Source organism: Erythrolamprus reginae, chromosome 3, assembly GCF_031021105.1.
Source record: "Erythrolamprus reginae isolate rEryReg1 chromosome 3, rEryReg1.hap1, whole genome shotgun sequence".
NCBI classification, from domain to species: Eukaryota; Metazoa; Chordata; class Lepidosauria; order Squamata; family Dipsadidae; genus Erythrolamprus; species Erythrolamprus reginae.
This window is the reverse complement of record NC_091952.1, coordinates 111,767,969-111,837,252: the sequence shown is the minus strand read 5'-3', so window position 1 is coordinate 111,837,252 and position 69,284 is coordinate 111,767,969. Positions and strand designations below refer to the sequence as shown.

General features: G+C 40.3%; 1 protein-coding gene across 3 annotated transcripts; it reads right to left on the bottom strand.

The window, feature by feature from the left end:
- Positions 1-9,797: 9,797 nt before the first annotated feature.
- On the bottom strand, positions 9,798-47,291 carry LHX9 (LIM homeobox 9). Of its 3 annotated transcripts, XM_070749019.1 has the most exons (6): positions 46,855-47,291; positions 43,372-43,574; positions 39,115-39,485; positions 32,109-32,114; positions 19,103-19,305; positions 17,197-17,777 (listed from the first exon to the last, which is right to left on the bottom strand). In XM_070749019.1, the coding sequence occupies exons 1-6, from the start codon at positions 47,026-47,028 to the stop codon at positions 17,520-17,522; spliced, it is 1,215 nt and encodes a 404-aa protein (XP_070605120.1). In that variant the 5' UTR covers positions 47,029-47,291; the 3' UTR covers positions 17,197-17,519. The 3 variants fall into 3 exon arrangements, with proteins under 3 accessions (XP_070605121.1, XP_070605120.1, XP_070605119.1); XM_070749020.1 differs by lacking the exons at positions 17,197-17,777; positions 32,109-32,114 and adding an exon at positions 9,798-11,240; XM_070749018.1 differs by lacking the exon at positions 32,109-32,114.
- Positions 47,292-69,284: the final 21,993 nt, after the last annotated feature.

Below are 69,284 nucleotides of genomic sequence, written 5' to 3'. Positions count from 1 at the left end.
CAAAGAAGGAAAATGACAGGCATACCCAAATCAACTGGCCTGAACACTGAAACCGAAACAGGATGGGATATTGACACTTATATGCTTTTTCCTCCTGCTGTGGCCTGGACAGAATTCGGACTGTCGACTTGTGCCATGTTCTTCAAGATTAACAGATTTTTAATTCTCATTTGGAGAACATCCGATTTTGGGAAACTGATGAAATATACTCTTCTAGTCACATCTTTGGGTATTCACTAGCAAGTTTTCCATTGTTATTGATTGTCTGCTAAGTAATGTATGTTAGATTATGTGTTATCAAATATGTGCAACCTTTGTGCTTCCATTTCAGATCTGATTTATGGAAAGCGATTGATATTCTGTTTGCAGAATATAACAAAATGCCACATATGAATGCCTCCACGTCTCAGAAATAGTTATATTGATGTTATTTCTGATTCATAGAGGAGATATAAAGCTGACTTGTAACTATCCACAGTGTGGCTTCTGGCTATTCATAATGTGATTTCTCATATTTCTGTCAATTCTGAGGATGTTCCCTCAAACAAAATTTCATCAAGGAGAAAGTTGGCCCTCACCTTATTCCTTTTATCCACTACAAACAGTACCGTTTCTTTTAAATGCTTCTAACATATTCTGAGGCTCAGCTATCTTTTGGCTGGTATGACATTTAGAAAACATGTCATTCGTCTCTGGGAGAAAACATGCTTTGAGGAAGCAACAAAGAAAATGTTAGCACGGCACAGAATGCTATCAGCAACAAAGCACATCAAAGTATTTTCTGAATGGTGCAAGGAGCAGGAGTAAATTATTATTCTGGGAAGAGCGTAAGCAACTTTTAAGATAGAATTAAAGCTAATCCTAAATGGAGCATGCCTGTACATGATGTAGCCCTTCAGCATAATGGCTGGAAAATTTCTTACTAGCTTTAAGGAAGATGACCTTAAGCTCTGTTTGAGACACTGAACATAACTAAAGGTCTGCGGTATTTGCATCAGAAATGGGAAAGGTGTTTTAGATCTGGTATTGGAGTGCATGCTATATCTGTTAGCAGTATCTTAAATCATTGATGGGCAGCAGCCGGAACTTCCAGATGCATAACTCCGGTAGAAAAATCCTGGATGCGTGCGCAGTGACACATCCCCGATGTGTCCCTGTGCAAGATTTGGCTTCTGTGCATGGACAGCAAGCCAAATCTCGCACTATGTGTACAAGAGTGAGATTTCAGCTATTTTTACCAATTTTTTGCTTCTGCACATTTTTGCATGCATGGAAGCAAAAATATCAACAAAAATAGGCAAAATCTCACTCTCTCGTGCATCTGGCATGAGATTTGGCTTCTTGCACATGCACAGAAGCCAAATCTCATACTGATGGGTGCACGTACGCATGCACCAGCCTCTGAGGGAGCTCCGGTAGCAGGTAAGTAGAGCGGCCCTTCGCTGTCTTAAAGGAACCACATGTGTCCTGATGTTGCATTTAACTATAGGAATTTATATTATATTTCCATAGGTTCAACTACTAGCTGTATTTGGCAGGGCCTGGCATCTAATTCCAATATATATCTTTTAAAACACTTGTTTATCATCAGCCATATTTCATATTAAACAACTGGTCCTAATGCAAAATAACATATAGGTAGTCTTCGCTCATCTCCACAATCAAATGACTGTGGAGATGGCGTAAGGATCAGAAATTCAAGAACCAGTCAAAAGTACCACTAATTCAGTTCTGTTGAAACTTTGAATATTTTACTGCAAAAACATATAGACCACAAAACTTGACCAGGGCAAATCAATAGATGCAATTTACATAGACTTCTGCAAAGCCTTCGATTCAGTGGGGCATGATAAACTACTTTTAAAACTGAAATCCTACGGAATCTCTGGACTCTTACATGACTGGATAACTGCGTTCTTATCAAACAGACAACAAGTGGTCAAAATAAGGAGTGCCCAATCTAATCCTGTTCCTCTTAACAGCGGTGTACTCCAAAGCAGCATATTAAGACTAACACTCTTTATATTCTATATAAATGACCTTTGAAATCACATTACAAGTGACTGTGTTCTCTTCACTGATGATGTAAAATACCTTTACTTTGTATCAGAATGGTCAAACATCTGGCAGCTCCAAATCTCAACCAACAAATGCTCTGTCCTACACATTGGCAAAAAGAATCAGAATACCAAATACAAGCTGAATAGACAAGACCTTGCAGACGACCCTCACTGTCAAAGACCTTGAAATACTCATATCAAATGAATTAATGTTCCCTCTTATCAATACCCACCTCATGTATATAAACAATGTTATATCTATGTATATTACCAATACATACTTGACAAAATAAATAAATAAATAAAAATACTAAATAAATAAATAAATAAATCTGCAGAAGAAACAATTACTACCAACTTGCCTTCCCTTGAGTATCTGTAAATTACATGAATCAAAAAGAGGGCTGTAAAAATATATACAGACCCCTCGCATCCTGGACACTAATTGTTTCAACTTCTACCCACAAATGATGCTATAGGGTACTATACACCAGAACACCTAGATACAAGAACAGTTTTTCCCCGAATGCCATCACTCTGCTTAACAACTAATTACCACAACACTATCAAATAATTTACTAAGACGGTATTCTATTATTCTTCTCTTCTTTACTAGTATCTCTCTCTTTCCATTTATTACCATAACCATGTTGCTTGTATCTTTCAATTTATATTGTTTCTATTTGTTCCCTAATATGATTTGATAGCTTATTAGTAACTTTGACTATCGCTGAGTGCTGTTATCTTTTTTATTCTTGATGAATGTATTTTATTCTCCTTATGTACACTGAGAACATATACACCAAAGACAAATTCCTTGTGTGTCCAATCACACTTGGCCAATAAAGAATAAAGAAAGAACAGTGGTCCAGTCTAGTGCAATGGTAGGCAAAGTTGGCTCTTCTATGACATGTGGACTTCAACTCCCATAATTCCTGAGCTAGCATAATTGGCTCAGGAATTCTGGGAGTTGAAGTCCACAAGTCATAGAAGAGCCAACTTTGCCTACCCCTAGTCTAGTGGAACATGTGAATCATGCCTATGTGGATATAAATGGCTGTCAAGGCCTTTATCTCTGCTTTTTTCCTTCTTCATTTTAGAGTCTATCCATGTTTTTCATTCTGCTTTTACTTGAAGTTTTACTTGGCATTTAAAACAGAAAATACTTGTCTTCCCTTCTTGTTTCTCCTGCTTATTAAACATTCAACATTGGTGTTGCTGAGTAGAATTTCTAGAAAGTAATATCACAACTTAGCTGATGGAATATGAATTTCAGAAGAAGGAATATTCTTGACAGAAAAAAAATGGAAGAAAAAAGATGGGATAGGAATCAGAGAAGACAAGAAAATCTGAGGGGGAAAAGTATTTTAAAAAAAGCTAAAGAAATTTAAAAACAACAGAGGAAATACATAAAAGATAATCAACAACAAAAAAGAAGACAAAACAATACTATAAACAGGAATTACTGCCAAATTCCAGAGCAAAGCGAGCAAAGCTGCCTTAGGAAAACAATGTGAGGCCCATACTGTTTGAGGGAATGAGTGAGGAGCATATGAGATTGTTACTGTTGAAAAATATTGAAAAAACAATCTTTTTTTACAGAGTTGGTAAAGGAAAAGAAATGTACAATCAGCCAAGTACTGAATATTTAGGAATGTGAAAGGAAGTAAACAGACTGAGAAAACTGGAGATAAGAGTAGAAAGTGCATTTTAAAAAGGGAATTAGAAGGCCCAAATTTCAGATGTTGTTCATAAATGAAAAGGCACAATCTCAGGAAGAAAAGGAAATGTAGCCAAATCAGGGCTTCCATAGCTTCCAAACAAATAAAACAATCCAATGTTTTCCAAGTCTTTAGATGATATGAGAGCAGGTTGCAGAAACTGAAGTAGATCAAAACAATGGCTTCTACTTGTCTTATTTGAAGTATAAAATGTAAATTTGATGTACTTAATGTAGTTAAATGTAAATTTGATGTACTTAATGGCATCCTCAGATTGAACAATCATCCAGTCCCAGTTTATTTTCAATGGGAAAGGAACCTGATCTCCTGGTCATCATCTTCCTCACTATAATGAAATGTATAATATCTAAATTACAATATTTATTTCTTCAATTGTATGTGCATATTTTTGAATGTGTATAACTATCTGTCCCCAGTTATTCTTACATTTCCCCAGTGAAACATCTCCTTTTTGACAATGCATTCCCAAAATTCCTATAATGTGAAAGTGTTCTGCATATTCATGCTGTTTCTCAACATAAAAGTAAATACAGTACATGAAAATTAATTGATGCGCTCTTTTTCAGTATACATTTTATTATAAGAACATTCATTGACCCTAACTGATCTTATGATAATTCAGTAATGTGACTGTTCCTGGATTTGGAAATAATTAGGACTTGCTGCTAGTAGAAAAATAGAATATTGCAACCTCATTGGATTAAAGAATGGAAGAATGGAAGAATGAAAGAATGAAAGAATGGAGATAGGTAGTATGCCTATAGTTTCAGTTGTGGCAGCTTTTTTCAACTTAATATTTCTTCACATATTTTGGACAATAGTTAATGTATTAGATTTTTATCCTACTATCACTTTATAAGTAACTCAAGGCTGCAAACATATCTAAATACTCCTTCCATCTCCTATTTCCCACACAACAACAACAACAACCCTGTGAGGTAGGTTGGGCTGAGAGAGAAGAACTGACCCAAAGCAGCTGGCATTCATTTCTAAAAGGAAGAACTTGCAGTCTTCTAACTTTTACTTTAATTTTACTTTAAAATTAAAACTGAGATGTCCACTTTTTAATATATTGTAACTTTTGAGCATTCACAATAAGAGGTTAACATTATGATCTTATATCAGCTCAATCACTACACCAGGCTGGCTCTCATAAAACTTCTCATAATTACCAGAAGTTCCAGTCCAAAATACAAAACTATGCTTCCATTATACAACATGTGCTTTGCATACCAAAAGCTTCAAATTCATTTCTTGTCATTTACAATTAGGCTGAAAAAGCCCTTGCTTGAAATTCTGGATTCAGTGTCAAGAATACTGGTTTAAAGCAACAAACAGTAAAATTCCTTAAAACATGATGATGTTTTCTCATGAAATTTCTACCATGAGTTGAAATTTGAATATGCTTCTAGCCACTGTATCATATATTTTATCCTTGTTTGCTTCTGAATCAATTATTTCTTTGTACCAAGTAAATTGAAATTTAGATAGTAGAGAATATAACAATAAAGACAACATTCTTATGATATGTTCAACCTGTTCTTTCATCCAGTTTCCCATTTGAAGTTGACAAAACAATTTTTATGTAATACGTTTTGTTAAAAATACTGTTTTGCCTCTTTTTTTTTTAAGAACAGATTTTTAAAGCTTTCCTTGACCTGAAAGGTGAGTACAGTGTTCCCTCGATTTTCGCGGGTTCGAACTTCGTGAATAGCCTATACCACGGTTTTTTAAAAAATATTAATTAAAAAAAACTTCGCGTTTTTTTCCCTATACCACAGTTTTTCCCACCCAATGACATCATATGTCATCGCCAAACTAATATTTTTTGCAAATAAATAACAAAAAAATAATTATTGTTAATAAATAATTATGTTTATAAATATCAGGATCACTAAGTGTCTTATTCAATGGTGAGTACCAGTAATAATGGTGAGTAAATGGTTGTTAAGGGAATGGGAAATGGTAATTTAGGAGTTTAAAGTGTTAAGGGATGGCTTGTGATACTGTTCATAGCCAAAAATGGTGTATTTACTTCCACATCTCTACTTCGCGGAAATTCGACTTTCGCGGGTGGTCTCGGAACGCATCCCCCGCGGAAATCGAGGGAACACTGTATACTGTAGTGCTGAAAATGATGGACTACAATTGAAGAAATCCAGGTACAAGTCATTTTTCAACACAAAGCCTACCAGATGTCTTTGGACTGCTCATTATCTCTTAGCCAACTTCCTTAAGTGGACTGTTGTAGGTAAAAATTTAACAATACACCTTTGTATACTCCATTGAGCTCCCATCCAAGAGAAAATACCCAGCTGCTGTGGCCTAGAGGTGGAGCTCTTGCCTCACAGTCAGGAATTTGTGAGTTGGATCCAGTGATGGGCTACCAAAATTTTTACTACCACACTGTGGGCGTGGCTTATGCATTTTGTTTCAACATCTTTCAGTGCAAATTGGGTGTTCTGAGGTGAAGCTCCATTTTTTTTACCCCACTGCGTTTCTCCCCCTCCCCCCGGTCCGGGCAGTAGCCCACCCCTGGTTCGATCCTAGGAAGAGGCAGATGTAAGGGTCTCCCTGCTTGAACAGGGGGTTGGACTAAATGACCTGCAAGGTCCCTTCCAACTCTGTTAATCTGATCTGATTTAAAAGATAGAAATATACATTGCTCAAAAAAATAAAGGGAACACTCAAAGAACACATCCTAGATCTGAATGAATAAAATATTCTCATTGAATACTTTGTTCTGTACAAAGCTGAATGTGCTGACAACATGTAAAATTAATTGTCAATGAGTGTTGCTTCCTAAGTGGACAGCTTGATTTCACAGAAGTTTGATTTACTTGGAGTTATATTGTGTTGTTTAAGTATTCCCTTTATTTTTTAGCAGTATACTTTCAGGGCTATGGCAAAATTTTCTCTCACTTATAATTTTACTTTAAAATTAAACTGAGATTTCCACTTTTTAATATATTTTAACTTTTGAGTATTTAAATAAGAGGTTAATGTTATGCTCATATGATATTTAAATATAAGTCCTGAAGAATTCATAGAACTTTCTCTCAGATGAATACATTTAGGATTGCAGGGTAATAAATTGGCTGTCAAGGCACTACTCATAAGTCATAAATTGTTTCTAAATCAAATGGCTGGATTCATAAATATACCTGTAAAATACATTGTGGATTAGCAAAATGTGTGAATGCAATAAATGATGAGTATCACTTATCAAAATTAGGTCTCTGGAAAATAGTTGGCACCTTATTTATTTTACTCTACCAATTAAAAGAATGATTTGTAATAGTGCTATATTTCATGTCCACTATCTTTTATGGTCTTATAATGTCAGTGAATGCTAATATTAAGCAACATAAATGAATAAATTGTAACAGGGGAAAAATATGGCAGTATATACTATCTGTTGTTTTTTAATTGTGATTGATAAATTGCCTTTCCACTGAATGTATTTGCATGGAAGCAAAGAATCTGAAAGAATTGCTCCCATACACTGATAATATTCCCAGAGGTATCTTCTCAACCACTAGAAAAATCAAATCTGGCTAACTAGCATTTGTTTCATCTACCGGTAATAGGATCTTTCATATATTCTTCTACACATTCTTATGGCTCTAAGTTACCACTCTTCAGATTTTGGGATGAGTAATACTGTTGTACAAAAGCACTATGTTCCTAGATCATCCCAATTTCTGAGAGTGCTACAGAAGTACCTACAATATTGCCATTTCATGAGGTTTAGAACAAAAGAAATCCTTAGGCTATGGTTCAGTCTAACACCAACCTAAATTCTTACCAACTTAAATTCCTTTTTTTCAAAGTGTACAGGGAATAAGATATTAATAAATAAAGTACCTAGTTAAAGAAGACTAATATATTTAAAGTAAATATAATAAAAATCTATACATTAATTTATTGTTTAAAATATTTAATTCCAAATGTTGTTTCATTTATCTAGTAGTGCTTGACTCAATGTCATTTTTAGTTTATCTTTTCTTTTTATTGTTGTTTTATAAACAAAGAAAACAATCAGGGGCAATTTCTAATTAAAAGAAGTCAATATGTGACTGTAATATGTGAAATATATATTCACTACAGGTTTGATAAGCAACAGTGGCTAAAATGACCAATGCTCTTCAAATGTCGAGAGTCTCCAAAGAAGTGTCTGAACAATGATCAGCAGTCCTTGGGGCGTACAAGCTAATAAAATCAAGGCCTATGACATCTGCACCACACAACACTAAATAATACCATTCAGGACATTAGTGTCAAACTTGTTGCGTCATATTGCCGTCATGTAATGTTTCATGTTGTTTTTCCCATTTATGGAGATGGTGTGGGCGTGGCCTGTGTGAGATGCATCTGGCCTATGGGCCGCCAGTTTGACACCCTTGATCTAGGAGGATCTGCCCTCCTTGTGTACTATTCAATTGAGAGTTAAATTGTCACTTTGTGTAATGCATGATAAACATATTGATATCACCTCCATTTCTCATACATTCTTGTTATTCCATATTAAAAATGTGTGCATAATTGACATTTAAATGATCTGAGGCAGTTTTATCCGAACTAGATTGTATGTTGCAGAGATACCATATTTTCTCAATCCTCAAGGGGCAGTGTTGTATGTTTTAGAAAATTAGTACCAGTATTTTGCCATCTACTATCACCTCAGGGAGCATTATGTAGCATATGAATGAGTCAAGGATACAGTTAAGATAATAGGAAAGTCTGTTGTGTCAAATATGAAACTACATTGTGATTTTACTTCAGTTCTTCAGAGTGATGCTTTGCAATGTCTCCACATGAAAAGAACACTTACCTCAGATCTCAGATGGCAAAATCTCATTGTGAATCACTTCGTGTAATGTAATAGAGCACAGCGTAAAATTTCAACTCAATCCCTCAGGGATACTTGGTCAAAGCTATCCACATCTACAATCCTTGGATTACCAAAATGAGGACACTTCAATCTCAAGAAGGTTCACTTTTAGTATCTCATCTGCCCTGCCTCTCTTTTTTTAAAAAAAACTATAGACCCGCAGACTATTGGATAGTTGAGTGTAGCTAACAAATTAACTTTTCACAATGTCATTGATATAGCACTATATTATCAAAGGTGGCTATTCATAATTGCTGCAATTTGTCACACTGCTATCCAAAATTCTATTGCTGCTATTGGACAAACCTGAAACAGAAAAAAAACCCCCAACCACCTGAATTCACTTTATTGGTGTCTCTTCAAAGCTGTAGCTGCTAGACCCACTTTACTTTCGAGTTCATTACTGGAATACATTATCACCTCACAATTGCACAAAATAGCTTAAGAGTTCACCCTTTAAGTCAGCAAAAGGTTCGACTTTAGTAATATAATGACCAATACTAATTTTTTTTTAAAAATCCAGAGAGCCTTATTTATATTCTTAACAAGAAAAGTCCTCATAATAGATTTAGTGGCAAAAGTGGTGCCATTATATTATTGTTTTTTTTAAAAAAAAAAAAACAGAAAATGCAAGATTTCTGTTTCCTTTATAGCAACATCATCTGAAGCCCCCATCAAATAGAAAGCAAGCCGGTGCTTTTCTCTCTGTTATATCACAATGGGAATCAATTCATTAGTACAGTATTGCAAAAGCAACATTTAGGATTTTTTAAAAAATTATAAACAATATGAAGCCCCTACCCTAACAGTTTACAGAAATTCTATGCAACAGAAGTTTTTAATGATGTTAAGAAGAGAAAATATAAATAGTATAATGTGTATATATCTTCATATGATTGTTTTCAAAGTCTGTTTTAAATTCCCAGAGGTTTTTTATAGGCAACATGTTTGCAAACAATTTGCATGTTATGACCATCAGAAATATAACATTGTGTTATGGATGCAATTTATGTTCTGGCTTGTTTTGTAATGTGTTGTTTTGTTTCCCATTATTTATAAAAATGAAGGAGTTTAAGAAAACATTCAAAATGCTCAGCATGCACACACAAATGAAATATTTTAATGTCAGATCATATTCATAAAAGGTACATTGTTTACACAGGGTTCATTTGTACTTATGAAAAATGTTTTAAATGAAAAGAATTATTTTTCTTCTGCTGGCAAACCTATTAAACAAATTAACATGTGTGTTGGATGTACAGCTTGACAGGAATATAGTTCTTCTAATATTTCACAGGAGATAATGCCTTTTAATGATTACAAGGCTATTCATAAAGAAATAACAACTGTGATATCTGAAATTCACCAATGATTTGAATGGTGCACAGGTTAATGTTGCTGAAACTATTTTTAAAAAAAATCTTGAGTGATTTTCTTCATTGCATAGTGAATATGTAATCTTATTAAAAATTAACATGATTCATTGTATTACATATTGATTTGCTTAAGTTTTATTCAAATGATGGATCAAATGTTTTAACAGGAGTGCAGGTAGCTAGTAACCATTGATCAGGAATGTCTTGTTTAAATATTTAAGCAATCAAAATACATTTTAATCAAATTTAAACATTCCAGTTTACTTGATGTCAAGAACAGAAATGCTAATTGAAAATGTGCTGGATCGTGCTCTTCTGACTGATATGAATTATACTAATTGTGCAGGGGGAGAAATGAAAATAAAAATCAGAAGAATATCAAGGAAGTAATTTTATGTTTCTGAACAGTCTCTTTTGTTTCATATGCTCCAAATACTTTTATGAAAGTGCAGAATGTATATACTGCATGGATTTTGTAAAAAAAAAATTGTAATAATAATAATAATTTCAGCAGTTATGTCTGGGTTTACTAAGTTTGCATCAAGTAAAATATTTATTAATGAAACTACTGTACAGGAAACATCAAAGTGAAATGCATCATACAGAAAAAGTACACTCTAGGTGACAGATGGAAAAGTGCATGCAGGTTGCTTTAAATTTTAAGTCAGAAACAAATAATACTAATGTTGATCCCTAATATCTTAAATGAGAGACTTCTCTAAATTTACCAAAAATGCCATTGAACATATATGACTAATACACATTGGCAAGCAGTATGAATGAATTCAGGTTTTAGATCTTATTTTACAGGTATTTTTGCTTGACAAATGTGAATTTAAATAGATTCATAAAAAAGGAAAAATCTTCTCAAATTGGACTGACTGGGTAGTTCTGCCAGGTTGCTCTGATGTCACACAAGCCTCCAAGTGTTTAATTAGACACCATCAAATCACATATGTCGTGTTAACATTCAGGAAATGACAATGAGTCTGTCTTTAAAGAATTATTTTTGGCTCAATAAATTTTAAATGTATAGTTTATCATAACCTAATATTGTCTTTGTCTTCACTGCAGTGGATTTCCGATCAAACTTTCCCCTTCTTTTAATACTTTAGGGAATTTTCAAACGTCGGGATGTTTGGCTGTAATGCCCCAAGATTTGTTCTCCCTGAAAGAAATCATAGTGACAATTTATTAAACTACAGAGCAACCTGGCTTTTAGGGGTCTGCACTTTTAATTTGTGTTCAATAAACCTAACAACTAAATTGTGATGCATTTCACCATAATTATTTATTATTTTTTCATGCAATTACTACTTCCACTCCTATATTCTCTGGGCTTTGGGTTTTAGATTTATTTGATTGGGGTTGGAATTGGTTTTATGTTTTAATGGTTTTAAAAGAAACATGCCAATCTGTTCTTAAAACACAAACAGGTGCAACCCAGTAACTGTTGTTTGTGATTTAATCTCATTAAATGCAATGAAATGCATTGAATCAATATTAATTTAAGTCCCATTCCTTTTAACGAGACATAATTTGGTTTAAAATTTTAAATTGTGCTCACTATGACTTGAAGGGAATTCCCATTCTAAGCCACCTCAAGCTAGTTGAATTTGTGTTCAATGGGACTAAAATTAATTGCAATTAACTTGTCCAACTTTTCATTGGCCTTCAGTACCGTGTTTCCCCCAAAATAAGACCCTGTCTTTTTTTTTGAACCCTTAAATAAGCCCTTGGCCTTTTTGCCATGCACTCTAAAGCCTGATTGGGCTTATTATCAGGGAATGTCTTATTTTGGGGAAAATAGGGTACAACTAGAGTTCATTGAATCAGAGCTATATTATTAAACACTGCAACCTAAGATTGGGTTGTAATATCAATCAGTGGAGCATTGTTTTCAATTTTTAAAAATAGAAAGCTTAAATTACATCAGGTATATTGTTATTAAACAAAAACTAGAAATAATCTTAGTTTGAAATTGCTGTAAGATTCCCATTAATGTGTTAAGTACTTCACACAAATTCACACATACTGTAAAGCAACACAACACACTGTCACAGTCAGGAAAGACTCCATTTTTTAAAAAAGAAAACTGATGGTAAATAAAACTCCTTTGATTCAAAATGGTTTATTCACACAAATTTAATAGGATATATCACAATTGTTTGGTCCATAAATATTTAGGGGAAATACTTTCTATACAATGCATTTTTCAATAAAACAAAGAAAACAACTTTGCTAGACCACTTAACTGTACTATAAACACGAAGCTCAATATATAAGATTATTGAATTTATCAACTATATCCGAAAGAGTGCACAACTGCTTTCTATGACATGTTTGTCCCCTCTACCAGGTTACACCATAAAAAGAGTTTCAGAAATAAGAGGTAAAACAGTACAAAACTAGTGAGGTGTCAAAAGGGTTTAAAACAGTTAATTTAACAAACAACACATATATATCCTGATTTTTTTCCACAAGCTTACTCCCAAGTTATAGCATAAGGCACATTGTAGAACTGAGTTATAAGAAGTCTACTTAATAAAGTAGATCTATAGTACCATATAGTTGTTCTGTCAAAGAACAAAATTTATATGTATCAATTTTTGTACCTGTAAAAGTGTATTAATAAAGATCTCAGCCTTTCCAAGGTTGTTTGGTCTGGTTAGTGGTAAATGCCCATAAGGTAATAGTAAAAGTCCAAGATTGGCACCTCAATCCTAACTATATCAACTTGGAAGTAAATTTCACTCATGTCAACTGAACTTCCTTCCTTCTAAATGTGCTTCAGGTCAGCAGCCTTAAGCCTTCTAGAAGATTATGACCACACTGGCTAAATATATAACAACAAAGACACATTTTCTCCATTACAGTGTTAACATCTCTTCCATTGTTTTTTCTTTAAAAAATAAGCTACTTTTCTGTGCTAATTTTCTAAAAACCCTGAGCAAAAGTTAGAATAATGCACTTTAATATGGGCAGTGAACTGTCAGTATGTATCCACTCATTATTGGAGATCAAGCTCCCCCACTTTCAAATAATCAATTTTTTTAAAAATTAAATAAAATGAGACAGGTATGATTGAAAGGAAAAGGGAAGAGAACAAAGAGAAGATGGATAAAATATAAAACATTGTGCAAAAGTTATTCTTAACAATCTATCCAAAACATTATTTTGACAGTTTTTGGAAAGTCTCCCCTGTTTAGTGTTTTATCAAAATAAAGGTTACAAATGAACATTCACCACTGCCCAGACCATTCAGACTTTAGCTTAAATTTAAAAAAAAATGAACCACTTGCAAATGTAAACTAGGAAAGGTGTTTCCAATCAGCAATACATCCACAAGGCTTCTGAGTTTGGCAGCTTCCAAGAATTTCAGTTTTCAAAAGGATTTTGTTTTTAATGTAAAGTGTTTTCTCATATTGGAAGAGAGATTTTGCTTCCCTTTTTAATGAAAAAAATGGGGGCAGGGGGAGCGGTCACCATCCAACACGGAATTAAACTTGTATACAGGGCAATCCAAATAATGTGTAATCAAAAATTAATTCCATTGGGTTCAATGAGGCTGATTTTCAATCACATTAAGACTACATTTTAAAACCCCACTGAATTATGCTAGAATGACCACATTTGGCTGTGAGTCTGCTGGGGCAGAATGTCTACCTCTGCATGTGTTATTTTGTGTATTAATTATAAATCCATACACACAAATTAACCCTAGGTGAAGTTCCATGTAGCTAGCGCAGTACAGTATATATATATTTACTTGGAAATAAGCTCCCAGTGAGTTAAAACAGGCAGACTTACAATATGACAGAAGCACAGTATTATTCACATATTTGCTGAACTTGTCTTTTGAAGTTAATACATTAAAATGGCCAGCGTTTACCCATGTTAGAAAAAATGCATGTTCAAAACATCCAAGAATAAATATATTTAAGTAATTGTTCAAACATTTTAAGAAATTATATATTGACTATTTCCATCTTCTTCTGAAAATGATTGAAAATCTGAACAGTTACTTTAATAATGGAAATTCATGTTTTAAAGACAAAGGTTAGTAATTTTGTAAAGATTATGATTATTTTTCTAGACTTATAGTACTCCACGTTGTCCTATTGAAATGTAAAAGTGTTTAAAATTCACATGCTGGATTTTAAGCATATTAAGGGAAGAAACAATATCCAAGATAGATACTGTAATGGCTGCAATCCTCAAGCCTGTTGGCTCAGAATAAACCCCCTTGTTTAGATATAATTAATATAGAGCAGAAAGCATTACCATTTTAATAGGACAAAAAATTAGCCTTGAACTACTGATAATATCTAGCAAAAATTATGGACTTTGAAATCCATTTTATTTCCATGGAACAACACTGAGTATACATTTAATTATTCCCTTTAAATCACCATGATTGCTATCTAATTTAATCTTGGATATGTTAGTGTTTTGCTGTCAGTCCCCCTGCAAACCAGATGAAGCTGGAAACTATATTTGTTTGTTCAGTTGAATAGGGATTAGCCCCAAGCAAATGTTTCTAGGATCAATGTGTTTTAGAAAAAAGGTTTGTGTTAGATACACATAACCAACATTCATACTGTCTGAAGCTGTTCTATTTTCCAGCACAATTTATTAGACTGCAGGACAGAAAGTTAACGATTGACATTCATAAATAGCCTAAGTTAGCTGAAAAGTTAATGTAGTCTAAATGTTATTCGTCATGTGTATGTAGACATAGCTGGGATATTAGAAATCCTGAAAAATAATATAGCTCAAACATGGAAAAAGTGAAAGGTTTCCTATACCACATTAAGTCATACAGTTTAATTAGGACTTAATGTGATATATGAGGTTTGTAAATGAAAAGGCTGTAACTTAACTAACTTAAATCCAATAAGTTATGATTTAGTCACTAAACCAGGGATGTCAAACTCAATTGCATTGAGTGCCGTATGAGGGTGATGTTTGACCTTGGGGGGCTGGGTTGGGCGTGGCCAGGGTGGGCATGGCCAGCTCAACATCACTTGTGTTGATGCCTACAATGGCCCAAGCACACTGCGAGCGAAAACAGGCTCCCGAGCTCCATTTTCAGCTGTGACAGCCTCCTGCAATCCTCTGCCAGTGAAAATGGAGTTCATGAAAACAGAACTCAGGAGGGCCCTCCCAGGCTCCATTTTCACTGACAGAGGGTTGCAGGAAGCTATCACAGCTGAAAATAGAGCTCGAGAGCCTGTTTTTGTTTGCAAAGGCACCACAGGCCAGTCCTTCACTCTTTCCAGGGTGGCCCTGCAGGCTGAATTTGACCCATAGGCCTTGAGTTTGACATCCCTGCACTAAACAATGTTTAGCATGATACATGAAATGAAACCTGTTAAACCAAGCTCTTATACAGGTAGTCCTTGACTTACAACAGTTTGTTTAGTGATTGTTCAAAGTTACAATGGCATTGAAAAAAGTGACTTATTACCATTTTTCACAGTTATGACCTTTATAGCATGATCACATGATCATGTGATCAAAATTCAGATGCTTGACAACAGGTCTATATTTATGACTTTTGCTGTGTTCCATAATCATGTGATCATATTTTGCGACCTCTGATAAGTAGTCAATGAGGAGGCCAGATTCCCTTACCACCAGATTACTAACTTATGAGCTGCAGGGATTCACTTAACAATTGTGGCAAGAAAAGTCATAAAGTGGGGCAAAACTCACTTAACAAATATCTCACTTAACAACAGAAATGTTGGACTCAATTGTGGTCATAAGTCGATGACTACCTGTATACAATGCATTTTCAGAAATAAATTGCCTTTTGTTTTAGATTATGCTGATGGCTAAGAAAGGAAATAGAATTTCACATTTAGGCTATCAGTTTTTATATATCTGAAAAGGCTTCTAAACATAGCATAAAGCATCATACAGAAGCCAGTTGATTAAATGAAGAATTCACAGTTTCTGGAGCTGAAGCCTATTATTTCCAGGGCACACTACTCCCTCTCTTGTTTTTCCCCACTCATATTAAGCTAATAAAAACTGTGCAAACGTTAGTCCCAAAACAAAACTTTTACAACTTTCTTGCATGTGTACAAAATGAAAGAAAGTATAAAATGTAAGTATCTGAATGCAAATTGTGGATTAAAAATCTGAAATGCAAATCACTCCTGGGCAGCCTTTCAGTATGAAATACTGGCATTGATTAAAACATGGTCAAAGCATGTTGGCATCTAAAAATGAACTGAGGGAACAGTCACAGACAGCTGGGCTAGGCAGGCCACAAATATCTCTGACATAATCATGTTAATACTCAACCCATATATGGTTTAATTAGGTGATCTGTATATGAGTGAGACTCCTCTACAGGATATGTCGCATGTCTCAGGATGAATACAAACAACTGTCTTAGCACACATTTGTAACTGATGTGCAATAACATTATAAGAACTGACCTCAGAGCATGATAGTTTGATTCTTTAGGCTCTTCCTATTCAGTGGTTTCTTCTATATATCCCAATGTGTATATTATTTGAACGTTGTGTTCTTTACAACTTTTTTCTTCAGGCTATGCTGGTCCCTTGTAAGTGGCAGGTCAGTCATATAATTTAATGCCAAAAGCAACTACCACTAGCTTGGCATGCCAACCCAAGTCATATCATGACACGGTAGAATGCAAATTGAGTGGGTTTTGTACATGGCAAACATATCATAAAGACAGCTTCCAAATTGCAGGGAACCACCATAAAATAAAGAAAGCAAGTCACACAGATCACCTGACTTAGAGCAAACCTCTTTACTGATCCAAATTTGGTAACTGGCCAAAGCCTGCTTTTAAAATGATAAGTCTAGTTTCATTTAGAAATATAGTCCACTGAACTCACGGATAGAGTAATGTGATATGGAAAAGGAACTCAGTTACTTCGAGTGGTAGATTTTATAGTGCTAAATATATTTAGATTTTTCCGCATCTGATACCAAAAGAGCTTGGTCAGCCTTGCTCAGTGGGATTCCCTTACAACTGTATGTTTTTTAATGATTCAGATGCCAATCATTTGAAGAAAACAAACACTGATCTATTTATTTGGAAATACATTTTCTGATTAATATATCAACCATTTTGCCCCCAGTAAATTCTGGAAATAAGGAACATACAATTTTAAGAGGCACTTAAACCTTCCCTTTAATTAGGCAATGATTAAAAGAAAATCCAACAACAATTTATAGACAAGTTCATGTTGCATTATAATAGAATTCTATTACTGCAAGCTCATTTGCCAAGTGGTTGTGGGTGCTATACACCAAGTTATTTTTCCCAAATATATTGTGGTGGTGTTTTATTTTTTTAAAAAATTGTTGCAAATAATATTAATAGTAATTATAATCATATAATGGAGAAAAAAGAAGAGGAAGCAGAAGTACCAAATAAGAATTATTTTGAAATCAAATGTTAGAAAATGTTTGTTAAGGTAGTTTGTGAGGGGCTCGCGGAATCGTGGCTGTCCATGTTAGAGGTCACTGATGATACTACAGTGATAGTGGGATTGGTCAGGTCTGTTAAAGTGGTCGCAGTGCCGGGTGGAGTGAGAGCGCCGCTGTCTGCTGAGGGCGGTGCAGGAAGTGACGTGCCATCAGCTTTATCAACACCCCCATTCTCCTGTCGCAAAAGATTCCTTCTGAATTTGGCTCTTGCGTTTTGGAACCAAACCTGCAAACCAATCCCAATTGATTTCTTTACCAAAGTTATATTTTATTTTTGACTATCTTTTTTCCCCCCTGTCTTTTTTCCTTCTCCCTATTTCTGTTTGCATTTTTAAGGATGGTGGGCTTCTTGCTTTTTTACCTTTCTCCTCCTTCCCCTACATGCACTGATCACACTTGCTACTATATTAACTGGGGATCTTTTCAATGATAATTCACTAAGACTATCGAATACTGTAATCATTTTAATGGGCACTTGTGATTGTTTTTATTTTACACTTGTGCTGTAACATCTTAGTAACATAAATATTCCACTAAAAACTCTTATAATCATTTAAAAACATGGAGAGTATTAAATGTAGGATGAAACAATTCATGTATCACTTTTCTTATGTGGTTTCTGTGTATCAGAGTTGAGCTAGTTACGTTAAGATCACTGGTCTCTCATATACAGAGATGCACTTCATTTCAACTCATCTTTGTTGGCTTCTATGGAACTGGCCCATAAGTAATGATCTAAATCATTTAGAGGTATGATATATTATGGCCAGACCCCTGTATCTGTTAAAAATATTATAACTTCTTCCAAAATAATTGTGGGGGTTTCAACTATGTTATGAAAGAGTCAGATTTGAGAGCATCACATCTTACAGAGCAATCCAAAAATAACAGATTAAAGCACTTTTACATGCAACACAAATCCCATGTGATGTATTCATTGCTGCACTGCACTGCTTCAGAATTCAGTGGTGAGAATTAAATCTATGAATGTTTTCTATACAGTCCTCCAAAAACTCTTCAATGTATAGTGTTAAATCAGCTTGCTAGTGACACTATTAGGCCAAAATGGTTTCCTTCATATCATCTTAGTATTCTTATATAATGCAGTATAGCAACAAATACTCCCATAGGACTGTTGACTGTATATAATAAAACTCAGTTCAGGTTGACACAGAGGACTCTTGAGGTTACTTCTGGCTAATAAAAATGGAAAAATGCAGTAAAATAAATTATTTGCCTTAAATTCAATATCCAATTACTGTTTTAATTACAAAGGATACCAGCATATTTTACATATTTCCCATCCCAATCAGAGCAAACAAAATTGATTCTCCTTCAGTCCTGAGAGGAGTAGCTCTGGAGGGAAGCATAATTGCCCACTTAAATATACCTTCAGTACCCTTGGAGGATAAGATCTGAATATGGAAATGAATATTTATTTATCTATTGGAGGAGTCAGCTGATTTAAGATAGCAGAAGGGAAATGTAAGGGAAATGCATTTTTTAAATAGAAAGGAATGGAGGGAGGACATTTAAGCAGAGACTTCTTACCTGCAGAACTCTCTTAGTTAGTCCAGTTTTCTGGGCTAACTGTTTGAGGTCCTTAGCATCTGGATTATGATTAATGGCAAAGTAGGACTTCATGGTACGGAGCTGGTGATGTTTAAAAGAAGTGCGCATGCGCTTAGTCTTCTGAGATGGGGGATAAGGCTGCTGGTCTCTGTCCAGATGGTCTGCCTCATTTTCATTGCAACCTGTTTGGGAAAGCAACAAACAACAACAAAATTGGAAAGCTGAAAATAAGCTATGTGTTCTACCTCTGTGTACACAGACAAAAAAAAATATATTAACATATTACCTTCCATTGCATGATTACATTACAAAAATATATTAACATATTGCCTTCCATTGCATGATTACATTAATTTCACATAATGTACTATAGATATAATATAAAGAAAATGAGGTAGTATACTCCTGGACATATTCTAAACAAGTGAAAGGACTGGATGTTTTCATGTCCTTCTGTTTTTAAGGTGATCCCTGCTACCTATTTATTACTAAAAATATGAAAATGGAATATACACTATAAGATATTCTAGTATAAAATAATAAAGTATAATTAAAAAAACAAAAATGAATATAACATAGTAAGAGAAAAGTATAGGCTTTTTAAAATAATAGTAGCCCTGAGTCACTTGCTGTGACCCAAATGCAAGAATAAAAAGCAGACCTTTGCATGTGTCATAGAAACAGTCTGAAGAAGGGGCACAACATGGAGGAGGAGAACCACACTTTATTTTGCTGCATGCTTTACCAGAAAGAAAGAGACCCCAAACATGAGAAAGCAAAGATTTTATAGAAATTGAGAGTTAGAAGGTGGAAAATCATAAGGATCTGATTAACTGGCCAGTTTGGGGAAACTAAGCAGGTCCTGATCAGTGTATTTGGAGTAGAGTAGAGTAGAGTAGAGTAGAGTAGAGTAGAGTAGAGTAGAGTAGAATAGGAGATTTTTTTTTAGTGGTCAAGTATGACTGGATTCATAAGGAATATGTCTTAGTGCATATGCTCTCAGTGTACACAAAAGAAAAGATATGTTCATCAAGAATCATAAAGTGCAACATTTAATGATAGTCCACATACAAATAAGCAATAAAAACATATTAGGAACCAGTCAATATAAATTGTATCAGTACAAGCAACAAAGTCACAGTCATACAGCCATTTGTGGGAGGAGATGGATGATGGGAATGATGAGAAAATTAATAGTAGTGCAGACTTAGTAAATAGTTTTGACAGTGTTGAGGAACTTATTTGTTTAGCAGAGTAATGGCATTTGGGGGGGGGATGAATAAATGAGATCTACTAGTAGGCAGTAGAGTTTGGAAAGCCCTTTGGTGAAGGAGACGGAATATTGAGCTCATCAGCTGATATGGGATGGAATGTTGGGGGCTCTCTATGTTGCAATTTCCTCATATGGGATTTCCCTTTGTATTGTGAAGATTTATTTTCTCCATTAAATATGGCACTGTAAAGCAAACAAAACTGATTTTTTTTTTCTTAGAGTCTCAGAAAAAGAGTGTTCAGAGCTGAGATGCCATGATCGAGAAGCTCCTCCCCAGGTCCCCATGTAAAGCTCTTATGACAAAACATGGTTAGGCAAGTACACACTAGGAATGGCACTCCAGTGCTCAGGTATCAGGGCTGCATACCTCAAATGTCATTATTAAACTTCACTTTAGAAGCCCTGGCAGTTATTAGGGCTCCCTTAGCAATCCGGCCACTCTACTCAGTATTAACTGAAGCATTCAAATAATTCAGGGCAAACCTATACTGCAGTCACCTAACTAGAAAATTACCAGAAAAGGAATTACAGGCAGTCCTTATTCAACAACTAATTACTCATTCAGCAACCATTCAAAGTTATGACAGTGCTGAACAAAGGGATTTATGTCTATTCCTTGTGGCTGTTGCAGTGTCCCCACAGTCACGTGGTTACAATTTTGGTGTTGGACAATTAGCTTGCAATGACAATGGTTATAGCATCCTATGGTCATGTGATCACTATTTGTAGTCCTCTTTGCCGACTTCCAACAAACAAAGCCAAATGGGAAACCAACAGGTTATCACAAATAGCAATTACAAGGCCACAGAACACTGTAACAGCATGGATTTGCCTAACAACAGAACTGTCATAAGTTGGCACATGACACATCATTGAGCAACAGAATTGCTAATCCCAATGATTGTCCTTAAGCAAAGATTACCAATAGAGGTACAAGGCCATCCTATTAAAGAAATGTGTCATCTAATGGTTCAGGGGCAACTGGCCAAATATATTATGGTCCATTAAGGCCACTTGGATCTTTGAGTAATGGAAACAAATCTAGGAGAATATAAATACTATTTACACTTCTGCTCATCCAGGAAGAACAGAACTCTATCCAAAGATGATACTTACCCAATTCCAGACACATGCACCATCAATCCACAGCATCTCTTTCTGAATTGAATTAATTCAAGAGAAGGCCATCTAGCACCCTCCAAATCTTTTGGACTAAAATTTCATTGACTTCTTACTGGTGGCCATAATAATAATAATAATAATAATAATAATATACTTCACCCTGATGCATTTATTTAGCATAGAATATTTTCTTACATGCAGAAGCATTAAAGTTGCTATGGATAAATATTCTTCACCAGCACAATGCTAAATTGGAGGTGGTATGGTACAGAAATCTATTGCTTCATTCAGCATTAACTTTAAATGATAAACCAAATAATGGGATGAGTGATGATTCAATAAAAATGCAAAAGAAGCAACATGGCTGTTTCCTTAAAATGTACATTAATGAACCATCTGCTAAGAGTGCCTGCCAACTTTTACTTCTTTTACTTTATTTATAAGCCACGTTTCTCCAGGACGATAAGGAAACCTTTCAAATTTTATATATTATAGTTCTGACACTTTGTTCAGCCAACTCTGAGGAGAGTATTAAAGCTATTGCCTATTAGCTGCTTCCTTTACTCAAATTAATAGCAGTGGATGCTGTGCAGCAGAGAAAGAGTCGCTTCGAGAAGGGCGACTCTCGAAGTCCTGAGTCGCTTTGAGAAGGGTGGCATAGAAATCTAATTAAATAAATAAAATAAACAAATAAGAGCTTGCAAGAAAAGGAATCAACTTCTATTTTTTTCTTCACTTTTCTTGTGTAATTTTCATCAATCTAATTTCTCAATAGAAAATATATTTTCTAGACCCACAATTATGCATTGCTGGATAGCGCTAACATTTTCTTTTCACCTAAAGACGTGAAGAAAAATCAAAACTGGACCAGCCCATGCCCATCTGGAATAAAGCAATAAAGCACATTCTTATTAGATATTTAGACCACATCTTTAATCAGTTTGGACCAAAGCCATAATGGTATGGTATTATCTTAATTTGCTTCTAAAAATCAGGGAGGAAGATCCACCTCAGAGAGTTCCATTGATTGGGAAATTGCATGCTTTTGTTCCATGCTGCATCTACCTCACCAGGAGGGAGGGTATTCAATAGAACTCTTCTCAATAACCAGACTTGGAATGAAGATTTGACTTGGACAGGGAGCCTGATATAGAACAGAACTCTAGAGGTTATGGCTAGCACTTCGAATTGAGTATGGAAACTACAAGTAACCATCAAATTAGGTGTAAGTTCACACTGGTTGTCCCATCAGTAATCTAACTACAGCATTTTGTTCTAGCTATAACTTCTGGGTCATCTCCAAAAGCAACCCACAAAGGCCATGTTCCTGTAATCCAGTCTCTAGGCAGACATAAATTAACATTGCCAGAACATTCCTGAATCATAATTATCTGGACCATAACCAACAGTTATGGACCATGACTGGACCTGTATGAAATCTCCCTAGTCATGAGTTCTATTTGCTGCTTGAGCGATAGCCACAAGTCCAAGAAGATGGTTGTATCTCAGACCTCATTCAGGAAAAGCATGACCTGATCCAGGATTATCACCAATCCCCAAGTGTTTATAACGAACAGCAACTCCATTTTGGAGAAAGCACTAGGATTTTGTTTTCTCATGCAGAAGGTATGCTTTCTGCCTTGTCAGTCAAGCCTGGGCCTTGGTGCTAAAGTGATTGATTATAACTGTTAGACCATTAAAAACAAGCAAACTAAGAGATAATATATGATGGAAACACATATATATATTTGTAGTTCTTGCTGGAAAAAAAGGATGGAACAATGTATGAATCAAATAATCACATATTAGGAGCTGCCTTTAGCAGCAAATGGTGGTTTCTTTTAGTTTCATGCTTCAGTAAGTATAGATATTATATGACATAGCTCTCTGTAAACTCGTTTTTATATAGATTTATGTTTTACTGTTAGCTGTACGATTGCCATGAATCCTCAACAGGATTAGATCATTGAGAAAAGTGTAAATTGTAGACCATTGACTCTTGGCTTTTTAGCTGTGACTAACACTGCAGCTGTAGTTGCACAACTAAAATGAGCCAGTTACATAAAAAATAAGCAACTTTCTAAAATCCTGATTCTATTATGTGGAAAGAATCCCTGTGAATATCAATAGGACTCAGGTCTATCAATATATTTCATACCAGAATACAAGTGAATTTGTTTGAACTATTAAGCTATCACTCTTCAGGAATGATTTAACCAAACTATCATCATGCAGGAACAGAATAAACCTCGGAACAGGTGGCTGGAATTATTTCACAAAGTGTAGCTATTCCTATTGATGGAAAATATTACATAGGTCCATGGAAATACTGTAGATTGGTGTGAGAAAGAGTGGGGGGGAGGGGGGGAGGGAGGGAAAAGACAGCATATTTTATGACTGCATTTGCCTTCTATTAAAAAAAACAACAACGAAAATGTTGTTTTCTCAACCAGTTTGTAAAAGAATATCCAATACACAATGGTTTTTTAAACTTATTTCACCACTCCCAGCTAACAAGTATTTTTGGTGAATATAATAAAAATAATTTGGAAAAATACTGGGCAGCCAGAGATAACAGATGCTTTTCTATAAGGCAGCCTTATTTTCAGCAGCAGAGAGAGATATGTAAAGACACATGAGAATGATTTTTAAAAGAAGATAATTCTATTAAGTGACAGAGGGGGTTTCAGTATTTGACATATTTTCTCATCTGAAAGCCAAAAGCATGGTCCACAAAGAGAAAATTAAATATAAAAATAGTTATAATTACCCACCACATATATTGGGATTACAACTCTACAGTTCCTACTATTTCTAGTAGCTCATTAATTTCAGGCTTACTGGGAATTATTGACACTGTAATACCAATTACATTTAAGAAGATGCAAGGTGAAAAAAGCTGTTTTAGTTCATTAATTTTTGGAACATATCCATGGTTGATCCATCAATTCGTTCTGAACCTGAATCAAATGTGGTTCTTCTATACTCTGTATAGAACTTTTCAACAGCAACAGAGAACAACCTGTTCTCAGATAGCATTTGTGATCTTCAAATCATTCTTGACTTCTGGCAAGTATATGGAGAAATCCATGCATTGTTCTTGGAAATCTTGCCATTGCTTTTCCCAAGGCAAAGAAGAGGTTACTAGCCCAAAGACATATCCATGGTTAAGACAGGACCAGAATCCAGATTTCCCAACTCCCAGTTCAGTACCTTAACCTAGACCAAGCTAGATATTATGTAAAAGGGAACTTGGTTCTCTTTTACATAATGTGCATTGTGTTGTGATGTGTCTAATTACATGAGGAAGAATTATTAATGAAGGTCAATCAGGTAGTCCTTGATTTATGACCACAATCAAGACCAGCATTTCTGCTGTTCTGTGACATTAAGTGAGTTTGGTCCCATTTTATGACCTTTCTTGCCACAGTTGTTACATGAATCACTGTAGTTGATAAATTAGTTACATGGTTCTTAAGTGGCTGGAATTCACACTGACTTTGCTTGTCAGAAGGTTGCAAAAGGTGATCACATAACCTTAGGACATAGCAAATAAAGGTATGAGTCAGTTGCCCAGCCTCTGAATTTTGATCACGCGGTCATGGGGATTCTATAAATGACGCAAGTATGAAAAATGACCATAAGTCACTTTTAGTACTGTTGTAACTTTGAACAGTCACTACATGAACTCTTGTAAATCAAGGACTACCTGTAGCAACTTCTTAATTTGGGGATTCCAAACAATCATCTATATAATATCCTATTGACCTATTATTAATTTGTGCATCACTTTTGCTGCTGCTGTTGAAAAGTTCTATATTCCTCAATTACCTTCTATTTGGGGAAGGGCTGTTATTTTTGCAAGCAGTTTTATAGAATAACATATCTCCTAAGAGAAGGTAAATATAAAGCAATGTCTCAGAACAGGCTAATGAAACTGGTTTGTTCAAAGAAAATTCACATATGAAAAATAAAATGGGGAAAATGGGTGGAAGGGAAAATTGAACAGCATATCAAAGGGGACTGCTCAACTGTCTAGCTGACTTGCACCCTGAGCAGATACATTTCATATGGCAATAATTTGATGGTTTACTGGCAAATATATTTATGCCAATTGGGCTCTTGTTCTGTTTTGAAACGGTAGCATAATCCAATGCAAAGTCTAAAGGAAAAAACCTTACAGCTTCCCTTTTAAGATACACAAATCATTCTATTTCTCCAGAGAAGAAACATCAGTGATAGAGTTGTTTGCAAAGAGGAAGGAATGGACATACCATGTTTTTATAACAGCAATGGCTTGCAAATATGCTAGTTAGGGTGAGATTGCCTTTTGCCTCTCAAGAGGATCAGCAGCTGCTGTAATACCAATGGCAGTAATGTCACTCATATCAAGAGAATGAGAAATGGTTATATTTCCATTAAGAGCAGTTGAACAAGGGGGAAAAAACCTTTGTTCATAATAATAATAATAATAATAATAATAATAATAATAATAATAATAATAATAATAAATTAGATTTGTATGCCGCCCCTCTCCGAAGACTCGGGGCGGCTCACAACAATAATAATAGCAATATTATTAATAAAACAATAAAACAAATCTAATATTAAAAACATCTAAAAACCCCATCATTTAAAACCATGCAACACACACATACCAAACATAAAATATATAAAAAAAGAAAAGCCTGGGGGAGATGTCTCAGTTCCCCGATGCCTGGCGATACAGGTGGGTCTTAAGTAATTTGCAAAAGACAAGGAGGGTGGGGGCAGTTCTAATCTCTGGGGGGAGTTGGTTCCAAAGGGATGGGGCCTCCACAGAGAAGGCTCTTCCCCTGGGGCCCGCCAAATGACATTGTTTAGTTGACGGGATCTGGAGAAGGCCAACTCTGTGGGTCCTTATTGGCCGCTGGGATTTGCGCGGTAGAAGGTGGTTCCGGAGGTATTCTGGTCCAATGCAATGTAGGGCTTTAAAGGTCGTTACCAACACTTTGAATTGTGACCAGAAACTGATCGGCAGCCAGTACAAGCCACGGAGTGTTGGTGAAACGTGGGCAAATCTGGGAAGCCCCACGATAGCGGCCGCATTCTGCACGATCTGAAGTTTCTGAACACTTTTCAAAGGTAGCCCTATGTAGAGAGCATTGCAGTAGTCGAACCTCGAGGTGATGAGGGCATGAGCGACTGTGAGCAATGACTCCCTGTCCAAATAGGGCCGCAACTGGTGCACCAGGCGAACCTGGGCAAACGCCCTCCTCACCACAGCCGAAAGATGATGTTCCAATGTTAGCTGTGGATCGAGGAGGATGCCCAATTTGCGAACCATCTCTGGACAGACAAATGGAATTGTCCTTGGGAGGCAAAACCCACAGCCACTCTGTCTTGTCAGGGTTTAGTTTGAGCTTGTTGACACCCATCCAGACCCCATCCAGGCACCCGCACATCACTTCCACTGCTTCGCTGACTGGACATGGGGTGGAGATGTATAGCTGGGTATCATCAGCATACTGATGATATCTCACCCCATGCCCTTGGATGATCTCATCCAGCGGTTTCATGTAGATATTAAATAGCAGGGGGGAGAGGACCAATGGCTGAGGCGCCCCACAAGGGAGGACCCCCCACTAACACCAACTGCAACCGACTGGAGAGGTAGGAGGAGAACCACTGGAGGATAGTGCCTCCCACTCTCAACCCCTCCAGCCGGCACAGAAGGATACCATGGTCGATGGTATCAAAAGTCGCTGAGAGGTCAAGAAGCACCAGGACAGAGGATAAACCCCTGTCCCGGGCCCGCCAGAGATCATCCATCAGCGCGACCAAAGCAGTTTCCATGCTGTAGCCGGGCCTGAATCCTGACTGTTGAGGGCCTAGATAATCGGCTTATTCTTAATTCTTATTCTTATTCTTAATCATCTCTATTATACAGATAATCCCCATTTAGCAACCACAATTTGGACTAGCCATTTGGTGTTTAAGTGAAATGGTCACTTTACTAAGTGAAACCATGACTGAATTTATGATGTTATTTCAGCTTTCCTTTGCTTTACAGATCTGCAAAGGTTATAAATGAAAGGATAGGTCACAAAATTACCTTTTCATCACCACATAACTATGAAAGGTAGCTCTATGAAAGAGTCAATAAATGAGGACCACCTGTGCCTCCAAAGCCACTTAGAGAAAATCTAACAGAACAAGAACACTAGATATTTTCAGTCATTTGCCATAATTATTACAGACATTAGATATCAGCCTGAACACAATAACAAGATAGCACCTTCACCATATTTTACCTGTGGCAACAGAACATCACTTTTCACTCTATTCATTCATTCATTCAATCATTCATTCATTCATTCATTCAATATTTATGCCGTCCAACTCCCTAGCGAATCTGGGCGGCTAAGGATGGCAGGCAAGGCCTACCGCAGATGATACAGCTCATGACCTTGGATCCTGGCATCCAAAGATCCTGAGATGGTTCTCTCAATCTACCAAATGATGAGATTGGCCTTGAACAACATTCCCCAGCAATGCGCTATTGTAATTGCTTCAGTGCAATGCGGGGGGGTGTTATTTAGTATAAGAATTAGGATTTCAAAATGGAAGAAAGTTTGAATAATCCTTCAATTTTCCAAATGGGTGAAAAATCAACTGCACATTTCATCTTTAATCCCTTCCTTTTATGTGGGAGCCTTTAAGCCTTGGACATTCACATCAGCTTAACGTACAACATAAACAAAAGAAGTTGGAGATACTTTGACTTTTACTACATTAGAAAGAGAAATATTCTCTGGGTTTGCCTAAATCCAGTCCAACCATGTTCAGTAATGATGTGCAAATGTCATGTCTCACAAATAGGAATGCTGTCTATATATGGTAACCCACCAGTAACCCCCAACCATCTAACTGCCTGGGCAAAATACCTCACATTTCTCTAGAGAATAGGTAAGCAAGTAATAGACTCTCAGCCCCATTTGTCCATCTATAAAACATAACAATAACAGCTTAACTCATATAATTCCTGTTCAATGACCCAGGACTGTGCTTTGCCTATTTGAAATCCTCAAACAGCTGACAGTCCATTGATCACGGACAACAATTTCACAGGACTTGTCAGGGCTTACAGAATAGGAAATGACCTCAGTGCTCCCTGAAGGCAAGCGAAGGAAAGATAATTTCTATAAGCTTTTAAAGGAAATATTTTTCACAATGCATTGCCATATTTTGCTATCTTGCTTATTTAATCATTGATTTGATTTTTACAATCCTTTCTGGTAAGAATTACAACTATCCAAATTTTAAAAACAAAATGTTCACAATATGTTGATAAATTTGCTTAACAGCTCAGACGTCAGGCTCTTGACCCATTGACCTCCATGATGTCTATCCTTAGCAAAAGGGTTTTTTTTCTTCATCTTCTCCTGGAAATATTTCAGATAGCTTAGGACCAAGTGCCCACAATCTTTAATATCTGCTATCCCAGGTGGTTGAAATTCTCTTCCCCCAAATTATTTTACAGCATTTGTGTTATGTATTATCTTAATAATTTCATTTTCTTCCCAGTTTTAAGCTATGTATAGTTCAAAATAGACTTCTATTCTAATGTAACAAATTCACAGGAAAAGAACTGGCATGGACTTAGGAGCAATCCTTACATATATTTGTCTTTGTGATGTTTCTCAGCCCTTGGCAATCACTTGTCAGTAATAATTTGAAAGTAAATACTACATATAGTGCACAGTAGGGCTGTGTATGCTTCAAAAATGATTCAGAAGAAGCACTTTGGCCCTCACATGAGCACAGAACTTCTCCTCTATTCACTAAAGCATCCTGTCATTTTTTGGAGTTTCACACAAAACTGAAATAAAGGAGCTGCTTTAAGAAACACCAGAAAGGAGCTAGGCTCGTGTGTATTCTGAAGGGCTTCTTCTGTCATTTTTGAATCATGCCAAGTCATAGTACACAGAATATCTGCTACAGGGTTATATGTAAATATATTACTCCATCTCCTATACCTCTCCTTGCTCTATCAAACATTAGCACTGACCATAAAAATGAACTCTGTGATTACAGAAGTTGGCAACAATCCAAGAACAGCCATAAGTAAGCTAAGCGATTTTGTACGCAGGCTGAATTTTTTTCATGCTTTTGTATATTTCTACCTGCAACTAGATTACCAACAGATCAGAAAAAGATGGTATGTTACTAGAGAAAGCCAACAAAATCATTTATTTAATCTCCTTTGTTTCAGCTCTTATAATAGTATGCTATAACCTACTGCTGCAATCTTATTATATTCAATAATATAAAAATCGATGAGTTTCTCTTTGGGAAGGTGTTTGGCTTCAAAATGTTCTGAGCCTATATAGTCTTGCTATCTCTTTCGTTCTACCTGCTTTCTCCACTGAATTCACCTGTTATATCCCTTTATTTAATCCTGAATATTTTCCATCATTGCACAAATACTAATTTTTATTTTTTTTTAATGGCATTAGATTTTTTCTCAACACTTTTCCTGCCTACTATCATTGGTGTAAACCATATATGTGCTTTTTTAAATTACTAACTGGTTTAATTGGCCTGAAATCTAAAAAACATAGTTTACATTTATCCAGAACTAGGTCATGTACATCCTTTCATATTTCCTTAGTTACAAGTTGATAATCAAATAGAGCAGATAATTATTTTTTCCATCACTAGAAGAGATGTTGATTTTTAAAAACAAAATAGAACAAAATAGACTTGTATTAATCATTTTCCACCTACACAACAAAATATACTTGGGATTAAGTTCCACATGATGTGTCTACAACAAAGTGAACAGTGCTGAATGCTCTTCTTTGGGGTACATGATTCCAACATCCAGCTATTCCTCTTTTACTATATTATTTTGCTTATACAGTTAACATACTATACTTGCTAAGGATGATCATGCTGTTTGGGAGCATTCAGCCTCACTAATTCTTTTCTGTCATGCAGTGAATGCATTATATCCAAATATCACCCAAATTCCTTTGGTTTCGGAAAGAGAATATTACTCCTGTTTGCTTTTTGCTTCAGTTTTGAGATTAATTAGAGTACAACTTTTCCATACTGATAATCCTTGGGTGGACTCCAAGTCAAAGGACACCTGTTTTACTCAATTTCTGCCATCAGATAAAAGCGTAGTCAGACATAGAAGACCTTCTATCAGTTATTGGTGCTCACATTTTGCTTGTGGCATGTCCATTACATAAACAGTTTTCTTAGATATGGTTTATAATAATCTAGGATTTATTTTCCTGGCCCTCCATTCCAGTTGTTCGTGTTGCTTTAAAAAAAAAACCAAAAATACAATTTTATGTACCTTTTTTTCACCCCTTGGGCCATATAGGTCTTCAGCAAGTAAGCCAAAGGCTACAGCTTAAAGCAGATACCTATTGTTGGCATGCAGCCACCCAAGTTGCTATCTGGTCTTCTATTACCCCCACACAAAAGAACATTGAGAAAACATTTGTTTTTTCTTTGATGGAGCTGCAATAGAGCATGGGAAAGCTGCTGCTTCCGAAACTGCTGGCTTTTTGCAAAACAGTATTTTCTCATTGATATCCCCAGCATCATCTTTCAAAATGGAAAGGGAAGTAAGGTCTTTAGGAACCATATCTTCAGTCAGTATCTTGAGACAGCATTTATTAACTTATTATTTTTGCGCCATCCATCTCCCCCTATAAGGTGACTGTAGTCAGCTTACTTGTTATAAAAGTATCAATGGAACTGCTTATTTGCCTTTTGCCTTTTGTAGCAGGAAATTTATGAACTTTTCATGAACTACTGCTAACGAATAGGCCGCGAGTTCCTAAACTTAATTGTTTGGAAGAAAGTCACAATCAATACAGTGAATTCTGTTTCTGAGTACAGATGGATAGGACAGCGCAATTAGAGGGTTTATTCATAGGCATGACACTTTCATTTATGAAATCACCCTTGATTTTCTTTCATAGATAATAGCCACCCAGAGTTTTATGAATGAATTAGGTAATAATGTGTGTAAATATATTATAAATATATGCCTGTTAAAAAAGCAAAAACAAAAGAAAATCATTTGTAAAAGCTAAATGAACATTAAAGCTACTGTAATGTGGGTTTATACACATATTAGTGAAAGCAAAGTAAATTTCTATGAGAATTAAGCAGGTTTGTCAATGTTTGAATTAGACTACCCTATCACTTAGATATTCCTTCATAAAGAGGTTTCATCTATAGCAGCTACCTGGCAATATTTATCTCCATATTGTGGAAAGATTCTGTTTCCTGCAGACCACATTCCTGATAAAAGCAAAATCTATGCAAGGCACTTGGTAAACGTAACATCCTATGTGAAAATAACTCCCCAAAGCCAGAGAAGATATAAAAATCACCCTCACAAAATCTTGGCAAGACAAATTCCCTATTCATAAAAAAAATCTGATTAACTGGTATGTATGACTGATAATTTAACATAATGTATTGGACATGTTGTCAGAAGCAACATATATTTTTCCCAAGCCCAGGATAATGTACTCCATCACAAAGAAGCCAAATACCTATTTTTGCCTCTGATTTTTTAACTGATAGCTGATAATTAACTGATTTTTAACAAGAGGCACACAGAAATATAATTGTATATTTTATATATCCTAGCACTGTTGCCATATGCTATTCACCCCTTGTGTTTTCCATCAGCAGACCTTCCATTGGCAGGCCAGTTCCTCATCAGATCTTTATAAACATGCATAGTGAAACCAGATCTAAAGCAAGCTTCAATTGGCTGGAAAACAAAGGATAAGGGTCTCAAGTGAATTAGAAAAATCACTTTTCTCTACTACTGCAACATATAAAACAGGACACATATGCTACATTTTTCTTTCTAATCTAGAGTCTAAATTGTCCAATAAGCAACCTTCCCAGCCGAAAGAGCAATACAAAGTACAATTTACCACCATCTTCAGACAATCTTGTCAATAATATATAGAAGTTATTTATTAACCTTAAAGATTCCTGAAGTGGGAGAAAGAAAATAAGTTTCAATTTACTTCTGCTTTTAATCTGAATAAAAGTCGGGCAAGTGAGAAATAATCCTACTGAAATATGTCAAATTTATTTTTCTCCCAATGTAAGTCGCATTTTAAGACTAACACAATAGCCAGGAGCACTTTCCAAATTGAACAGTACACAAAAACTCTCCTCCCCCACTTCATGAGCAGGCCTTCTCCATTCAAAAGCCAGCAGAGGTCACTGCTACATTTGTTTGGCAGTTCAAAGATGTTGAGAGCTAACATTTTATGATTTTTTTTTTACTGGTGGATAATGTGAAGCCTCTTATTTTAGCTGCAGAACTCAAATGGAATTGGGGCAAAGAGGTGGGGGCAGTCAAGTGCCACATAAATTCTATTCAGTCAGCTTTATAAAAGAAGAAAACACAATCCATTTCCATTCTCAGTTAAAATCTCTGTTCTACTGTGATGTGCCTGATTTTCTATCCTCCTTTAAACACCCTATAATGGAAAAGACGTTTTTAAGCCATTTTGCTAAATGAAAGTATTTTGTAAGGCATATCTGAATTAACTGTTTCAATTTCTGAAGCATCACATTTGAGAAAGGAATGGACTGATTTATCCTCAAAAATCTGCAGAATGTGGATATAAAAAGGTACTGATACCTTCAGAACTATCAAAGTATTTTAACTATTAACTATTTAACTATTTAACTATTTAACATTAACAATAGTTATACATGCTTGTGTTTGGTCTTTTTGACTGTCAGATATTAAACTAGTAACTTGGAATTAGGTGTGTGTGTGTGTGTGTGTGTGTGTGTGTGTGTGTGTGTGGAAAGTAGTATGGAATTGTATGCAAGAAGAATTAGGTTCTATTTGGGCCATATGAAAGACTAAAATTCTCCAGAAACTGACAACTTTCTTTCAGAGTCAAATCAGATTGCATAGCCTGAAAAGTTATATTTCTATATGATTGTCAGATTTAATTTGTTTTATCACAAATTAAAACTATTTTTAATTTGTTTACCATACAGAGCAATGGTCATTTCTCCTTGGAACCAAGCTTAATTCTTGGTCATTTCATATAGTTTTCTTGATTATGGAAGTGATTTGTTAAACTTCCCCCACCCGCCCAATTTCCCATATTGTCTACACTACAAATGCAGAGGAAAAAATCAAATAAAAGCAAGCTTCTAATCAGAGATATATCCTAGTCAAGGTAACTACAAATGCAGCTTCTGGGATATATGTGTGTAGTAAACATTATGATAAATACAAGATATCAGATGCATTACATTCCAACTATGCCCTATTCTAAGATATAGCAATTCTTTTTGCATCTGAAAATTCTTTATCTAATTCTGTTTGTGGAAGGGAGATCTTCATTTGGGGGAATAACTCTAGTTCTTTGCAATATGTCATTACATACGGCGACAAGAGAAAATAAATATGTATGTCTGATCTATAGCCCAGAAAGTCCTACTTTATTCAAGCATCAATAGGATTCCAGATTAAAATTATTGCTTATCAAAAATATTACCCCCAAAATGTATATTGGGATGAGGAGAAATAAAGAGACAGTTTTCCTTCAACACCTCTTGGATATTTGGATGACAGAAAGCAAATTATAGATATATGATGACAGACAGACAGACAAAAATATGGTAGTATTTTTAACTATCAGTTTTTTTTACCCTTCCCATAAATGTGTAGCATTACACTACCACTGGATGAATATGAATTAAAACATTCATTTTCCTTAATATTTAGAGTTCTGATAATAGAGCTGGAAAATAGCAATATATCTTTGGGTAGCAATCAGTGTTCCCTCTAATTTTTTTGGGGGGGGGGCGGCGGAAAAGTATAGTGTCTGAGCTGCAGTCCCTTCGGGACTGGGTGGCACAGAAATAATAAACAAACAAACAAACAAACAAACAAATAAAAAACCCACCCTGTTTTGCCTCAGAGAATTTCAAAATAAAATACTGTACTGTGTGTCTATAACAGTGAGCTCATAATAGGGCAACTCTATCAATATCAAAATGCCACTTAAATAGTTGAGCTAGTTTCAAACTAGATTTTGATTTTCTTTCTCTCTTCCTTACTCCCATTCTTTTTCTTTTTCTTCCTCTCTTTTTTCTATCTGTTTCTCTCTCTTCCTCTCTCTCTCTCCTTCCCTCTCACTCTTTCCCTCTCGGCTTCTGGGCAGGTTTGGAAAACTCTGAGTTGATGATGATTTTTAAGTGAGCGATTGCTCACTGCTCAGCTTAGAGGGAACTATGGTAGCAATCTTTCCTGTATCACAACTATGGGCCGGGTCCTACCATAGTAATTTTGATCAGAAACCAAATAGAAAATCACCATATATTGATAATCTGATTGATCTGATCATTTCTTTGCGATGATTACAAAATCTGCCTACTTCTACAATCACAAATAATGAAATGGGCCAGACTAACTTGAGGTACAGCTCAGCCAGTCTCAAAATTATTTACATCATGTTCTAAGAAATTAGGAAAGATTTAAAGAGATATTTAACTCTCCCATAGAAAATCATAGGAATTGAATAATGGAACCATCCATGTATGTATGTATGTATGTATGTATGTATGTATGTATGTATGTATGTATGTATGTAATGTCCCACCTTTATTATTTTTACCAATCATTCAAGGCAGTGAACCAACACACCTTCCTCCTCCTATTTTCCCCAACAACAACCCTTTGAAGTGGACTGAGCTGACCCAAGGTCTCCCAGCTGGCTTTCATTGTTAAAGTGGACTAAAATGCATGGTCTCCCGTTATCCAACTTGGTGTCTTTACTGGCCCTAAACTCATTGACTTTAGGCTATGTTAAATTGGGGGGAAATCATTATAGGATTAGCATTTAATTTTTTAAAATTTATTTAGCACCATCCTATTAAAAAACATTTATCTGCATGGAACTGCTTTGTTCCATTATTTACTGTCACATTCTTTTGCTCTCAGCAATACAGCATTCCTTCAGTCTTCGTGATTAAAGCTTTCTAGCGGGGAAAAGTAGCCGGTTATAAACGAATGAACGATTCCAGCCAGACTTCACACATGCAGCTATCGAAATGCTCCTCTTGAATAGATTCTGGGGGTGATCGACCTGGAAACCCTCCAGCACAATCCCCCACCCCAGAAATAAATCGTAACGGATTTATGACGTAATTCGGATAAAGTTATGATCCGCGAGGCGTCACTTTTTCTCCAGTTTGGGGCGTCGCCGCCCTGTCTTCTAAATCAGGGGTCTCCAACCTTGGCCACTTTAAGACTTGTGGACTTCAACTCCCAGAATTAAGACTTAAGACTTGTGGACTTCAACTCCCAGCTTTGCTGGCTGAGGAATTCTGGGAGTTGAAGTCCACAAGTTTTAAAGTGGCCAAGGTTGGAGACCCCTGTTCTAAATTACCTTGCACTCACTTTTGCTTTCGTCTTCTCGGAAAGGACGGTGTTGATGCCTTTTCTCGAGAGAAGGTTCCTAATGCTGAGTCGCTCCGAGGCAGAAATAAAAGAACTGCAGCAAAATGGAAGGTACCAAATATAATTAAAATATAACTGCCCCGAAATATAAGCAACTCAACTTGCTCGGAAATTATCTCCCGAATTTTCCTTAACACGTTTACTCTTTATAAACTTTTGTTTTTGCAGAAAACAATGTAACGTTGAGCACTGACATTCTGCTCCGGCTACTAGCACGACGGTGATTGGATGGTTTAGTTGAAACTGTTTGGAATTTTTAAATTTTGGTTTTTATGTTTGAGTCTCATGAATTTATATTTTGTATCCACTTTTACCTTTAAGCCTCCCTGGGTCCGCTTGGAGAAAGGCGGCCTAGAAATCCAAACAAACAAATAAATAAAAACCAATCCAAATTGCACCGGGAAGGGCCACCTGGCGAAGGTGAAAGTGACTTTACTTTCGAGTAAACCTGTGAAAGGTGAGGCTGTACAGAAGCAGCTGCTGGATTCCGGGTCCCTTTCTTTAGCTCTGAAATAAGGCGGCGGAGCGAGGAAAGGCCGCTTTCCTTACCAGAACAAACCGACACCACCGTCTTCTAGAGAAGGGGGCTCAAACTTGCAGCCCCTTTCCCTCGTCCGCATTCCTAACGGCGAAGAAAGCGGGGGCTGGCTGCCCACTTCAAAGCAAGGCGAGCCCCAGGCGCAAGCTTCCCTCCCCCGCCTCTAGGGACGACACGCCCTGAAGCGGCCCCTCCCCGCTTGGATGCGTCCCAGCCTGCCTCGGCGGGAAGAGGCGCCCCAGCGCTCCTTTGGCCGTTCGCCTGGCCTCAAAGCGGCTCCGCTGCCAGAGGTGCCGGTGCCAGCTCCAATTAACAGGGAACAATTAAAAACAGCTCGGCTTCCTTCTCCCCTGCCCCTTCTCCTCCCCCCCCCCCGCCTGAGAGCACTCTGTCCCTCAGCACTGGGGGGGGGGTGTTTCTTCAGACAAAGCCTTCAACTGGTTACGGGATTAACCCATTTTCTGGGTTGGCGCAGGACCTCCGGCTTTAAAAGGGGGGGGCAAAGAGCGAGGTTTGCGCAGCCCCCGAAAAACCCAACCCCTCCGAGCCTGCCGTGTGGCAGATGGGAAGACAGCCGCCAGGCCTTAAGACCAGTGTCTGGACTTCAACTCCCAGAATTCCCCAACCGGCATTTGTTGGCTGAGGAATTCTGGGAGTTGAAGTCCAGACATCTTCAAGTCATCTAAGGTAAGGAAACACGGCCTTGCTTAGACCGGCTCCTGTTATCCAGACAGCCGAGCGATGTTCTAAGGCGCGTCTCAGACCTGCCTAACCCGGCACTAAAAGCGAGGAGCCCGAGAGAAAGGAGGAAATAGTCCAGGAGCCTCGGACTTTCCCGTTTTTCGAAAAGGAACCTCGCTTCTGGCTATTATTTCCTGCACGAGGTTCTGATCCAAAACAACCAGTTCTGACTTTCTCGCCCTGGGCTCCCTCCCCGCCTTTTCAGAAAGTTCAAATTCTTTCGGAGCATTAGATGTAAAAAACATTGTATCCTTTTGGAGCAGGCCGAGTTGCCCGCGGGTTAAGAGAACCGAACAGAGCCCACTTTGGACAAAAGCCTTCGATGCGCTTCACGAAGGGGGGAGGTCCCTTTGGTTCTCGGCAATCTTCCGGACCTCTCGGAACCAGAGGCCTCGGTTCTGAAAAAAAGATGCTTTCGCAACAATAGCGCGCGGGGGGGGGAACCCGCTCACTTTTCCCTGAGCTTAAGCGCCTAGAAATTCATTGGGGTTAACTGTAGAGTACCAGATTGTGCTGGTGGTTTCTAACTTGAACGAATTGCAACTCTGCTTAAATATAGGGCGGTCGCGATTCTCATCCCAATTAGCATTTCAACTTTTTTTATAGAGAGAGTGCCATACTAGCAATCGCGTGGTCGGGACAAATGGATTCTAAGGAACCATTGTTAGATTTGCATTTTAAGCAAATTGTAAAGCAAAATAAATAAATAAATAAATTCTGATCTAAGACGTCCCCAGATGCAACAGCACGCTATCAAAAAAAACGCCCACTAAAGTCTAAAGAAACGCCTTATTTTTCAGCAAATTTGTCATTAGTAGAGAAGGCACATCAGACTGTCCTAACTTGCAAAGTTGTTTTAACTTTACACGCATAACTTTTTTTAACTTTTCACTTTACAGGCATAGAGAGATGTACCTTGTATATTTATAAGTAAAATATCTAAAGCATATTTTCTGCCTTCATTCTACTTGCCTGGAAATATCTTTATTATAAAATAGATCAAACTCTATATATGCAAAGTAGGAAGATGTTGCTAAGGAAAGAAAGGAAAAGAAATACATTTTTTTTGTATTCCAAATTTCCTAAAGAATTTTTTTCAAATATAAAACTGAGACAAGAAGTTTTAACAGGCAATATTTATCTAAAATATAATTTGAATTCAGTGGCAGGTTGCAATCCTAAATATACTGGAGGGATTCACATATTCCCCTAAATTATTATTATTATTATTATTATTATTATTATTATTATTATTATTTATTAGATCACCATTTTGATCTAATAAACAGTATAAGATTGGCCCTGTACTCATTTTATATTTCCATGTGTTCCTGAATGAAGGAAATTTCATTGAGAAAACCTTCCCTCCCCTTTCTCTCTCTCCTTTCTTCTCCCTCCTCCCCCTCTCTCCTGTACATAAGCTATATTTCCCTTAACCTTAATGGAACTTTCTTCTCTGCAATGTATACTCCTATTCTTCAAATAGCATGTTTCATTTCTGGCTGATTTTACAGACAATATGTTCTTTTTCTTCCTTCAATTGAATAGCCTCTTCCCAACAGTAATTTCTGCCAAGATATTTGTTAAATGTTAAAGTAAAAAGATCATTTGGGTGAGAGCTGAGAAACGCCGAAATGATCTAATAAAAATCCTGCTCTGCAGTTCACAAACTGGGTTGCAAGGGAAAAACCAACTGGTGTCTGCCATCCTTCAGGAGAAAAAGCAAGCATGACTCTCAGTATACGTTTAAGATCCCTGACGGTTCTCTTAAAGAGGATTATCCTACAACCCACCTGAACTGTAGCTGACCAGATCAACACCCAGAGCTGGGCTCTTCCTTTTCCTAGGCCGCCCTTTCTGGACTGTACCGGTGCCATTGAAGTAAGGCAGGGCCAGGCCGCCCCCCTTGGCTGCCAGCTCGGTGTAGCTGAGTGACGCCGGTGGGTAGGAGGCTGGGTCGGTGCCCTGGAGCAGGCTTTCAAAATGTGCCCGGCAATAGACCACGTTGTCCTTCATGCCAAAATGGTCGCCTGTCGTCAATGTCTTGTTGCACGTGGTGCAGGTAAAGCAGCTGAGGTGGTAGACCGAGTCCCGGGCCCGCATCACCATCTCCGAAGCAGAGATGCCCAGGTGGCAGCGGGCACAACGCTGCACGGAGAACCTTCTGGGAAAAGAGCACATGAGTTAGTGGAGACCGACCAAGAGCATCCGGGTCCCAGCACTTCAGCCCCTCAGGCCTCATTGACTAAGGGTGAAGGTTAATTGAGTCTGATTGAGCTCAAACCAGTTTGGGCCAAGGAAAAATAACATAGCAATTACAGATCTGGTAAGGGTGGCATAATTAGCTCGCAAAGCATCTGAGCCTGCACTACTCTTTAAATGGCCTTCTGAATAAGTTCTATCTCTAAACTCCAATTTCATACAGTTCAAACAAGGAAGGCTGTTTAAAGTTGGGCAGTCAAGGGGTATAGGCATTTCGTAAAAGAGAGGTGGGCATCCAGTTTGATGTAGTGGCTAAGGTGCCAGGCCAGAAATCAGGAGACCCTGAGTTCTAGTCCCACTTTAGGCCCAAAGCCAGCTGGGTAACCTTGACTCTCACTAGGAAGAAGACAACAGGCAAAACAGTTTCCAAAATTTTTGCCAAGAAAGCTGCAAGAACTTCTTCAGGCAGCCAGAACTCAAACGGACCAAAAAAAAAAAGAAGAGAGGATAAGAACAAGATGCCCCTTGGATTTAAGTGCTGTAGCTGTTTCTTAAACTTTTAAATCATTTTCTTGTATATTCACAATCTAGACTAGACTAAAACTAGCAGAAGAAAATCACCATTAAACTGGACTCAACTATACCTTCTTTGTGAATTGATCCCGTTGAATTTTATGAAACTTACTTTTGAAATATGGTTAGGATAAACCCTATAAATCTCATTAATTTCCCCTGGGGGAAGACCTATTTTCTTGGGGTATCACATAGCCTCAATTTACCAGTTGGCCAAGCATATTGTGCACACCCATCCTGCATGGTTAATTGATGGTTCAGTTTGTCCTGTAAATACAGCCTGTTTGTACTCCACTAACCCAGAAAATTGGGTTAATAGAGTACTCCATAGTGGGTCTTGCACAGTTATTCCCACTTACCTGTTGAACTCAGCAGGACTACATTTGAATTTACAAGGATTAGGATTGTACTATTACAATTAAGGATAATTCCCTACTATATTTTCTTACTATAAGTAGGTGCCTTTTCCATTTACCGAAAAAATAATATAAGATGGCAACCTCCACTCCTACACAAACTGGTTTTTGTGTGTGTGTGTGGTGTTTATATGGTATATTTTGTAAAGCACTGGCATTTTATTAGGGAAATCAATTAATTAATTGCACAATTTTTAAGGCTGAACTACTCCAGAAATTAAAAACAAGTTAACATTTTACTGTGGTGGGATGGAGTTAGGATCTTGTATTTTTATGCTATGCCCACCAGATATAGTTTCCTCGGTCCATCAAACTTTCCTCTGTCCAACAAACAAACAAACAAACAAACAAATATCCTGCCCTGTTCTGATGGGGAAAGTTATATTTTGGTCACCTTTGCCTGGAAAAATCAGCATATCTAATAATTGAACCCACTGAGCTATTAAATCACAGAGTCCACGGAGAGGAGCGGTCTACAAATCCATTTAATAAATTAATAAGTAAATAATAAATCAGTCCAGTCAGGTTTGCAGTGATGCTGGGTTGTTTTATAATAGAAGGCAGTGCTCAGAAGTGTCAGCTGGGTCCCCCAACTGTAGTATCCCGGAATAAATGAAGGAGGAGGGCAGAGATTCAAGCATACGAGTAAACTCAGCCTCACATTCTTCTCTGCACTCTCAAATGGACTACATAAAATATCCCTATTAGCTGTAGTTCCAAGTCTGCAGTATATGCTCTCTGTGTGCGCTCCGCTCCGGGATACTCTTTCTGGCTCAATATAACTAAGCTCCTTCGGGATTTCTCAGGTGGAGAGAGCATTCACCCGGCAAGCCCAGAAGCCAGAAAGAGGCAAAGCTCCTTTCCTGCAGCGTAAAATCAAAGGACAGCAAAGAAAGAGGGCCTCTCTACCCACCGGCTTAGTGTTGGTCCCCTCCGGGCGAAAGGGGGCTGTGTACAGAGTTTGCTTCTTCCTCGACTGTGGGATTTATTACCACAACAAGGACTTTGGCCTGGGGGTATGAAATATGGATCCTAAGCAAGCTCTACTACTCTGGCCCCAGATAAATGTTGGGAATCTTCTAACCATTTGCAGAGGAGCCCCATTCAAGTGAATAGCACTGTCACAAAAACCTTCTTTAGTAAGGATTCTATGAAATTAAAATTGAACAGTAATTCAAAGTCACTCTTTGGTTGTTTGAAAAAAGCTAACACTGGAAATAAAACTTAAGGTGAAGTCTAAGTTTAAGAACTTATCTTTTTGAAAATATCAGAAATAGAGCTAAAAACAAAGCATACCCGGTCTCCTTTCTTACTTTTAGTAGATATGTGATAAAATCGATAGCTCTAATCCAAATAGACCTAACAGACTTCAAGGGTATTTAGTGCTGGGTAAATAAGGAGCATGTCCCATTTTGTGGATATCTTAGAAATTTTTGTGAAATCAATAGGAATGGTTCCAAATCTGGTTCCAAGATTGAGGCTCTGCTGGAACAGAACAATAAAAATGGGAGATACTCATTACATTGTATGCTCAGAACGTTGGGAAGGGAGGCTGAAAAAAATTTGAATATATCCCTTTTAGCAGACAGGCTAGTCAAAGGGCAGTTTCTCATTAACAAGCAAAGTAGAGCAGGCTGCCCAGCGGGAGAGTTTCTATGCCAAGCCTTTCCTTCAAGCCCTAGTTCAAGAATGGGTAGATCAACAGCACTCCAACCACAACTCAGGAAAGAACACAGCAGGTGACCGCTGTGGAGAGGAGCTGCAGAGGACAGGGTAGGAAAATGACTTTTAACCTGGTTACTTAGTTAACCCTTTTTCCTGAATACATTGAAGTTCAAAATGGCCTGCACTTGTGTGCGCTATTCACCCAGCCTTTACTAACATTAACACTAATCTAGTTTAACAGGTTGTGCGAATCCCTCTGCTCATGCATTCCTGACCCGATTAAGCGAGCTGCATGAACACACAATCTGTAAGAGTTCACAGGTGCAATGCAAGTAAGAGGTCACTAGCGTTGCAGAGATGTTGCACTGATTCTTGGGGAGAGCACTTGGCAAGCGGCTTTCCCGGTGCCTTGACTTGCTTTAGCTGTTCTAAACAACTGGCTCTTCTTTATAAGAAGGGGGCATTTTGTAAAGTTCTATGGAGCAGAGGCGGCCTTGTTTGTCAGTTACTTCCCAGCAAGCAGTAAGTAAAAGGTTTGCATCCCTGCAGCCCAGTAGGGATCTCTGCCCTAGATTTGTTTCCCCCTATGCTTCTGGAGGTCTTTTCATAACGCATCCAATTCCAAGAGGAATGTGCACATGTTCAAATGGTCCCCCGTAGGCCAAGCACTTTAATCTAGACTTCTCTGGGAGGAAGTGGTGAGAAATGATGGGAGAAACAGATTTAGGACCTTATCTGGGACAGGATTTTAAATCACTTGGTGGTCTTCTTCCCTTGCTTCCAATAAAGACAATTGTTTGTTGGTTTTTCTGGTAGAGGCAATTCACACACACGCTTCCCCCTGGAACATGGGGAGGGAAGGGGGAGCACCTCTGTGAATTGCCTTTACCATAATTTCCAACAAGGCAATTGAGCCAATGCTGGGTGTCATTTCTCTGTTTTCAGTGGGAGATAAGATCCTGATATTCCCTTATAGTGTTTAATTTACCACCCCCAAAAAGGGGGCAGTTAAGTGCCAAGGTCATCCATACCTGCTAAACCTAACCTCAAGTAACCAAGAGAGGAAAAGTAATGTGTCCTGCAAATATGTATGAATGCTCCCTAGATGTTTTTTCTCAGGAAAATTCGGAGCCAAGAGACGTCCACACAACTCAAATCATCCCATCTTATTCACCCCACCCACAAACCGTTTACCTGTAATAATCCTCCTTGCAGTAAATGCTGCCGTCCTTGGCAAAGCAGGTGAGTTCTGACTCCAAAGCCAGTTTACATTCACAGCACTTCAGGCAGCGGAGGTGCCACTGCTTGTCCACAGCCAATAAGTAGTAGCGGTCGGAGATTTTGCCCCCGCATCCTGCGCATAGGGCAGGCTTCTCGGGGCTCAGCGGAGGCATGTTCTGCAGAGGGAAGCAAACGTCAGCGGGTCGGGCAAAATCTTACAAGCTCAACATCTAATTCAGCTTTAAAAAAAAAAATCAATACCAGATATATTTTCAATCAAAATCAGAACGCATGTGTATCGGGCCTTAACTTACAACGCGATTCTTCCGACACAAACCTACTGGATTTCTGCGGTCTGTGCAGTATTTAGTGCCGCTTCTTTTCTGTGGAGACTTTCTAAAGAGACTAGGAATTATTTTTTCCGTCCCGTAGATTTTAACTGGCATTAACGTCATTCCATGTACCTGCGAAGTAAGTCTTGTTGAAGTTAATTGTATGTAGTTAGATATAGTTAAGTTTCAGCTTTTTTACTGCATAATAAATCTGGATCCGCTCTAACGGCTGGATTTATCCAACATTAAGCTCTCTCGCTCACTGAATACACCACAATTGTTCGGGCTCACTCGTGTTTTCGTTGGTTGGGTTCACACAAGGCTGCTAAGTCTGATACTAAGGAGATGCGGTGGGTAAAGTTAAAATTTGTGGCTTATGGTGGCTTCCCAGGGGAAAAAAATCTTTTGCGGTGGAAGAAACTGACGAGATTTTCCCAAGCCTAAAACAGACTCGGGCAATCTCTCGCTTGCTTCTTCGCCTGCCTTTCACTCCCACACGTTGTATAGAGCGGCTTTTGCGAGAAGCCAGCGTTTTGACGCAGAAGATACCGATTGCTGGAGGGATAATCGTGGTCTGAATCCTGGGTCTGGATTTCAATGGCAGGGTTTATATTCTGCACGGAGAAGATATAACCCCCGGTTCCTTCGTCCCGGTGTAAAATTCCTTTCCCGGCCTTCGTGCAGCCAAGGTGTGAGCCCGGGAACAAGGCAGAAAGTCTAGCCAGGGCGAGCCCCGCTGCTTCTTCGCTTCTTGGAAGCGCAAAAGGCCGAGTTCTAGCTGATTCCTCTTCAAACCGCGCTTTGAGGATTTATATCCGAGAAAACAACCTCGGGACAGATTGAGATGTGATCTTGAAGCAGTGTGCTTGGGGGCGGCCGGGGGGAGAGCAGAGGGTCTAACTGCCTGAGCCATTCACTTTCATTTTCCTTGACCTAGGCTCAACTCCAGAACACATTTTGAAAAAAAGTGTTAGACTACTGAGGATAAGGAAAATGGAAAGGAAGCGTCGTTTCATCTCCCTTCCCCTTCAGGACCTTGTTTACTTAAGGAGAAAAGGTGGGAGGAAATAATATAAGCCATATAAACTACCTAGATTTTGGGAATGACCACTAGGAAGATCAAGGGGTAGAAAGGTAATTCAAGCACGTGATGTGTTAAAACAGGTTGTAAGTTTGTTATATGGACTAATCTTTTTTTTTTTAAACCTTTTCCAGAATTTCTCTGAATTTAAGAGAGGAAAGAGGACGGTTTAATCCACTTGGGAAACAACTAAAATTTTCCCACAGATTAAAATATAAAGGCGTGAACCTACCAAGCATAAGGAATAGTGGCAGAACCACAAATGAAACCTATGTTTTTGGTTTCCTCTGCTTGTCTTCTTCATTATTTGGGTTTTTCTCCTCTCTCTCTTCCATAAAACATAAAGAAACTGAAATGATAACGAAACTGTTGCCTTAATGAATTTGGTTTCTGCTGTGCTTGGTCGGAGGAGACTCTAGTTCAAAGAATCATAACTATACAATAGACCCTTACTTGTATTCTTCATAAATGCAACGGAGATCCTGGGATTTCGGAGCAAAAGAAATAAAGCCTTGTTTACATACACACACACACTCCAAGTCCCTTTTCTTGCCGCTGGGGTTCATCGACTTAACTTATAGTTCTAATAAGAAACTGTTCTGATTTTCTGCTTAACGTTCAGAACGACTCCAATTATTGGGCATTTTAAAAGGGAAAAATAAATCTGAAGAATTGGAGGGAGTGGGTGGGAGCCTGTCTACTTAGCCTGGATTGTTTGTTCTGTTTTGTCGATTTGGCTCAGCCTCAGTTCTACTTTTTATAAGTTGTAGCCTTTAGAGCGAGCTAGAGAAGTGAAGCTGCGATAAACGTTTGTTTCTTTCAATACAAGAAGTTAGAATTTTTCAGCAGCCCCCGAATAATTGAAGTAAAATTGTTTAAAAGCCACCAAAACACATAATTCTCCCCTGTTGCACCTTTTTTTAAAAAAACAAATGATTTGGAATATAAAAGGCGCCGGAGTCGTTCCAAAAGGTACCGAACTTATTTGGGAGTAAATTTGGTAGCCTTCAAATCGTCTAAACAATTTCGTTCTGAAACCTGTTGGGTTTAGAGCCGCTTGCCCTTGAGAGCCCTTTCTTCTTAGAGGCTCTCCTTAAAAGCTTTCCTTCCAAACTTACTCAGAAAACAAACGACATTGAGCCTCGCGAGGTTTATTTCTCATTTCCTGAAATTGCCTTGAAAACGAGAGTTGTTTTCAAGATGGCAAGCTTACATTCTCGGCTAAGGCAAACTTTCCTGAACTTGCTTCCCAATCTTGATAGGGGCCGGGCTTGTGCAATTGGGTAAGACCGTAGACTCCAAACATCTTCAGCACTTTTCAAGACGAAAGTTAGCTGGAGAAAACTAGACGGGCGATCAGGGTGGGAGGGTGGCAAATCTACTCTAATCAGTTTCATTCGGAGCATCGCCTCCCTTTCCCTGGAGAATGTTTTTGGGTATCTTGCGCTGGCTCCTGTTCACCCGCCTGCGCGCGCACACACACACCCAAAACACCCACACTTTTACAAAATACTGTAGATCGAAACTTGAAAGCCTGACCTTAAAAACTCAATAGAACTTATTCCTGAATAAAATATCTTTGCCACCGGGCTGTAATGGCTATCTCTGAGCTTATTTGTTGTCTTTTTTATATATAAGTAACCCAGATGCAAAGAAACAATTGTTATTTTAAAATAGGGGGTGGGGAGTGGTTAACATCTTTTTCAAAAGGACAAGTGGAAACTACTCTCTTGAAAAAGATACCTGGAAGTGAGACTTGAAGAACATCTCGCTGGGCGTTCTCATATACGCGCGCGCAAACAAGGCATTCCCGTGTCCCTGGGAGGTTCCAGTTACCTTACTTCTAGGATTGGGAGGGGACGCCTCTCTCTCTCTCTCTCTCTCTCTCTCTCTCTCTCTCTCTCTCTCTCTCTCTCTCTCTCTCTCTATCTATCTATCTATCTATCTATCTATCTCTTTCTCTCTCTCCCTCACACACACACAAAATCCACCCTTCCTCCATCTCTTCTGTGAAAACCCCCGACTTTTCCCGCCACTTCTTACCGCTTCCCGGCCATTCATCTGCCCCGCTTTAGCCAGGCGGGATTCGGTCTTGGTCCGCCTCTCCATCTCCTCCATGATCCCCTGGATGTGGCCTCCGGAGATGCCGTGGAAAAGCATGGCTGGGGAACGGAAGGGACACGCGTTTCCTTCGACTCGGCACCCCACTATTTCCATATACAGGCCCCAGAGTCTTCGTTTAGAGCATCCGAATCGCCGGGCGACGGGACAAGCCCGCAGGAGAAGCTTCGTGGCTCCGGAGAGAAGGCAGGTAGCAGCCGAAAACTGGAGGGAGGTTGCCGAGCGGCGGCTGGCGGGAATGATCTTGGGGAGGGGGTCTTTTCCCCCGCCTGACCGGTGCAAAAGACTGGGCTCCTTTCTGAAGAAAGGGCAGGCAAGGAACGGGACGGACCCAAGGGTAAGAGGGGAAGAAGGGGAAACGGGGAGGGGGGAGAGAAAGAAAGAGAACGCAGACACGAAGTTGAGGCTTTGAGCAAACTGAGACAACAACAACAACAACGAAAAAAAAACGGTTCACGCAAAAAAGGGGGGAGGGGATGGTGGGGGAGGTTAAAAGACAAAGAAAAGCCAAACAAGATAGGGAAATGAGTGGGATGGGAGTAGGTTAAAGCAGAGATCTCCGTTTGCTAGAAAGTTCCTGTTGCTTTTGCTTGGATGTGGGACTGCTGCTTACTGGAGCTCTGTCCAATTTGTTGGAGACAGAAGCCAACCCAGTTTGGATAATTCAGGAGGAGGAGTCCTCACCCAAGAGCTGCCACCAGCCCCCTGCTCCTCCTCCTCCTGCTCTACAGACAACAAAGAGCTGTCAAACTTCACCAGCCCCCACTGTGATGGGCAAGCAGTGACAAATATTCCGGAGAAGTGGGTGGGAGAAGGGTTTGGACCCCTTCTTTCTATCAACGGTAGGGAGGAGATAAGAGGCAACTCCCGGGGATCTTTCAGAGAAGGGGGGGTCTAGACTGTGCTCCTGTGCCCCATCTGCCCATTCTTCAGCTTCTCCCACACATCCCCACCCCCCTGGCATACAGGCCTCAAGTTCAAATAATTTTTAATAATGAAAAAGGGTGGGGGAGAGATATAGGCAAGGCGGATCTTTGAATGGAACTTGGTTGGAAAGCTGTCCCTGACCGAAGGGAGTGGAACGGGATGGACAGATAAGAAGAGGTCGGGGAAAATGTAAACTAGACTAAGACACGCAATGCCTTAAATTCCAGCAGAAGGCTTAAATTATAGGCAAAGCTTTTAATTCTACACTTGCTGAAGTTAAGAAAAAGCGAATGCTCTTTTGTATTAATATTTTATTTTAAAGTGTCAATTCTTTTTTTTAGTTCTAATTTAGTTCTTATGACAAAGAATTCCACCTAAGAAGCAAGAATAAGAGAAAACAGCAGTTACAGTCATTTTGGCAGAACCCTTTGCAGGTGGACTAGGATGGCCTTCTCTTTTCTTTTAGGGAGAAATATCCTCTAAAATCTCCTTGTTTAATTGATTTTAGCCAGCTCCAAAAAAGAACCCAGCAAACAGATTTGAAAATGCTAGGACAATGGAAGAAGGAACTAATTGAAGAAAGTTAACCGAGAGCTAAGAAAGATACAGACTATCAGGTTTGGGGTGTCCACAAAGATAGGTGGGATTTAGGTAGGGGGTGCTTTGCTGCAGTTCGTGATCTCCTGTGGTTGAGAAGGGCCTGCTCATTGGATGAGTTGAGTGAATGATTTTGATACTAAACTTGAGAATGACAAGGTGTTGATCTCCAGGGGGCATAGATTTTTTTGGGTGTGTGTGTTAAGAGATTCTCTTTCCCTTTTGATTTTTTTTGTGAGGTTTTTAGAAATTCCTTTGAAGCTTGGGCCAACACACCATCTTCTTGGATGGAATCCAGATTTTTTAAATCACCATCCCAGGAAACAAGACGATTGGCCACCCACCTGCATTTTTTTCATGGCTATTTTCACTGCTCAAGGACAGGAGACGGAACTTTTCTTTCCTTGCTTTTTAAAAAAAATAATTTTAACTTAGGGATGTAGGAAAAGAAGATCCTTTATGAACCTGTCCATCACACATCCAAATACCAGAGCAACGGAGAGTCAGGGAAAGTGTTCTTTGAGTCTGGATAAATATCTCTTTTTTCATTTAAGGAGAGCTGCAGGAGAGTTCCAGAGAACAGAGAAATCCAAACCAGTGAAATAAGCCTGTAAGTGTGCACATACTTGTGTCACTTCCCTTTTCTTTCTTTTTATTGGAACTCAAAGCCCAGGACAGCAGGACTGTCTGCTGATGTTAATTCAGATTAGCCTGAGAAATTTAAAAAGCACTCCAGAGGAAGACAGTAGCAAATAACTTCCTTATTGTTCCTTTAGTAGCTTTGCCCATGAAGTCATTAAAAATCTCAAAGAAAACTTGAGTTGACTTCATGCAACCAAGAGATAAACCTTGAGTTGGGAGGAAAAGGAATCCCCAAAAAATATTCTAAGAAGTACTGTACTGTGGGAAAAATTAAGAATACAGACCAGATCCTTTGTCCACCATCTACATCAATATCTCCCCCCAAAATGAATGGTCAAGAAGCAGTCAGCTGTAAGAATGAAATGGTGAAAGGGACATGGCTGGGCTTCTCTTGAACTCCAAACAGAATTTCCACTGATTTGAATAGAGCAAAAATTGCCATCCAGCAGAGCACCACTGCAGGAAAGTTGGCTAACTGGGCTTAATTATCTTAACTCCCACCCCCCAATTAAATGTCAGAGGTTGTGTTGTAGGGCTTGCTTACTCCTAGTTAGCTTTACCATGGGTGACTGAATTAATTCAATGTTCAGGCTTCTGTGTGTATTCTGAATCATAAACAGGCTGGGATAAAAATGTGCTTGGCTTGCATGAAATTACTTAATTGTTTTCAACAACCCAGAGCTGCTCTATTTTGGCCCCTTCTTGTACATTTTGCTCAGCGGGATTCTGGACTTCTGCCCCAAAGTCCTACCCTGGCAAGTCTACACAGTAATGGACTCTAATTGTGTCCAAATAAATGTGCTTACTAAAGCGACCTTACCTTATCACCTTGCTCAAAAATGAGATGAGGTTAATTTTAGTGCCTGCTAATTTTTAAGACCAATGTGCTCGATGAGAATTAATGGGGTTCAATATAACTATGGTGAACTATGGTAGGTGCAATCTTATCAGAGCGCAGTTCTGTTCTTGACTGCTCTGGAGTAAGCCCAACTTATTTTTATGACTTCCATTCCCAGATAATTGGGTGAAGTGGTCTACAGTTATATATGCCTGACTCTGTACATACAAGTAAGCTTTAGTGTTTTAAGTCAGCTTATTTTTTTAGTGATCTTGGGGGAGAGTTGGGTCAACACCTGGCAGCTCAGTAGAAGAAAGGGCAGAGGCCAGGAAAGACAAAAGTGCAGCCTTCTGTCGCCTCTTGCCCTCCAGTTTTTCTGAGCTACTGGTCGGTGGCTATTGGGTCACTGACTACTGGACTAGCGGTGATGGAATAGTAGACCAAGCCAGCTGGAAGATTCCAGGCTGGGAAGCCAGGTTAGAACTTGGATAGAACATAAAGAGACTTTTAAATTTTGAGCTGAAGTATAAAGCTAGGTCAAGCAAAATTTAAGAGTTAGACAAGCCACATCTTTTATTTCTATTATTTAGACACATCCCTTGCTTGTATAATAAAAAGTAAAATCGAACTTAAAGTATTGAAGGAATTTTGTTCCGAAATGGAATTAAAGGCTCAGTCAGTTTACTAATTTTTATTATTATTATTGTACACCAAAAGATTCCTTTCTGTCAATATTAATTGTATGGTGCATGCAAGGGCAGTCCGGATTGACCACCGTTGGAAACCAGATTCTTAACTGAATCTGTACTCAATATTTCTTTACCCCCATGAGTAATGTTCCTCTGCCCATCTGAACATGGAGAGAAAGTAGCCCAAGGAACACAAACCGAATACTTATTTTTATGCTTAAACCTTAATGGAAGTAGGAAAAAAGCAGTCCCATTCCCGAACTTCTACTGAAACCAACATCCCATTTGAATATCTGGGTCCTGACCAGTGTTCCCTCTAATTTTTTTTTGGGGGGGGGGGGCGGAAAAGTATAGTGTCTGAGTGGCAGTCCCTTCGGGACTGGGCAGCACAGAAATAATAAATAAATAAATAAACAAACAAACAAACAAACAAACAAATAAAAAACCCACCCTGTTTTGCCTCAGAGAATTTCAAAATAAAATACTGTACTGTGTGTCTATAACAGTGAGCTCATAATAGGGCAACTCTATCAATATCAAAATGCCACTTAAATAGTTGAGCTAGTTTCAAACTAGATTTTGATTTTTTTTCTCTCTTCCTTACTCCCATTCTTTTTCTTTCTCTTTTCCTTCCTCTCTTTTTTCTATCTGTTTCTCTCTCTTCCTCTCTTCCTCTCTCTCTCCTTCCCTCTCACTCTTTCCCTCTCGGCTTCTGGGCAGGTTTAGAAAACTCTGAGTTGATGATGATTTTTAAGTGAGCTATTGCTCACTGCTCAGCTTAGAGGGAACTATGGTCCTGACTAGCAAATGTGGTGATGTGAACGAAGGGCAACCAAAAACCTGGATTAAACTAATTGTCTGCCCTTGTGCTAATCACTTCTCATCTAATCTTTTTTTCTATCCTCCCTCTCCTTTCCCTTGGGAAGATTTAGCCCAATGGGTACCTCTCTTCATAAGGGAATCCATCGTTTTCAACTCCTGCAGTCTCTGCCTGCGAGGCAAATAATCAGGAAAGGGGGTGCCCTGAAAGACCTCAAACCCCACGAGAAGAAATGTGCAGGATCAGAGGAAAGGCCTCACTAGCTGTTCATACAAAGGCCAAAAGGCCCCACACTGAGAGCATTAGTGGCCAGAGCCTGTTCGCCTTCGGTATAGCCAATTAAACGCCAGTAATGGAAGATGGTCCCCTATCAATACCAGTTGTCACTTATCCAAACTTGGCAGTGTCATCAGGGCAAAACCTTAGGACAAAAATGTGAGCCCCCACCCTTTCCAGGGAAAGCTGTAGGAGGCTCCCTAATGAAACAGACTGGGAGAAATGAGAGAAAGTAAAGGGCATTCACTGTAGCTTTGCTTGCACAACATGCTTACTTGATTAAGCATGTTGTGCAAGCAAAGAACATATGCGGTACAACATGCTTACCTGATTTAGTGATAAAGGGTTAGCCAGCTGTATACAATGAGCTGTATTGGCTACATTGAACCATGCTCCGAGCAAGAGGGCTCAGTTCACTCAACACACCTAACGAAGTATGGCTCAGGCAAGAGTAGCAACTCTTTCTTTTAACTGACTAAGCATCTTGTATGACTGTGGACTACATCCCTGTAAATAGGTCTTGCAAAGTTTGTGAATAACCAGATTCTAAATTCGTTCTAATGGATTCCTTCTCTAGATGCCTTGTGCCCCACCCCCACAATAGGAACCCGGAATGTGTCTTTCTTCTTTCCTCTTTGCGTCTCTTTTCCCCTCCCTGCACACACGCACCCGAAAAAGAAGAAACGTGTTAAAGTAAAATGAATACAATGGCAAGAGCAGAAGGAAACCCTTTCAAGAAACACCGTCTGCTTTAAAGGGGATTATGGGATCCCTTTGTCTGGATCGTGCTGCAAATGTTGGCCGAGAATGGGGGACAAAAGCATTCAACTCTCGTATTTTCTCCAGAACACAACAGGCTTCTCCCTTAATGTAATATTCACTTGGAACGGAATATACATATTTCGCTATATTGAATAACCATGACACAACAACTTTTTTCTGGGACCTCTGGTGTATTCAGCCTTCCTGGCAGGGCCGCTGTGAACATTAGGATAAGACCGGAATGCTTATAGTCACTTCCACTTTGGACATTATGAGTGCTGGCCATTCCCGGGGAGCCTCTGGTGCACAGAACGTGCGCAGGAAGGAGCAGAGGGCTGCCTAACCTCATGGAGCCGATTAGGAGGGGGACCATTAGTATGAGTTGTCGGGCTGTCCGCAGGTAAAGCGCTGAGGGGACCCTGCCAAAACTTTCCTGCCCCAGTGCGGAGTTTCCAACTGCCTTGGTTGCCAGCTAAAGGCAACCCTCCATTGTTCACCTTGCCTGTTCTCTAAACACTTTCTTTCTCCATGTCCAGGGGTGACATGATAGCAATATTCCAATACTTGAGAGGATGCCACAGAGAGGAGGGGGTCAGACTGTTCTCTATGGCACCAGAAAGCTAAACAAGGAATAATGGATGGAAGCTGACCAAGGAGATTCAACCTGGAAATGGGGGAAACTTTCTGACAGTGGGAGCGATCAACCAATGGAACAGCTTGCCGGAGGAGGTTGTGGGAGCCCCCCACTTGCCACCTTCAAGGGGAGACTGGATTGCCATCTCTCTCGAATGGTGTAGGAACTCCTGCTTGAGAGGGGGGTTGGACTAGATGACCTACAAGGTCCCTTCCAACTCTAATAATAAAACTAAAAAATCTAAAATCTCCCCACCCCACCCCATATTGCTCCCCCCCTTGGGAAGAAGGGGGAGATAAATGGGGCAAAGAAGCAGCCTGTGAAGAAAATTGGTTCAAATGCCCCCCTCCCCTCTCTCTGTGTAGACAAGAAACAGAAAAGGGTTGCATAAAAGGGAAGCCAAAGACCGATGAGAAGGCCTTCTCTCCCCTTCGAAGGAGCAAAGAGAGGCAAAAGACAGGTGAATGTCCAAAGGACGAATCTCTTACAGGAAACCCGGCTTCCCTGGTCCCCATAGACACAAAGGGCCAGTGATTGCAATTATTCGCAGACGGGGAAGGATGGAGACTTAAAAAAAAAGAAGAAGAAGAAGGTCCAAATCAAGGGTTCTACAAAAAAGGGTTCTATTAAAATGGTGAAATATGGCACAGGGTGACCAAGGGGTGCTTTCAAACGTCCCAGTTGGGAAGTTAGAGCACAGCAGGCATCTCGGCTGGTGGTACAACGCCTCGCTGCCCCTGATCGGACTTCCAAAGTTAGTAGACTGGTCAGGTTTGGGGGATCCGAAATCTCCAGAGTTGTAGGAGAAATCGGTAGAGATAGGAGAACAGCTTAAAAGAATACCGTTGCCCAAGAACGTGGCGCGGAGGTCTCTGCGAAGTTGAGTTCGGCAGGAAAAAGACTTTACATAAAGGCGAGGATTTGGGGGGGGGGGGATAAATTGTCCTTCCAGGCGGGACGAGGAGGTCGCAACAGCTTGCCAAGGGGCAAATCCCTAGACGGATGACAGCTCGGGGGCACCGGACGGTGAGCCTCGCAGCGAGCGTCGGAACAAAACACTTGGAAGCGAGCCGTGGGGGCGGGGAGTGGGGGGGGGGGAGAAACCGCGTTTTGGCAGAAGCAAGAAATTTGCTCCGAGTGGACAGGCAGACAGACAGACCCGCACGCACACAGATCTGGGAGATTATCGGGAAGACAAAGGGGCTGAGCCGCAGGCGGATCCAGCAGCTTGATTTTGCTCTAGGAAAGATAGATAGATAGATAGATAGATAGATAGATAGATAGATAGATAGATAGATAGATAGATAGATAGATAGATAGATAGATAGATAGATAGATAGATAGATAGATAGATAGATTAGACAGACAGACAGACAGACAGACAGACAGACAGCGGCTTAAGACCGCCCCCCGCCCCCCCCCCCCCAAAAAAAACAGAAGTAGAGGAAAGGCGAGAGAATATTTTACCTCATACTCTTCCTCCCTTACTCATGTTCTTTACATGCGGGGCTGGATCCGGTCCAAGTCTCCCTTTCACTACCCGCATCTGAGGCAACGGCTTGGCTTTGGCCCTTTTCTCTTTATTTGAAATGGGAATTGTGAGAAAATCTGTGTGCGCGAACTCCAGCCGGGCAGGCAAAGGGCTGGACCGGAGCGGTTCGTCCCTAGCTGTTCTTTGCAGGGTCCAATTCCATGTTTCCTTTCTCCCCTGCTCTAGTCTTACCGGCTTCTCGACTTTTCCATTCACTGGACGGAACCCGCTTGAAGGCCTCGAGAGAAGGCCCTGAGAAGTCCCCCTCTTCTCCCTCGGCCCCTGGCGCTCGCCCAATTGGCGCTCTAAAGCGGGAAACTCACTCCAGGTGTCGTTAGTAGGAAGAGCCCGCAATTTGCCTTCCCGGAATGAGGTCCGGCTTTCCTCCCAATGGGCCTAGTTTGGCTGACCCAAAACTTATTATTATTATTTTTTAAGAGCCTCGTCCGCACCCGTTATTTTAAACCAAAAGGGGTTTAAAAGCCCCAGAAGTCCTGAAGGGGAGAGCGCTGTGCTTTGAGAATATTTTACCTCACACCGGAGGAAAAGGCGGGAATGTTTTACCTCACGCGGTTCCTTTCGCTCTCGCGCGCTTTTAACAGGCGGAGCAGGAGGCGGCTCAAGCCTCTCCTTTTACCACCCGCCTCTGAGGAGATCTTAAGGGATTCTGAGGGATTCAGCCCGGCATTTTCCCGCCCTCCCCCCACCTTTCGCTAACTTTCCCTCCTCGGCTTTGACGAAAAAACCCGCCCTTTTGGCGGAGGCCCAGGCTAGAACAGAGCTCATTCGAGAGAGCTAACCCCAAGCGGCCGAAAGAGAACCGTCCGCGGCTGCCAACTTCGGAAGCGCGGATGGGGGGGGGGGGGGGGGAGGAGGAAGATGGTCTTCGTCCAAGTCTGGATCTGTGCCTCCCTGCCCCCGCCCTCCAACGCTGTTTCTCCCTCGCTCCCGGTGGCTTGGCAGCAAGGATGCGCCTGAGCTGAGGAGCGCCTGTTGCCAAACCGGAGGCGAAAGCCGGCAGCCCCCCCCCCACCAGAGCGCGTCTCCAGCGCACCGCCCGCCAAAAGAATAGGGCTCGAGGAGGAAAAAATGGAGAAGGAAGCAAGAGAAAAGGGCGCAAGGAGAAAAAGTGGGGAAGAAGATACGAGTAAAGGGCTTAATGAGATAAAGTGGGGAAGATAAGAAGAGAAAAGGGCTTGAGGAGAATGGTGGAGGAAAGAAGAGAAAAGGGCTTGAGGAGAAGAGTGGGGAAGTAAAGAAAAGAGCTTGAGGAAAAGAATGGAGAAGGAAAGAAGAGAAAAGAGCTTGAGGAGAAGAGTGGAGAAGGAAAGAAGAGAAAAGAAATTGAGGAGAAGAGTGGAGAAGGAAAGGACTCAAGGAGAAAGGTGGGGGAGAAAAGAGCTTGAGAAGAGTGGGGAAGGAAAGAAAGGGGGTTGAGGAGAAAATGGGGAAGAAGAGAAAAGAGCTTGAGGGAAATTGTGGGGAAGGAAAGAAGAGAAAAGGGCTCCAGAAGAAAGGGGGGGGAGCTTGAGAAGGGCGGAGAAGGAAAGAAGAGAAAGCGGCTTGAGGAGAAAGGGGGGGGGACGGGAAAGTGTGAGAAGCGCTCTCAAGGGAGTCTTCGCGAGGAGCAAAAATGGATCAGCCGGGGCTAATAGGCGAAGAGAATGTGCTCCTCTCTTGGCTGATCCCGTCGCAAGCCCCACGAGGCGCCCGGTTGGGGAACTTGAGGGGGAGAACAAAATCCTCAAACCCTAAGGAGGAGCGGGGGGGAGCTTTCCCAGGCAGATGGCGCCTAATCATAACCTTGCTGAAGTCCCCTAGTCGGGTTCAGATACTGGAGAGACTCAGGTGAACCCAGCTTCGTTATCTACAGGTTAACCCCACTCCGGTCAGTTACCTGCCTGAGTTATTGTACTATGTGGGACTCGTTAGGGTTTCTTCCTAAGTTTCAAGAACGGCAGCCGAGATCGACTTGAAGTGATTCTAGAGAGGTGTTGTTTTTGTCAACTCCCCCCCGCCGCCCCGCAAGCAGGTTCTTTCTTAACGAGGGATAAGGGGGACGGGTTTGGGATGGCGTGGAGGGGAAGGGAGGGCAGGAAGCAGTGATGTAACTAGGAGATGGAGGTTGGTCCTTGTTTCCAGCAAAGGATTCCTGTGCTAATTAAAATAAACAAGCGGGGAGATGTACAAAACAGGAGGCAGGAGCAACTAGGAGGGAGCCTTCCTCTCCTCTCCTCCCCTCTCTCCCCCTCGTTACTACTCCTCCACATTAAACTGATACCAATTTTTCATCCCTTTCCAGCTTCTTTCTTGTTTACCGCTATCTTACCGCAGCACATCGCGAGCCGTCAGAAAGGAAATAAAACCCACGGCACAAAGGCGGCGTTCCTACCTGGAAGTACCGGTCCGCAGTCAGCTATCGGGTATTAAGACAGCCCTGCTTGTAAAGGGGAAGAGTAGAATCACGACCATGGTTGGAATCTACTGGTGAATGAAAATGACAAATTGCTCGCTCTCCCCCACACCCCGCTTCTCCCTCCAATAGAGGGATCGAAGGGAGGGATCGAGGGATTCCTGGGGTGGGGTGGGGTCTATCCTTCAGTTTGCCAGGATTGAGATCTGACTGAGGTTCTTGGCGGAAGTATCTCAGCTTCGATTCCTGGCTGTTTCCCCCCCCCCCTTTTTTTTTTTTTTGGACCGAAAGTGTGCATGCGTTATAAGAAAACTAGGGGAAAGCGTTACGGGATGTCTAAAGCGAGCCGCACCTCTTGCTCTCTCGCTCGCTGCTGTCAGTCTAATACGAGCTGATCTATAGATGCGCGGAGGAAACCTCGCCGGCCAACTAAAGCGCAACTTATTTATGGGACCGTTCGCCTACACATGCACACGCAGCAGACCTACATTTACAGCGAGTCCCTCCCGAGATCCGTGGAGTGAGCGGTGGCTTTTTCTTTAGAGCTACAGACACCATCGGGGCAAAACAACAGGGATAATGAAACGCCGGCGAAAACGCCATTAAAAAAAGCGAAGGGAGTTTCCTGTTGATAAGAGACCCCTAAAACCACACAGGTAGAAAGCCAAGGCTTTGGGGAAAACCGACTGCGCAAAGCCCCGGTGAATGGATTGGTTAGCTTGTGATAGCCCTAGATCGTTCTTCCTTATCAATCTCGCAACGGGTGTATCATAATTTCAAGGCAACAATCCTAGACAGTTACCCAGAAGTCAGTCCAACTGATTTCCTTCTGCGCGGGCCTTGTAAAATATCGCACTGCATGGATGGTGCATAGGACTAACCCTGAAATAAGTACAAATGTCCAAGTAACACGCTTTCCATTTGATATTGGCTTGAAAAATACAACCTTTCTACCCGAACATGATTGGAGGAAGGTGGTGGGGGATAAATGATTAATACTGAGGGGAAATAACTCCCAGGTGAATATGAGAGAGATTTCGCTCAAAAGACTTCTGTTTGCAGCTCCGTTTTTTAAAAATCCATTTATATTTCGGTTTTCCTCGAGCAGCTTGTTCAGGATTTTTTTAAAAGTAGAGAATGTATTCATGGGGGTTGGAGAGAGGGTTCTGTTCTTTTGTTGGAGAAGAAAAGAAAGCACATTTCTTGGGAAACTTGTCAATATAATTAAGTGACCTGTTTATTTTCAACCTTCCTAAATCTATATTTTAGATATTCTTGCCGTTTGTAGTCACCCTACTTCATCAATGTCAAAAACAAAAGGCACAGGGTGGCTTTGACCTAGCACTGTGGTGTCTCATTAAATCTTAAAGGGGCAGGATTGAAGGGGTCTTAACTTCGCCAGGATCGTCTCCGCATTTATGTATCTGACGACGCGTAGAACCTACAAGGGCAATATAAGAAATGAAACGGTAGTCATTCTATAAAAAAGCCCCCTCCTTTAACCCAAACAAATGCTAAAAGGCAAATATCTGATTATTCTGGTAATGATTGGGTATATACCAAGTAAAACAAGAAAATATCTTAGTTCCCCCCCGCCCGTCCCCCCCCCGATATTCCTCCAAAGTATCTTATTAGCCCCAACGTTAGTTGTCCTCTTGATCACTGAGAACAAATCCATACAGACCGAGAAGACAGAAGTAAAACGCTAGTAAAATTTCCAAGCACCCAGCATTTGTGTTCCACAGAGAAATGTAAGCACGCACGCACGCACGTACCGAGCGAAAATAAGGCCACCTTAAGATCATCGCCCTTCTCCTTAGCCAGAATACCTAAAGAATAACCTTAGATTCTTCCTCTCCCTCCTCTCAACGCACCCCATCACCTCGCGCCTAATGATGAATTCGATCCACTAGTCAGGGTAAGGTAGTCGACTGGCGGATTGTACTACTTCAGTCCGCTCCCAGGTGGGCAAGGGAAGACCGTGTCTTAAACAGTTCCTAAAATTTGAAAAACCAGAGAAAGAAAATGAAACAGCCCCACCCAGCATCGCCCCCTTTCCAAGGTGCATTATTTTTACTCTTCACAGACCCTCTGTTTTAGGCAACGGAGGAAGAGAGAGGGCAATAGAGAAGAGGGGTGTCGGGGAGAAGAGGACATTTTCAAACGCGATCCCTCACCTGCAGTCTGAAGTGGTACAGTCCCAGATTATACCATGTCAAACCTAGCGCTTCCCGCTGCTGCTCGTTCGGCTCCTTCGTCACATGGTGTCCTCAAACTCCCGCTGGAGCCCCGAGCAGTCCCACCGGAGGTCGCGCCTCGGCCGTGTTCTTTTTTCCCCGTTCTCGCTTCTTTGTGGGAAATAGCTCCCACCCACCCGCCCCTCTGGTGTTCCTCAGCGCTTTTAAAAATAAAAGGAAGATTATAATGCTGTTAGATCCATATTTGCCACGCTTTGTTATTGGCTTTTTAAATAGATTTAAAAAACCTTTTGGGAAGGAGGTCTTAACTTTACACACCCACGCGCACGTATAGAAATAACAAACCACCTTCTTGTTGCTAAACGTCCGTCCCACCTTACATTTAACAAGCGAAATAGCTTGAGATCAATGTCTAGGGTAAAGTTGGCATTAGAGGGGAAGCAAAAATCTTATTTCTTCTTGTTTCTTGTCTGGCAGGTATTGTTAAGGAGACAAGATTGGACGGAAGCCTGGGACAGTGAAGGAGTGGGGTTACAGATTTCATGCTGCAAGATTTGATGTTTTCTCTACCTGAAGAGATGGAGCTTAGAAAGAAGACAATATAGGGAAAGCATTGAAAAGGGAACAATGGAAGTAGATGTCTTGTGTCAGATAAAAGTGGAGCACTTGCTGGAAACCATCCAGGACTAGGTGATATGTGCCTCTTGGAGCTCTCGAATATGCTAAGGGGAAAGGGGGGCATTTCCAAGAAGAACCTTAAACTTTCTTCCAGAAAGAATCTCTTCTTGGAACTTTCCGGACAGAGAAATCCTAGTGCAGGTCTCTCCCCTTTCTTTTTGTTTTTAAATGTTATTGATAAAACACACACATATGTTGTGAACCGCCCCGAGTCCCTGGAGAGGGGCAGCATAGAAATCAATCAATCAATCAAACAAACAAACAAACAAACAAACAAACAAATACCAAGATATTAAATTACCCTAAGAAACCCTATGAAGGAGTAAAGAGTGTGTGTGGAGAGAGAGAGTTTCATAATACTGTATTTCATAATATTTCGTCTCATTTTTTCCCTTTCAATTCAAGAGTTAGTCTGTCCATCTCCACGCACATTAATATTCTATATAGAACTACTTCTTCTGTGGGTATAGTCCTGTTTTTCCAATATTGAGCATAGGCGAGTCTTGCAATCTCTCATTCTCTCATTGCAGTACATTCTCATTCACTTCAGTTGTCCGCCCAGGCAAAGCAAGGAGAAAACGCATCGCTTCTGGAGATGAGGAATCTGTGGCAGCTTTGTGAAGAAGACAGTGGAGTACCACAATACTACTTCCACACGTGGAGGCTTTATAGGGCTATGTAGTTGTGGCTACGAGGCATCAGATTAGGAAGGCATGCTTTATCTTATTCTTGGATTAAATTGAAGAGTAAGGCAACTGTTTATTGCTATGCCACCAAATCATACCCGATTCTTTAAGACTCAATGGACCACAGCAAAGTTCCCATGTCCTTGACTGTCTCCTATAGCTTGGTCCCATTGATATTCATTTCATCCACAAGATTATCTATCTTATCCTCTACTGTCCCCTTCTCCTTTTGCCAAACATCAGGGTTTTTTCCAATGAGAGGCAACTGTGGCTTAGATGCAATTGGTCATCAGCCTAGAGCCAAGAGCCACCGGTAGCACAAACTGCAATTCTGGATAGCTTGTGCCACAATCTATGTGTCAGACCTCAATCAGCCAATTTGTTCCAACAAATCTATGATATTGCTTCTTTGAGAAATGCATACAACCTGATAGTATGTAGATTGTCCAGGCTTCATTTGCAAGTATGCTTTAGGACTGGGTTCATGTGCTGGAATATTTGCATGCTTAATTGGAAGGTAGTGAATATTCTCTAACATGCTGCATTTGCTACAGTGCTTCTCAGTGTATTTATCCAGGTCTATTTGAAGCAATGGAACACATGTCACACATACACATTCTATCACCTCCAACCAGATGGGGCTGTGCAGAAGAGTCACAGTAAACCTCCAACTGATGCAAAGTGAAGCACCTTAGCACCACAAAGTTACCCTCAAGGAAATACAATTTTAAGAAGTGACAAGAATGACAAGGATAAGCCATCCCCTATGCTTTTATGGCAGGCTTACTCATCATTGGTTTACTGAACATTGGTTTGGGCTTGCTGCTGAATTGACCCAAATGATCAAGCTTTAAATTTGGATGGCTAGTTATTCAGTTTGCTGACATGTACATTGAGATTAAAGCCTGGACCATGTCCTCTATGAAGAATTTTGGTCATAATTATTTCAATTTATAAAATCTGGTCTTTTCCTGTAGAGAAAAGTTACATGTTTAATAACCCGACAGCCAAGAAGGCATAAGGTCTGCATGTGTCAACTTACTCTCTCATACATGAGAAATGTATGACCTTAGGAGTCATCAATGGTGGTTCCAGCTCCATTTGCTTTTTTAGAAATAGTGAGTCCACAAACCTTTATAAAAATATACTGCTCAAAAAATAAAGGGAACACTCATATAACACATCCTAGATCTGAATGAATGAAATATTCTCATTGAATACTCGTTGTGTACAAAGTTGAATTTGCACAACAGCATGTGAAATTGATTGTCAGTGTTGCTTCCTAAGTGGACAGTTTGATTTCACAGAAGTTTGATTTACTTGGAGTTATATTGTGTTGTTTAAGTGTTCCCTTTATTTTTTTGAGCAGTGTATAAAGGCAGGAGGAAAGATATGTACATAAATTTCAGTTTAACTTTTTGTATTTTGTATTTCTTCAAGGAGACTAATCTTTCTCCAATGTTCAGTTATCATTTTGGATTTAAAATGGCAGCTTTCAGAATGTCATTACAGAAATACTATTCACACGTGGAATTTTCCTAAGTATGGTTATGAGAATATAAACCACTTTAAAACGTTGGGAATTGCTTTAATCCAAATCTGTTCTTAACGAGGGAAAGTGGTGCTAGAATTCCCAACCCTCTATCATTTATTTATTTTTTCAAAGCTTTCTGAGTTACCTTGGACAGTGTTGATTCTCGACCACACTTATCAAATGATAAAATTAACATAGAGCCTTGCAGAAGTGGAGTGGATGAGCCAAACAGATCTACAACCATGAATGGAAAATGATGCAATAGAGTCTTGTCTAGAGAAATGGATTGCTCTATGCCCATAGATTGCAGCATATGCTGAAACATGTTTAAAAATCAAAATTGAAAGAGTAATAATTGGCATGCAAGAGCCTTAACTGCAAATTCATCGTCTTTGCAGCAAAATCTGAGGAACAATACCTACCTAAAGGGTTTACTGGGTGAGCCTCCCCTACTAACATCAAGCGAGGTATCTTTGGGGATACAAATTGGTTGTTCCAAGGCCCCGGCAAGCTTTTAGCACAGAAACTAATTTGATAGAAGCTTGCAGGCTGATTTCAAGATGTTTTTCATTGGACTTTATATATACTGCTCAAAAAAATAAAGGGAACACTCAAATAAGACATCCTAGACCTGAATGAATGAAATGAACAACATATTATACTATTTCACTTAATACACTGTATGAATTCAACTACACAGGCTTCTACCGCTTGCCTGAAATGTCTTATTAACATTGACATATGCAAGGCTTTGCTATAAACATTACTATTTGGGCTAGCCAAATGAATCTGACTGGAATTCCTTCATTCTCAGTCAGAATGATCCGGTTGGCAATGATGACAGGAGCTGGGGCACATATTGGATGAAAGCGGTACACTTTCACAGCTACCTCCATGCTTTTCAAAGGGAAGGACTTATACGTTCAGTAGATTTACTCATTGATGGCTAGGTTCACTCCTTGTACTCAAAGATAACAGCTTGTGTAAAGAATGAATCCAGACATGTTGGGTTTTAAAGTAAGGGTTTATGGCTTAGTCTTTCTGTTGGAGCCTATTCAGGGTGCTTGATTTGATACGAGCAGAGTATGACTGGCTTGGTTTAGCCCAATAGGGTGAATGCACCCATTTGATTGATTGATTGATTGGTTGATTGATTGATTGATTTAGTCGAACATACAATGAGGTTTTTAGTGGGTATATATCTATATACACATAGTAAAATACATGATGAAGGTTATAGAGGAGATACTCATAGTAAAATATATCTAAGAAATAATAGAAAAGAAGATATAGTAATAGAATATATCAATGAAAGAATAGAAGAAGAGATATAGGAATAGAAGAAAGGTATAGGAGATATAGGAGAGCAATAGGACAGGGGACGGAAGGCACTCTAGTGCACTTGTACTCGCCCCCTAAGCAACCCCTGCCTAGAATAAACCAAGGCTAAATGCAATGTATGAATCCAGGATGTTACTTAAGACTGAACTGAGACTGTACTTCACTGCGAAGTACTCCGGAAAACTTAGGAGCAATTCATCCCGATCCGTTTCAGCTTCCGTGGCAACTGCTTAACTGCCCAGAAAGCTCTTTGCTGCTACACGCGCGGTCACGGCTAGAGCCGAGGAAGCCGCCGCCTTCCTTCCAGACTTTGGTTCAGCTAATTCCCACTTTCTAAGTGACAGGAGAACCAGTGAGACCGAACTATTTGTTTTTCAGGAGGCCAGCTAAGTTTGATATAATTTCAGGGATCACCAGCCCCACTTTGCAACCCGCTCTTAACTTTCTTTCTTTCTTTCTTTCTTTCTTTCTTTCTTTCTTTCTTTCTTTCTTTTCTCTCTCTCTCTCTTTCATTCATTCATTCATTCTCTCTCTCTCTCTCTCCCTTCCTACCTTCCTTCCTTCCCTTCTCTCTCTCCCTCCCTCTCTCTGCATTGGACGCATTTTAGGCAGGTGGGACGCCGGTACCCAAAATCTTTTTGGTTGGTTTACTCACGAAAACTCCCGGAAAATTGGATTAGTTCAGTGAAACAGCATTCTGGGGTCGATCGTGGCTTTAAGAACGGGGCTGGGAGCTTTCGTATACAATATTGGGATCCCATTCGCCTTTGTCTCAACTATGGGCCGCACTTGCTGCTGCCCTCCTTCCCTCCCGTCCGACAACCAAAACAAAGCCAGGAAGAACCAAGCAAGCGCTCCATCGGTCCAAGAAACCGGGCGGAGGCTGCGTCGACATTCCCGAAAGCAAGAGTATTGATCGCTCATCTCTAACAAAAGTCCGGCGTTTCCCCCCCCCCCCCCACGTAAACCGGGCCCCAGAAGCAAAGTTGCCCCAGTCAAGCATCAACCCGAGAAGCAGCTTTCTCCCCACTCCTAAGAGAATAAATCTCAACAAATCTAGATCCGCCCAGGATCAGGCCCCGAAAGCCACCCCGCTCCCCGCCACCTTCCCTTCAAGCAACCCCGTTGCCTTCGAGGGAGCGAGAAGGTCTCAGGGCAAAAGGCATTTCAACTACTGCGGCTGCAAATTGCTGCCAAGGATATCCCCACTAGCCCAAGTCTTATATGCTGCCAGGGAAAGGGAATATCCCATTGTGGTAAGGGTGCGGTGGTTCTGAAGTCTCGTTGTAGAGTAGCAGTCTAGCGTCTGTCAAACCGAATTAGGATCACATGAGGGCAGTGTGTGTGTGTGAGAGAGAGGGGGGGGGAATAGGTCTGTGAGTTCTTGACTGTGGTGAAGAGACAATGGCAGGCAGAGGGCTAGCAGCCCTTGTGGCATACAACCAGTGAAGAGCTACCAAAATTTTTACTACCACACTGTGGGTGTGGCTTATGCAGGACGCCCTGCATTTTTTTTCAACATCTTTTAGTGCAAATTGGTTACTCTGGGGTGGAGCTAACCCAGTGCCCCATAACCCCACCCACCCCTCAGGCGGCAGCCCACCCCTGCATACAATAGTAGGGGAAAGACTTTTGTATTGTCTCAGTGACGGCTGAGTCCTTAGTTGATGGCCTGCTCATTCTGCATCTTGTTAGCAGTGCTTTGGCATCCTTCAGTCTGGAAAGACCATGGTATCATGCACTGGATTCCCCAGAGCATGAAGCCTGGGTAGGTTAGTATGGAGGGTAGACTGTTACCCAAGCAGCAGATCCCCCCTCTCCACGTCTCTGGTTCCAGCTACTTCGCAGGACTTATCAGAAGGTGGCTTTACTGTACATAGTCACAAACTGCTTCTGGGACTCCGGCTCCAGATTTTGCCTCAAGGTTTATTCCTGAAGCCTTTTTCAATGATGGATATAGCCACAAGGCAGTAGTTTGGCAGTCAGAGTTTTCCTTCTCCTGATGGTTGACCAGGGCGTCTTTGGTGTCTCCCGTGCTCTTAGTGTACCACATCGCTTGCAGAGACCACCTTCATGACCGTTGACCTATTCTAGTAGGTTTCATCTGCTCAGTCCACCGGAATCTGTCTTTACATGCTTGGGAGAGACACATCCCTATCTCACTAAAGGTCAATGACCCATTGGCTACTCTCAACCCGGTTTGGCCAGCCTGTGGAAGCTGTTGCCTGGGTTGTGGTTGCTGCACATGCTATAGCTACTAGGAGTCACAGGTGATAGCTGAGTGACAGGTGGGGATCAAAGTTGCCCTAAAAGCTGCCCTAAATGAGCTGCTGTAAAAGGACATGACCTGCTCCTACACCAGTGGTGCTACCCCTCCCTGAGCACCCCATACACCCCTTCTTAGCAATAACACTTACATTTATATGCTGCCATCAGAGTGCTTTACAGCCCCTCTCTCTAAGCGGTTTACAGAGTCAGCATACTGCTCTCCAATAATCTGGATCCTCATTTTACCCACCTTGGAAAGGATAGAATGCTGAGTCAACCTTGAGCATATCGGAATCAAACTGCTGGCAGTCGGCAGCTCCTTTGTACAGGAGTTAACAGATGTACAAAGGTGTGTTGAAAATTTTAGAAGGACATAACATCTAATCCTTTTGATCATGCTCAGCTCTCGGCAGGAACAGTTTGGATCCCTCCCTCCCTTCCTTGAAAACAGACTTTTCTGTTCAAACCTTGGGCAACATTTTTCAGGGTGATTCTGGTTTGTGCAACAAGAGAATCCAGCCAGCTTTCCAACTGGGCTAGCCATATACTACTGCCAACATTTTTGATGTGTGTGTGTGTGTGTGTGTGTGTGTACGGGAGAGGGAGGGAGGGAGCAGGAGCAGTGGATTATCTTCCTAGTAGGAAGTCTGATGATATGGAGAGACTTTACTGGGCAGCCCTTCCTTACCCAACCGATCAGTGTCAAATCCAGAGCGGTTTAAGAGATAGGTGGCAGTTGTGAGGTGAGACGGGAAAGCTTCCTAGTGGACTTTGAACTGCCTCACCTTTAAGATCCCAGCTTTGTTCAGAATATAATTTATCACAGAATGCTGCTAACCCCGGATCAAAAAAGGAACTCAACTGAGCTCCTTTTCAATATCTGAAAATGCTGGCGTGGAAGCATAGCAAATTCAGACAGATGGCTAAAATTGTGGGTCAGCGCTAGCCTCTGCCTTGTTTATTAAAAGGCAGTTTTATCTGCTGTCAAGTGATGGGGGGATGGAGGTGGGGAAATGAAACCGGATAATTCACCAATCAAATTCCCCCTCCTCTGGGCAATGGACGGACAGATGGAGGTGTCCTTGGGAGGCACAACCCACAGCCACTCAGTCTTGTCAGAATTAATTTTGAGCCTGTTAGCACCCATCCAGACCCTAACAGCCTCCAGACACTTCCACTGCACATCACTTCCATTGCTTCACTGAGTGAACATGGGATGAAGATGTATAGCTGAGTATCATCAGCATACTGATGACAACTCACCCCATGCCCTCGGATGATCTCACCCAGCAGTTTCATGTAGATATGAAGTAGTGGGGGGAGAGGATTGACCCATTAGGAAGTCCACAAGGGAGGGACCTAGGAGTCGACCTCTGAAACCCCCCACTAACACTGACTATGACTGACCGGAGAGGTAGGAGGAGAACTACCATAAAATGGTGCATCCCACTCCCAACCCTTTCAGTTGGCACAGAAGGATACCATAGTCGATGGTATCGAAAGCCACTGAGAGGTCAAGGAGCACCAGGATAGAGGATAAACCGCTATCCCGGGCCTGCCACAGATCATCCATCAATGTGACCAAAGTAGTTTCCATGTTGTAGCTGAGCCTCAATCCTGATTGTTGAGGGCTTAGATAATTGGCTTCATCCAAGGACCATTGGAGCTGGGTTGACACCACCTTCTCAGTAACCTTCCCCATAAAGGGAAGGTTGGAGACAGGATGATAGTTGTTAAATACAGCTGGATCCAGGGAAGACTTCTTGAGGGGGCGAACGAGTGCCTCCTTGTAGGGAGATGGAAAGGACCCTTCTCTCAAAAAAGCTCCAGTTCCATGTCCCTCCTTGCTGACCAAAACCATCCAGGAGGGACATGTGTCCAATAAACAGGTGGCAGAATTCACAGCTCCCATAGCCTTGTCCACTTCATCAGTTGTTACCAGGTCAAACTCCTCTCATACAGATGGACTAGGATGGCCCCCTGTTATCTGGACTTACTCATTGTAAGCCAACACTGCATTCCAATTGGAATCAAGGTCTGTCCGGATCTGAGCGATTTTATCTGCAAAAAACTTGTTAAAGTCCTCAGCATTATCCTGCAAGGGTTCATCAACTCCCCTTTGATTAAGGAGGGAGAGAATCACCCTAAACAGGGTGGTTGGGTGGGATTCTGCAGATGCAATCAGGGCGACATTATACGTGCATCTTGTCACCCTGAGCGCCACTTTGTAAATCTCCATATGAGTTTTTACAAGTGTTCAGTCAGATTCGAATTTACTTTTCCTCCAACACTTCTCTAGACATCTCTTCTGGTGTTTCATCCCCTGGAGTTCCTCAGTGAACCAAGGAGATCTCCAGGGTTTACTACCACAGAGAGGCGCAATTTGGTCTAAAGCCTCTGCCACCACTGTATTCTAGGCTGCAGCAAGAAACTCTGCCGAATTGTGTACAAGTGAATGTGGCAAAACCCCAAGTGCCCTCTGAAAGCACTCTAGCTCCATCAGGCACATGAAACTAAGCTGGGCTCATTTCATAGAGAGGGACCCCACTCTCTGGGCCCAGCCAAGTCTTAGTCACACATGCCAGGTCGGCCTCCTCATCCAGGAGTAAATCCTGGATAAGGGGAGCTTTATTTGCAACTGGCCTGGTGTTAATGGCAACAGCCTAAGCCCAGGGTCCAGATTTTGATTGTCACCAGCATCCTAGGCTGAGTTCATGGGGCCAGAACAAGGGATCGCTTTTAAGGAGCGAACTATTGTTCCCCGAGAATGGCCTACCTCATGTCTCCCATCATATCTGCCTCTCCCCAGCAAGAGCGAAATATTCTGGCCCTCTGTCACCCCCAGAGATGGGCTCCCCTACTCCTCCCATTTCCAGGCCACCAGGCAAGCTGGCCCTTCCATTTATCTCATTCATGCCAAACATCCTCTCCATCCAGTCATATTCACTCATCCATCATTAAAATTAATCCCTCCTTAATTTAATTAAAAACAAGAATGTATATTTAACCCAATGAATAATACCAATCACAATCACACTCACTGACTATCATGATACATACGCATAACCAGTCGTACTCCAACCCCACTCGTGCCCCTCCAATAAAATTACCGTTAATAATTTAACTAAAGCAGGTCCAGGTTTAGAAAAATATACTGCCCAACTCAGTCCAGTCCAGACAGGAATTGTTCTGTCTCTTACAAATAGAGAGCAATAAAGTTCTAAGTAAAATGATGAGTTAATAGTCTTTCTAGTGAGGTCCAATTGTGGTGGTAGGGTGGCCCAACTAGTTATCTTCGTTAGTTCACAATTCCCTCCTTGTTTATTCTCCTAGCTTTATTAGGAAGGGTTACAGCGTCACAGTTCAGGAAAAGCCAACTAATGAGTGCAAACATGCTGAAGAAAGTTCTTGCCAGTCACTCTCACTCACTAACAAGAAACAGATGACAGTCTCAGTTATTCTGCTCCCCAGCTTCCTCGTCAGTGCTGCATCTGACTGGCTGCTCTCACCCACCAGTC

Excerpts from the sequence above, each read along its gene's own strand:
- LHX9 (XM_070749019.1), bottom strand. The coding sequence starts at position 47,028 with ATGGAAATAGTGGGGTGCCGAGTCGAAGGAAACGCGTGTCCCTTCCGT. Across the intron at positions 43,575-46,854 it reads AGATGAATGGCCGGGAAGCG|AACATGCCTCCGCTGAGCCC; the intron begins GTAAGAAGTGGC and ends TTCCCTCTGCAG. Across the intron at positions 17,778-19,102 it reads TAACTAAGAGAGTTCTGCAG|GTTTGGTTCCAAAACGCAAG; the intron begins GTAAGAAGTCTC and ends ATTGGTTTGCAG.